General features: G+C 38.3%; 3 protein-coding genes across 3 annotated transcripts; all 3 read left to right on the forward strand.

Moving 5' to 3' along the window:
* Window positions 1-15,821: 15,821 nt before the first annotated feature.
* Window positions 15,822-22,021, forward strand: mettl26 (methyltransferase like 26). The gene is made up of 6 exons (XM_051716921.1): window positions 15,822-16,393; window positions 18,327-18,489; window positions 18,570-18,629; window positions 18,746-18,813; window positions 19,189-19,267; window positions 19,565-22,021. The coding sequence occupies exons 1-6, from the start codon at window positions 16,074-16,076 to the stop codon at window positions 19,619-19,621; spliced, it is 747 nt and encodes a 248-aa protein (XP_051572881.1). The 5' UTR covers window positions 15,822-16,073; the 3' UTR covers window positions 19,622-22,021.
* A 1,718-nt stretch (window positions 22,022-23,739) lies between these two features.
* On the forward strand, window positions 23,740-34,580 carry ankrd40 (ankyrin repeat domain 40). Its single transcript, XM_051716910.1, has 5 exons — window positions 23,740-23,885; window positions 25,758-25,906; window positions 26,408-26,992; window positions 27,988-28,169; window positions 30,187-34,580. The coding sequence occupies exons 1-5, from the start codon at window positions 23,752-23,754 to the stop codon at window positions 30,331-30,333; spliced, it is 1,197 nt and encodes a 398-aa protein (XP_051572870.1). The 5' UTR covers window positions 23,740-23,751; the 3' UTR covers window positions 30,334-34,580.
* Window positions 34,581-46,592: 12,012 nt separating this feature from the next.
* LOC127451872 (WAP, Kazal, immunoglobulin, Kunitz and NTR domain-containing protein 2-like) lies at window positions 46,593-54,007 on the forward strand. Its single transcript, XM_051716899.1, has 2 exons — window positions 46,593-46,928; window positions 51,080-54,007. The coding sequence occupies exons 1-2, from the start codon at window positions 46,722-46,724 to the stop codon at window positions 52,592-52,594; spliced, it is 1,722 nt and encodes a 573-aa protein (XP_051572859.1). The 5' UTR covers window positions 46,593-46,721; the 3' UTR covers window positions 52,595-54,007.
* Window positions 54,008-72,089: the final 18,082 nt, after the last annotated feature.

Genomic DNA, 72,089 nt, shown 5'->3' on the forward strand with positions numbered 1-72,089 from the left:
ATAAATATAGTCTTTTAGAGAAATAAATTCTTTCAGAAAATATACTCTCTTTTTTCTACCGAAGCACCCTGGGGCATTCTCTGCAGTGCACCAGTGCAGAGGAGGGAGAGGCCGCTGAAATGCACCGTCAGATCCAGCAGAGGTGAATGAACAGTAGTAATTCAGCTCAGTGAGCATGACCGTTCGGCTCCGAAGAGAAAATCTGAATGAGTGGTTGCATACCAGCTCCTTTTATACCTGTATGTCCAGGGGAGTGGCATGCAAATACCACTCACCAATTTTCACTGGCCTTTTATCAAAGACCAGAGGTGTCTCGGGCTCCCAAGAGTGACCCCTAGTGTCACTACATCGACACAATATTGAGTGAGTGACAGATAGGGAACAAGTCATATTAAACAGGTCAGGCAATCGTTTTATAATATATAAGGAGCCTCCAAAAATTGTAACATAGACTCAGGAGAACCAGAAGATAGATCCATTTGGCAGATTTACTTGTAAAGTCACAGACAATATACAAAAAGCAGAGGACTGTATCCAAAATATACAGCAACGTAGGCAAATCCAGTAATTGTGGTCACAAAACAAGCAAAGGGTCGAGGCAGGCAGGAACAAAGACAAAGAGTATTCCAGGAACAGATCAAGGTCAAAAGGCAGGCAGCAGAGAATCAAGATGATAATAACAGGCAGTAGTTCAAACAAAGGCAGACTAGAATAGAAAAATGATCAAAATTGTTAGTCAGGGCAAAAACAGGACTTGGCACTGAGCCCTATGTTTGCAGTGCTTAAATAGTCCATGAAATGGGTTACAGGTGCATTGTAATCAGTCCTGCTGCCCCGCTGCGAGCTCCGACACAACATGGTAGTGTTTTGTTTGTTTTGTTCACAATTCTTATGTTTTTTGTCTTGGATGTTGTCTGCCTTATTGTCTACGACAGACAAACACTTTTGGACATTGGTTCAGCAATTTCACACTGTAAACCGGACTTCAAATTCCTCAATGCCGACCCGCTGTTTACAAACACGCAAGCGGAGCCCTTTGTCTGGGCAGTCCGGACGCGGAAACGCAGGAGGAAAAGGGGAAACAAAGCCAGCGTTCTCATCAGAGTAAAATGCCGTGCAAATCGACCCCCGCTACCCAGTATTTTACTGGCAAAATGTTCAGTCTCTGGATAACAAGCTCTGCGAGCTGAAAGAGCGGATCTCTTTCCAACGAGAGACGAGGGACTGCTGCATTATCTGCCTAACAGAAACTTGAATGTCTGTGGAGATTCCAGACTCAGCAATTGAACCCGCGGGGTTCTCCGTGTACCGAGCGGACAGAGCGAGAGACCTCTCAGGTAAAAGCAGAGGTGGTGGTGTATGTTTTATGATCAACAAATCCTGGTGTGATCAGAGGAACGTACATTCTATCAAGCCTTTCTGCTCTCCTGATCTGGAATTGCTCATGCTTCTGTGTCGACCATTCTGGCTACCGAGGGAATTCACAGCGGTCATTATCACAGCTGTGTACATCCTGCCACAAGCCGACACAGACTGGGCACTCAAGGAACTGTATGGGAGTACAAGTGAGCAGGAATCCGCGCACCCTGAGGCCACATTCATTGTGACCGGGGACTTTAATAAAGCCAGTTTAAAATCAGTCGCACCAAAATACCACCAGCACATTAGTTTCAACACATGAGGGGACCGGGTTTTGGACCATTGCTACTCTCCCTTCCGGGATGGCTACAAATCCCTCCCCCGCCCACCATTTGGCAAATTGGCCCACTCTTCCATTCTGCTTCTGCCCGCTTACAGGCAGAAACTGAAACAAGAAGCACCCACCCTCAGAACGATCCAGTGCTGGTCGGACCAATCAGACTCTATGCTACAGGACTGTTTTGATCACATGGACTGGGAGATGTTCCGGTCCGCCTCTGATGACGACATCAAGCTTTACTCTGATAGCGTAATGTGTTTCATCAAAACGTGCGTGGAGGACGTAGTTCTGACCAGAACAACACAGATCTATCCGAACCAGAAGCCATGGATCAATAGCGATGTTCGCGCGGCACTTAATGTGCGGACCTCCGCTTTCAATTCCGGGAATGCGGAGGAGCATAAACAAGCCAGTTATGCCCTCCGAAAAACTATCAGAACAGCAAAACGCCAGTACAGGAACAAGATTGAAGGACAGTTTAACACCACCAACTCTAGAAGCATGTGGCAGGGAATTAACATCATCACGGACTTTAAAGGGAATAAAAACTCCACCATGAACACCGCTGCCTCTCTCCTGGATGAGCTTAATACTTTTTATGCTCGTTTTGAGGGAAATAACACCGCCTTCACGGAGAGAGCTCTCGCGGCCGAAGCTACAGAGGTTAGTTCACTCTCTGTCTCTGTAGCGGATGTAACCCCATCCTTCCAATGGATGAATATCCTCAAAGCCGCGGGCCCAGACGGCATTCCAGGCCGCGTCATCAGAGCGTGCGCGAACCAGCTGGCTTGCTGTTTTTACAGACATTTTCAACCTTTCCCTCTCTTTGTCTGTAGTCCCCACATGCTTTAAAACATCCACCATTGTGCCTGTTCCAAAGCAATCAAAAATAACTTGCTTAAATGACTGGTGTCCTGTTGCTCTGACCCCCATCATCAGCAAATGCTTTGAGAGACTAATCAGAGATTACATCTGCTCTGTGCTGCCTCTCTCTCTATACCCATTGCAGTTTGCTTACCACAACAACCGCTCCACTGATGATGCCATTGCATCTACACTACACACTGCTCTCTCCCACTTGGAAAAAAGAACACTTATGTGAGAATGTTGTTTGTAGACTACAGCTCAGCATTCAACACCATAGTGCCCTCCAAGCTAGATGAGAAACTCACGGCTCTGGGCTTAAACAGCTCGCTGTGCAGCTGGATCCTGGACTTCCTGTCAAGCAGATGCCAGGTGGTTAGAATAGGCAGCAACATCTCCTCATCACTGACCCTCAACACTGGAGCCCCACAGGGCTGTGTTCTCAGCCCACTCTTGTATTCCTTGTACACACATGACTGTGTGGCAACACATAGCTCCAATGCCATCATTAAGTTTGCTGATGACACGACAGTGGTAGGTCTGATCACTGACAATGATGAAACAGCCTACAGAGAGGAGGTGCACACTCTGACACACTGGTGTCAGGAGCACAACCTCTCCCTCAACGTCAGTAAGACAAAGGAGCTTGTGGTGGACTTCAGAAGAAAAGACAGAGAACACAGTCCCAACACCATCAATGAAGCACCAGTGGAGAGAGTCAGCAGCTTCAAGTTCCTGGGTGTCCACATCACTGAGGAACTCACATGGTCCATCCACACTGAAGTCGTTGTGAAGAATGCTCATCAGCGCCTCTTCTTCCTGAGACGGCTGAGGAAGTTTGGAATGAACTGCCACATCCTCACACGGTTCTACACCTGCACTGTAGAGAGCATCCTGACTGGCTGCATCTCCGCCTGGTACGGCAATAGCACAGCCCACAACCGCAAGGCACTGCAAAGGGTGGTGCGAACTGCCAGACACATCATCGGAGGTGAGCTTCCCTCCCTCCAGGACATATATACCAGGCGGTGTGTGAAAAAAGCTCGGAGGATCATCAGAGACTCCAGCCACCCGAGCCATGGGCTGTTCTCACTGCTACCATCAGGCAGGTGGTATCGCAGCATCAGGACCCGCACCAGCCGACTCATGATAGCTTCTTCCCCCAAGCAATCAGACTTTTGAACTCTTGATCTCCCACGATCAAAATACATCAGCACTGCACTCTTATATCTCACACCGGACTGTCATAAATTATATTATTATTATATTATATTCTCTCTTAACAACTTACTATCAACCGACAGCCTGAATGTCAATACAGTACAATACAACCTACTGTACATTCTATATATACTACTATATAAACTTTTTTTATTTTTATTGAATAATGTGTATCTATATTGTGTGTATTGTATACTGTACAGTGTATGTTATTATTTGTATATTGTTGTGTGTAATTATGTATAAATTAGACTTTAAATTGTGCTGTGTTAATTTGATGTTATTGTAAATTGGTATATGTCTCATCATTGTCACGACTGCTATGTTGATCGGAACTGCACCCAAGAATTTCACACACCATTGCACTTGTGTATATGGCTGTGTGACAATAAAAGTGATTTGATTTGATCTGATAGTTCATAAGAACAGTTAATACTCGGGTGACGGCGCTCTCTGGTGGTTATCGAGGGGATTGTTCGTAACACCTAGTCCTTCAACTGCAAGCATGGGTCAAGGTTTGCCAATTTGCCAACAGACATGTCAGCAAATGATCCAGTGCTTTGAGAACAATTGAAAGGATTGTGACATTTCCTCCTCTACATGTTGGGCATGTTGTCACAATGAATGAGGCAAGTTGTCACAATTGGAACCTGTTGTTTAATCATTCTGATTTGAAAGGAATACATTTTTGTATGAAATGTGAAATACTGTCTAATGTGAAAAAAATTAGACACACACACACACACACACACACATACCATATCATTGTGGGGACTCTCCATAGACGTCCATACATGCTATGGATTTTATACAGATCTAACAATAATTTCTATCAACCAACCCTACTCCTAAACCTAACCCTCACAGAAACCTTTTTGCATTTTTACATTTAAAAAAAAAAAAAACATCGTTTAGTATGTTTAATAAGCCATTTCCCTCATGAGGCCCGCTGGCTGGTCCCCACAAGGTAGTATAAAAATGGTTACACACACACACACACACTCACACACACACACACACATACATATATCTTTTAAAATGTTTAAGTATTTCAATTATATTATCAGGAATAATCTATGCAGTCAACCAATTTATGAAACAGCAAAAATGGCCAACAGGAATTTTAATTAAAAAAACTGTTGGAAGTAAAACAGCAAAAAATGATAAAGAGTGTGTACGCGACTATGAGACAACTTGCCCCAATATCAAAGTGACAACTTAAACCTGACAACAAAAAAAAAAAAAAAAAAAAAACAATTGTGCTGAGAACACAGTTCAACCTTTCAGTTAAAATCTGAAGTTAAAGGGTAATGATCCAGACTGACCATACTGCTGTGGTGTGTATCTGAATTTACTCTGGTACTGACTGAAGATCTGTTGATTGACAGTAGAGAGAGACCAAGATCCCCCACCTAGACAAACAAAGTGGATATTACTACATTTTAAAGGAAAAAAGTGGTCAGAAATAAAACAACTGATGTTTTTTTTTTTGTTTTTTTTTTTGTAGCTTTTATGTGCATAATGTCATGTTTGAAAATGACATTAGATTGTTTTAAATCATAAGACTTAAAAAAAAAAACTCCACCATATTAAAGTTGATGTGTGAAATTTGTTGATGTTCAAATACTTTCTCGTATCCCAGCTTAATATGCAGTAACTTTTATGAGAACACTATTCATAGGTTGATTTCCCCAAAAAGTTTTGAGAGACTCGTCAAGCCCATCAAAACAACATTAACTTGACCAATGCCGTGAGTTTGGGGCGGGACTATCCGTTAATTGGATTAATGGCAGATGAATCAAATCTGTGTGGTGGCTCTTGTGGTGCAGAAACTACACACTTCAGCTTTAAGGTTTGTGTGTATTAAATTTTAACAGGGCAGAAGACAAACCTTTGTTAATTTTGCAGCACCACAGCAGGATCAGTGTGAAAATGATAAAGAAACGAGACACTCAGCCCCACGGTCACTCCAGTTATCAGACCATGAGACAGAAGTTTTGAATATGAGGAAGCTGAGGAAGACACATACATTTATACATTTAAAAATGTGCTGCAAATTTTACAGAAACATTTAAAATGTGTTTATACTATAGTTCTTCAGTTTCACCTCTGACTGAGATCCAGCTCTTGGGTGACTATCCTCTCTCTGTGTGTTTACAGTAGTAGAAACCCTCATGTGACTTTGAGACAGTAGGGATGATCATCTCTCCAGTAGTCTTCTTCTGGAGGAGGGATCCATCTTTATAGAAATCAGCTGTGAGGACTGATGGGTTTTTATATCGATATAAACAGCGTAGAGTCAGAGAATCTCCTTCAGTCACAGGATGAACAGGACTCTCCAGAATCATCACCATCTACAGAACATAGAAAACATATCAACTGTTGGAAGTTAGTAGTATAAAATCATGCCCTTTTAAGAAGTGAGAAGGACTATTTTTAATTAAAACCTTAATACTCAGTGCACAAAAACTATCAACTTTTATAATTAATACAAGATTGAAATGTCACACACTGACCTCATGGCTCAGTACAAAGAATTCATATTTCAAGGCTCCATGTATTTATTGTTGCAGAACAGTGAGTAGCCGGTATATTTAGAAATGTTGTACATAATAGTTATGTGTGATTTATTATTTATTAAAACCAGAAGCGCTCAAGTACAATATCATATCCTGTTCTTTAGGGTTTCCAAAATAATTTCACATGTTCAAACTCTAGCGTGACCATGGCTTTACACTGAAGAAGGGACCTAAAACATATCTAGGGAACAAAATGAAGACTTGCTGGGAGTGAGCTCTTTAGACTTCAGTAAGCAATCTCCTACCAACTAGACAGAATTCCTTAAAGAAATAGTTCAGCCAAAAATGTAAATTCTCTCATCATTTACATACCCTCATGCCATCCCAGATGTGTATGACTTAATTTCTTCTGCTGAACACAAACGAGGATTTTTAGAAAAATATTTCAGCTCTGTTGGTCCATTCAATGCAAATGAATAGTGGCAAGAACTTTGAAGCTCCAAAAAGCACATAAAGGAAGCATAAAAGTAATCTGTACGACTCCAGTGGTTTAATCCATATCATTCAAAAGTGATATGATAGGTGTGGGTGAGAAACTGATTCATATTTTTTTACTATAAATCTACTTTCACACAGCCATTCTATGTGCATTCATGAGAGTTCTTCGGTTTTTTGTCGATTCGTTTTCTTCGTACATATCACCACATACTGGGCTGTTGTGCAAACATGATTTATTTATTCTTTTTCTTTCCTTTATCCCTCTCTTCTTTTTTTGCCTCTTTGCTAATCTACATTACAGAGTTGGCGCCAGGATGAAATACGATGGTGGGGGCATTTGGAATTTCAGAGGGGGCCACATTTTGAGAATGATAAACACCCCCGCAACAGACAACGCACAATGCTTTTCACTGGGCGAAATAGATATACAGTATCTGATAGTCCGCACCCCTTAATTATTTATTTAAATCAGGCTTTGTGCCATAACATTAGACCTATAAAACAAACAGAGCTTAACAAAATAAGTATATGCTTGCCACAAAGCAGGGCTTCATTTCCCAAAAGTATCGTAAGCCTAAGTAGATCGTAGAATCTTACAAATCATCTTTTACACTAAACAATCCTTTTGAACTTAACTACTGTATGTGTGGAGTTTAATATGATAAAAGTGCTGTTAAGAAAAGTAACAGACAATTTTGACAGGTGGGTGTCAATTTTTGCCTCAACCCATTAATTTGTATGGTAGGCTATCCACAAACATTTATTTACTGGGTAATGTAGTTGTTGACCAGGAATTCCATTATTAGACATGTTTTTTTTTTTTTAACAATGAAGTCAACGGAATCATATACCATCGATGAGAAACCTCTGAGCTCACATAGCTCTGTCCTTAAATGTTTATAAGTTATTGTTACAAATAAATTAATCTATGAAAAAAATGTTTATGGGATTTTTACTATTTTATAAATGGGCATCAGGACCATTATATGACTGGCATAAAAGGGTCACATGATCCAAATGTGGGAAAGATTCATTTATTATGTTGCATTTATGATATTAATGTTCAGATGTTAATTTGAATTTTAATCCCTTAAGGTATTAGAATGAAATGTAAAAGTAGAGATAGAAATGTTGTTTATAAGAACTTTCTGTGTGTGTGTGTGTGTGTGTGTGTGTGTGTGTAACCATGTTTATACTACATTGTGGGGACCAAATGTCCCCACAAGGATAGTAAAACCTGAGATCACCTACCCTGTGGGGCCCAGCCAGTGGTCCCCACGAGGGAAATGGCTTATTGAACATACTAAACGATTTTTGTTTGAAAATGTAAAAATGCAAAAAAGTTTCTGTGAGGATTAGGTTTAGGGGTAGGGTTAGGGTTAGGGGATAGAAATTATCGTTAGATCTGTATAAAATCCATAAAATGCATGGAAGTCTATGGAGAGTCCCCACAATGATATAAAAACAGGTTTGTGTGTGTGTGTGTGTGTGTGTGTGTGTGTAAGGATCCAAGATGGTGCCAGAATGTTTGCCGGGTACCACCAGAACCCTGGTGGTCGGAACTTTGCCCATCCTGGATTCCTTTTGTCTACACCAGTGGGACTCTGTCGCTTATATTGTTGCCCCCGCTAAATAAAGAAGCATCACTGAAAATGAGGCAAACATGGAGGTGTATTACTAAGGGCAAGGAGAAGTCGATCTTCTGAAATGCCTCCTCTAGCTATGCTAACACTTTGTTTTCGGACTTCTGCAATCCGCCGGAACACGCGCACCTTGTTATTTTCTTTTGTTATTTTATTATTCTTGGAGATTTTAATATTCATGTGTGTTGCCCATCTAAACCTCTGGTTAGAGAATTCTTAGAACATACTGACTCTTTTAACTTCATCCAGCCTATCTCTGGGCCTACTCATAGGCTCGGTTATACTCTGGATCTAGTTCTGTCTTTAGGTTTTCCTATTACTAATGTTGTAAATGATGTCATCCATTAATCAGATCATACCCCTATCCTCTTTAATGCTACACTTCCTTTGTCAATTCCCATAACTAAATCTACTGGTCATTTTACTCGGGTAGTTAATGAGTCTACAGCAGTAAACTTTTCTGAGGCTTTTCTTCCCTTGGCCTAGTAACAGAAGAACTTGCCACTTTGATCAGTTTGACATGCACAGACATTCTGGATGTGGTTGCTCCATCCAAGCTTAGGCAACCAAAAACTTGCCCTCAGTCCTGGTTGAATAGTGAAATCCGAGCCCTTAGGCAAGAATGTCGTAAAACAGAACACAAATGGAAAAAGCTCCAAATTTCTTTTGAGAGTTTTCGAGATTCACTAGAGAATTTTCAGCATGTATTGAAGGCAGCAAAAGCAAATTATTATTTTTCAGATATTATTCACAATAATTATAATAGGCATAATGTTTTGTTTAAAACTATAAACAAAGTGCTAAACCCTGTAGTTCCAAATTCCTTTGACGTACATTTTTTAATCTGTGAAGATTTTTTTTTTTTTTACTATTTTTTTTTTTTTTTAATAAAATAAAAAATCTCAAGTCCCATATTTCTTTTATCCACTGTCCTGTAGAATCAACTTCAAGATCTAACTATTTTTGTAACTTTGTACCTGTTTCTCTTCCAAAGCTAGTAAATACAACCACACATATGAAACTTACAATTTATGTTTTTGATCCCATTCCCTCATGGCTGTTGATAGACCTAATAGACACAGTAGGCCCCAGCATTCAGTTTATTATACTGTAAATAGCTGTCTAACTAACACCATTGTTCCAACTTGCTTCGAGCATGCAGTGGTTCAGCTAAAAATAAATGTAAATAATTTCCAACTCATAACGAAACTTCAATTTTTATCAAAAGTCCTTGAAAAAGTTGTTTTGTCTCAGCTTGATACTTTTTTTATTAGATAGCATTGTTTTAGATAAGTTTCAGTCAGGATTTAGAACATACCACAGCACAGAGTCTGCTCTGCTTAAAGTTACTATGACATAATGCTGGCTGTTGATTCTGGGCATGCAGTGGTTCTAATTCTGCTTGACATAAGTGCTGCTTTCGACACTCATTACATTTTGTTTGGGCATTTGGAGGATGAGGTTGGTATCCGAGGTACTGCCTTAAATTGCTTCAGGTCTTATTTAACTGACAGGGCCATTTGCATTAATATTGGAATTTGAGTTCTTCATCAGCAACCCTTAGTTGTGGAGTTCCTCAGGGCTCTATCCTTGGGCCTATTTTATTTTCACTATATACAGTTGTGCTCAAAAGTTTGCATACCCTTGGAGAATTGGTAATATATGTACCATTTTTAAAGAAAGCATGAGTGAGCAGGCAAAACACTTTACTTTTATTTCTTATGGGATTCATATTCAACTGTAGGTTATAACAGAATGGCACAATCATAAAACAAAACGTGGCAACAAAGAAAAAAATGAAATGACCCCTGTTCAAAAGTCTACATACCCTTAGTTCTTAATGCTGTGTATTGCCCCCTTTAGCATCAATGACAGCATGCAGTCTTTTGTAATAGTTGTCTATGAGGCCCCAAATTCTTGCAGGTGGTATAGCTGCCCATTCGTCTTGGCAAAATGCCTCCAGGTCATGCAAAGTCTTTGGTCGTCTTGCATGAACCGCATGTTTGAGATCTCCCCAGAGTGGCTCGATGATATTAAGGTCAGGAGACTGTGATGGCCACTCCAGAAACTTCACCTTTTTCTGCTGCAACCTCTGGAGGGTCAACTTGGCCTTGTGCTTAGGGTCTTTGTCGTGCTGGAAAGTCCAAGAGTGTCCCATGTGCAGCTTTCGTGCAGAAGAATGCAAATTGTCTGCCAGTATTTTCTGATAACATGCTGCATTCATCTTGCCATCAATTTACACAAGATTCCCCCTGCCTTTAGAGCTCACACACCCCCAAAACATCAGTGAGCCACCACCATGTTTCACTGTGGGGATGGTATTCTTTTCACTATAGGCCTTGTTGACCCCTCTCCAAACATAGCGTTTATGGTTGTGACCATAAAGCTCTATTTTGGTCTCGTAAGCTGTGAGGCGTGTCAAGGTGTTGTCGGGCATATTGTAACCGGGCTTTTTTGTGGCATTGGCGCAGTAAAGGCTTCTTTCTGGCAACTTGACCATGCAGCTAATTTTTGTTCAAGTATTGTCGTATTGTGCTCCTTGAAACAACCACACCTTCTTTTTCCAGAGCAGCCTGTATTTCTCCTGAGGTTACCTGTGGGTAATGAGTTACCTGTGATAATAAATGGCTTCATATGATCACTATCCTTAAATAAAAGACAGTTTTTTTGCATGATCAGTCATATTTTCAAAATCAATGCCAAAATTTCACAATTTCAGCCAGGATATGCAAACACACAGGGGAATTTTCCATAATTCAAAGTCAGCATCAAGTCAAGTACATTTGAATTGGCGCCCACCTTTTTTGAAATTTATTCATTCTTAACTGTAGTGTAGCAGTCATATTTTCCATAGAGTACACTTGTTTTGACTCTGTGTCCATTGTGTTAAAGTAGGTGCGTGGGGTTTCATCCAGTTCTCCGTGATCATTTTCCTGGCAGTCATAAGGAATATGTGTAATATGTAAAATTGATTTTTATTAAACATACCAGGAGGGGTTCCATCAAGCAGAAAAACCAATGGGATCTTAGGCATATCTATTCCTAGGATCTTATCAATCTCATCCTTTATCTGTGGCCAATACTGTATGATTCTTGGAAAATCACAGAAAATGTGTGTGTGTGGTCCCCTATCATTCCACAGCCTCTCCAACACTTTGCCACTGTGGAGCTACGATCATATTTTGATAGCACCAGTGGTGTCCTGAAAAATCTCATTTTCAATTTCCAATCGAACTCTTTCCACAGGGTTCTACTGATACCTGTATGGCAACCTGTACATATACTCTCCCATATGTCATCCTCAGTAATTATGTTTAACTCCAATTCCCATTGTCTTTTTATATGTGAAGTATTATCTGAATGGTCCTGCATACATTTTTTATAAATGTGAGATACATGTTTTTTTATTTGATATTTGATGTTCAATAATATTAATCATGTATTGCTCGATATTTGTTGGAGATTTTTTAATTATGTCCCAATCCTTATGGCTTGTAATGTAATGTCTCAGTTGGAGGTATCTAAATGTCACAAGGTCTTAGTTTAAATCTACCACAGAGTTGAGTGAATGATAATATAACCTCAGTTTTGAAAAATGTATTACTTGTTATTAGGCCCTTCTCTGCACATTTTCCCACACAGAGGGGAGGAAATCTGGGTTGCCTGCGATGGGCATCATTCGTGAGAGAGCAGCTGCCCCTCTTATATTCTTCTGGACTGTAGTCCAAATCTTTAGGGTGTGTTGCACCCAGGTATTTCTTATCTTAACTCTTTTTTTTTTGGGGGGGGGGGGGGGGGACGACTTCAATTCCATAAATGGTAATACTGCCAGGGAAATTTCAGAGACCGAACTCTGCTCAATATCAAACCATCCTGTCTCCCTATTATAACTGATCCATGCCACCAACGCTCCAAGTTGAGCAGCCCAATAATAATGCATCATGTCAGCAAGGTCCAGACCACCCTTATCCTTGCCAGTCTTTAATATTTTGAGTCTTATTCTTGATCTTTTATTTTGCCAAATACATTTTGATATTAATTTATCTAATGTACGAAACATAGAGGCTGGGACCTGTACTGGGATAGACTGAAATATGAAGAGGAGTATAGGTAGTACATTCATTCTTACGGTCTCAACCCTGCCAAACATAGATAGGGGTAGTATTTCCCATCCGGTCAGATCCTTTTTAATAACCTCAATGAGTCTTTTATAGTTCGCTGAATACAGGCGTGATATCGCCGGTGTTAAAAAAAACACCTTGGCTCGGCCATCTAAAAGATGCTTCATTATTTAGTTGGGGGGCCAGTTTCCAGATATCATCATGGCCTCTGATTTGTCTGCATTTACCTTGTATCCCGAGACAGAACCATATTCTTTAAGGCAAGTCATTAGAGCTGGAATTCCTCTGCATCTAGTACATAATTTTATATTTTACAGAGGATGGGGATTACCTAATTTGTATAAACCTTATAGAATTCCCCCAGAAACCCATCCACACCTGGGGACTTGTTATTTTTAAGTTTAATGATAACATCTTTTATTTCCTCTTCTGTTATTGGGGAGGTTAGCTCCTTCGCTTCTTCTTCTGTTAATCTATTCATTTTAGGATAGTTTTAGGAGTTTAGGAAAGAAGTGATTTTGTCCTTATCTATTTGTTCTTGGCCTTCATATTTTTCTTATAGTATACTGCAAAAGCATCAGCTATGTCCTTAGGTTGTGTTAACATAACTGTAGTGACTGGGTGACTGATCTCAGGAATTGTTCTGCTAGCTTGAGTTTTACATAACTGAAAGGCCAGCAGTCGGCTTGCTTTGTTACCCATCTCATAATATTTTCTGTTCATAAATCTAAGTGCTCCTTCTGCCTTATATGCAAGTAGTTCATTTAACTTCTGTCTTACCTGTTTTAAATGTTCCAAAACCCTAACATGTAATGTTTGTCTATGTTTGATTTCTAGCATCTTAATTTCTGCCTCTAATTCGTTTTGTTTGGCTAGTCTGAATGTCTTAAATGTGGATGTGATCTCAATAATTTTTCCCCTTATTACCGCTTTGGTTCCCTCCCACAAAATAGCTGGGGTAACAGTCTCATTATCATTCAATTCAAAATAGTCAATTATATTGATTTGACAACCTCTATTTTCAGAGTACAACGTGATTGATTTATTACATGAAACAATAAAAAAAAATTATCAACCTTTTGACCACAAGATGTCATTAGTGTGCACCGTGTTGAAAAGCTTTGAATAATGAACCATTTCAGGATACAGTTGAGGGGAAAGCCTCGGTGCTTCGCAAAGCTTAATTTCACCATCACTACAATTTAACCACAGTACTGAATAAACACCTAGGATTGTTGTTGTTATTTTCTCTGAGTTTGCTAAAATATGCTGACCTGGCAGCTTTTACTGCCTGTCTGTAGCTACAGACACTATCCATCCATGCACCGCAAAATACCTCTTTAATTTTGTATTCTTCCACTTGCGCTCCATTTTCCGAGCTGCTCTCTTGAGAGCATGAATGTGATCATTGTACCATGGTGCAGGGCTTTTTTTCTTGAATTTTCTTTAATCGAAGGGGGAGCGACACTAACAAGAGTGCTAGAGAAGACTGTATTTATATTTTCTGTTATTACATCAAGTTCTTCTAGACTTTTTGGCTTACTGAGTGTATGAGATAGATCTGGAAGATTATTAGTAAAGTTATTTTTAGTGGTCGAAAGAATTGTTCTACCTGAACGATAGTGTGGTGTAGATTGAGTGACATTAGCTGATCGCAGTAAACAAGAGACGAGGTACTGATCTGAGATGTCATTGCTCTGCAGTACAATTTTTATAGTATCAACATCAACTCCATATGAATTTTGTCTGACACCAAGAGAGTTGAGAATATCGATAAATGCTAATCCCAATCCCAGTCATTTTCATTATCTATGTAAATGTTGAAGTCACCAACAATTAAAGCTCTATCTACATTAACAACTAGATCTGAATGAAAATTTGCTAATTCACCAAGGAAATCTGAGTACGGCCCAGGTGATCTATATACTGTAGCAAGGGCAAAAGACGACAGAGATTTTTTATTTATATCTGACAATGTCACATTAAGCATTATCACTTCAAAAGAATGAAACGTATATCCTGTCCTCTGAGTACCACAACACCTCCTCCCCGACCCTTCAGACGAGGCTCATGTTTATAACAAAAAACCTGAGGGAGTAGATTCATTTAAACGAATATATTAATCCGGTTTAAGCCAGGTTTCAGTCAAACAGAGTGCATCCAAACTATGATCTGTAATAATTTCATTTACAATTAGTGTTTTGGTAAAAAGAGATCTAATGTTTAGTAGCCCTACGTTTGTATGAGGTTTATTTTCAATGTTTTTTTTTTTTTTTTTTTTTTTTCAAGTTTGACCTTAATCACATTTTTTCTAAATGATTTAGTGAGGGGTTTGCGTTTGGTAGTTCAGGGAACAGACACAGTCTCTATATAATATCTAGGTGATACAGTCTCTATGTGTTGTAGTTTATGTGACCTGTGTGACGTCTCAAGGCAGCAAGCAGACATTCGGATTAACCAGTTTGTCTGCTTCCTGACCTGGGCCCCAGTTAGTCAAATACTATCACTATTAAGACTATGAGCCAAATTACTAGAGAGGAGAGCGGCAACTTCCCTGGAGGGATGGAGTCCGTCTCTCTTTAGCAGGTCAGGTCTACCCCAAAAACTCTTCCAGTTGTCTATAAATCCTATGCTATTCTCCGGACACCACTCAGACATCCAGACATCATTAATACTAATCATCTATAAACCTTGTCACCACGAACAGGGAGGGGGCCAGAGCATATTACTGTGTCTGACATCGGTTTTGCAAGTTACATAGAATTGTTTGGATTATTAACTATATTCTGGGAGTTACTGACCTCTTAGTGGGAAGGAATATAAGCAAACCGCTCAACCATTCTACTGTATACATTTTCTTAGAATCTTAGCACAGTTAGGCTACTTGAAGTGTGGAATTGCAAATCAGAGTCAAAACAAATGTCAAAGAAGTCCCTTTCAAGCCATTTTTTGAATGCTTCCGGGCAGCTATTTTCTAAGGATACAAGCAGCATAAAAGTACAGCTCCAATCTAATTGAATAGGGAAAGACCGATATCGCCAGCGGTTGGTCAAGATTCCGATAAAAGAACATGTTCCAAATCAGCAGCTGAATGTGACATTAATGGTATAATAAATTGTGCTTGTTTAGCTCAAATCACGCTAAAACCCCGCATTTTATCAGGCTGGTCCAGCTAATACGCATGCGCGTTCTTGAGGCTTGACGGACGACGTATCTAAAAGGTGATTGGCTCTTTTACCTGTAAGACGGGACTTCCTTTTCTACATCCGCCATATTGGGCGTTCTAATTTCTCTCATTCATTTTACTACAAGTACTCCGTCTTGGGCTAAACAGCCTTTGATTGCGTTCTAAATATTGTTACATTCTAGCGAAATTCGTTACTGAAACATAAAACATATAGGGAACTCTACACGTAGATAAGTTTTGCCACCTTGCAGTTTTTGCGTCGTCATGAAATGAACAAACCATTTCGTGTGACTATCTGATCTGAACTGCCATCATAGATGCATGAAACTGTTTTGTACATTTGTGTACCGTTTTGGATCGCAGGAATTTGGAACTTTTAAAGGTGTTCTATATTTACGTGGCTCCATTTTGCCCTTGATTCCAGCATCTTGTCGTTGGATGTGTAACATGCTGAATGCACCGGCAGCCGACAGAAATAAGGACCCGATCCTTTCTGTTTTAAAAAGCAGACTAACATCAGACCGACATCTGGACGCTTTGGAAATATCCTCAGGCACAGGACAACATGTCGTACACTTTGCTAAAGCATTTCCCAATATTACATGGCAACCATCTGAAGTTGATGCACAGTCCATATCGAGGTATGTTATAACAAATATGTGCAATACCTACATTTCGGAATTTCGGCTCTTGATGTAGCCATTAACAGTACTGCATTTCACATGCTGTGGTAAACGCTACTGCAGAAATACATTGACTGTAATTGAAGGTATTGAAAATCACATAATAACAAAGAGGAGCTCGTATATATAATTTGTTTATGATCTATTGAGGCGTTAAAATAAATGTATAATTTATTTTTTATTGTCTTTTACGTTCTTGGCATCTTGTGATCATGGTTCAAAGTTCACGTGCATGTGTGTCTTTATGCAGAAATCTGTCAGCAGTGGCCGCTGTAAGTTCAGAAAAAATGAATGCATGAACCTTTGGTAGCAATGCTGCGGTAAAAAAAAAAAAAAAAGTTATTTAAAGGGGTAGTTCACCCAAAAATGAAAATTCTCTCATTTACTCACCCTCATGCCAAATGTGTATGACTTGCTTACTTCTGATGAACACACATATTTTTTTGAAGAATATCTCAGCTCTGTAGGTCCATACCATGCAAGTGAATGAGTACCAAAACTTTGAAGTTCCAAAATGCACACAAAGGCAGCATAAAAGTTACTCAGTGGTATAATCCATGTCTTCTGAAGCAATCTAATCGGTTTTTGGTGAGAACAGACAAAAATGTTACTCCTTTTGCATTGCAGTCTCTAGGCACCAGTGTCAGAAATTAACTTTTACATTAAGGAGCAATATTTTATTTTATTTTCAAGGGCATTTTTTACCTTAATGAGAGATTTTATTTTTTTCTTCTAACCATTTAAAACAAACCAATTTTCATTTGTTTATGTCAAATACATTATTTTTTATTTAAACAATTCATTAATATGTATTACCTCTTACCCTAAGAATTAAATCAGCAAACAATTTTTTCATCTCATAATATGTATAACTAGGACTGTTATGAAATATTAGAAACTATATAAGATCTTTCAAATAAAAAACTGAAGAATTCCTTACCAGGGCAATTTTTGTCCCCACATTTGGGGGCATTTTTTGTCATATTTGGTTGCATTTTCACCCCGATCCCCCTCAATTTTTGACCCAGCTAGGCACAGTCATGATTTCAAGCTCGATGACACTTCCTAGTGCTTGACGCATGTGCAGAGTGCTAGATGGCACTAGGAAGTGTAATAGAGCTTGTAAACATGATCGCCAAGGAGACTGCTGATGTCAAGATGTAAAGTGAAAAGGAGTTATATTTTGGTCTGTTCTTACCCAAAACGACTGGATCACTTCAGAAGACATGGATTAAAACACTGGAGTCTAATGGATTACTTTTATGCTGCCTTTGTGATTTTTGGAGCTTCAAAGGTCTGGCCACCATTCACTTGCATTGTATGGACCTACAGAGCTGAGATATTCTTCTGAAAATCTTCATTTGTGTTCAGCAGAAGAAAGAAAGTCATACACACCTGAGATGGAATGAGTGTGAGTTAACGTGAGAATTTTACATTTTGGGTGAACTATCCCTTTAAGCATTCCAAAACATTTCTTAATTTTTCCCAGGAGTCCCTGTTGTTCACCTGATGTAATCAAGTGATTTCTGACCGTGAAAGTGATGTTTCAATGCCAACAAGAAGAAATTTGGGGAAGCAAATCAAATCTCTTACCACTTTTTTTATTATTATTATTATTATTATTGTATTAAAGGTTTACCAGAAAATCTGTTTCCACCTTAATACACAATTTAATCAAACGTTATCTAACCTACCTTGAATAATGCAGCCTTCAACTATAGCTGAGAAAAATGAGGTATAATAAAAATCTAGGGATGAGGTTACTTCAAGTTAACACCCAGTTATTAGCCTACCATTGAACGCAGCCTGCTATCGAATGGTATGTGTTTGTTATTACTAGACAGCACATTCTACCACATTGTGATTTAATTTTTTCTTTATTCTGTTGTAGTATCGAGGCCTATCGACAACATCATAAACTGCAGAATGTGAAGCCACCTATCCATCTCGATGTGTCACAAAGTTGGGAGAACTGGGGTGGAATTCAGGCTGAGTCTTGTGACCTTGTTGTGAATATCAACATGATGCATATCTCACCTCTGGCCTGCACAAAGGTATCATGCTTGCTTGGTTTAGTTGTCTTTCCTGCCTTTTCACACTGTTTGTTTGATGTCTGCACTTTTTTTTTCTGCAGGGTTTGTTTAATGCTGTTGGAAAAATACTAAAGCCTCAAGGATTGCTTCTGACTTATGGGGTATGTGTAACATTAATCTGTAACATTTTTATTCTTAAGCATTTTTAGCTCAACTTATTATATACTGGTTAAGGTTTTAATATCTCGCATTTGTTTTTTGTTTGTTTGTTTTGCAGCCATATGCTTTCAATGGATCGATTACTCCTCAGAGCAATGTTGACTTTGACCACAGCTTAAGATCAAGGTTAGTGTTGAAGGAAATATCAGGCAAAGTGGCATTTGTCCTATCATTATATTGCCTAAGGTGTTATGGATCTCTGATAAAGTTTGTCTTTCATTGGTCTGATAAATAGTTCCCAAAAGCATAATATTAAGGTGTTTGTGGGTATAAAATGGAGACATTTGGAGGTTGTTGATGAAAAATAACTAATCACTACTACTTAACTAATGAAAAGGATCATTTCACTATTATCTTTTTTCTCTGTCTCTTTAGGAAGTCTTTTAAAATGTGGTTTTAAAACCCCAAACAACCCTCACAAAAACGATCTTGCAATATTTGAACTTTTACATATACAGTATGTTTTTTTTGTTGTTGTTGTTTATAAATCTCGTCCAACAGAAATCCAGAGTGGGGTCTAAGAGATGTATCTTTATTGACATCACTTGGCCAAGACAATGGATTACGACTGGAGGAAATTGTAAGTGTTGTATTACCAAAATGTAATTGTAGTGCAAAACATGGTGAAATGTATGCTTTTAGATGAAATATGTTGTCCATGTGTCTAGTTCCCTTGCCTATTTCTTATCACTTTTGTTTTTTTTTCTAAGAAGCTGTTTACTTTGCTGTGATCCATTACAAATTAATCTGACGCCTCTTCTTTTTTTTTCTTTTTTTTTTTTTTTGCCCTAAAAATGATTGGTTTGAATATATGATGAGTGACTGTTTTGAAGTATTGTAGTATTTAATGCATTTGTTTCTGTGTCTGATCTTCTAGGTTGATATGCCTGCCAACAACAAGTGCCTATTGTTTTGCAAAGACAGCGTGGTTTGATACAACATCAGTTTGTATAGTGTCACACTGTTTGCATTTCTGTACATTCTGGACTGGTTGAACTTCAAAGATACTAAATAATAATAAGAAGGTTTCTCCAAGTCAATGGATTAGGTTAAAACATTAGAGATAGGCCATTATATCGGTTTTAATGATTATAGGTGTTGTAAGCAAGTTTATTTATTTATTTTTTTCATGGAAAGGTATACAAAAAAACTTTCCTACTCCCTGAAAGATATGAATGAAAAAAGTGTTGTGAGATATCTCACAACAGTCTCTGTGCCAGCACTTGACTCTGTAAACAGCAAACAAAAATGTGCCTGCGGGCAACAGTCTCTGGCGCTTTCTGTCTGCCAATCATTTTTCACATTCTCATAGTGTTGTAGTTGCAGTGAATTATTGAGACTTAATGCCATTTTTATGCCATGTTGTTCATAACAGTTGTCAGTTGAGGGCGCTATTTTGCTGCAGTTGTCTTTGGGCAAAAAACGTTCGTCAATGTCGGTCTCAATAAAGCTAATTTAGTATCTTAAGAGTGCAGGGTTTTGGAAAGAGGGGGTGTGGCTTATCCAATAGCTCAGTTTGTGGAAATACTAGAATGGCTAAAACTGCTTACAGTACCTTTAATCTGTGTTGATGCAATAGTTGCTTTTTGGAACTATCAGTTATTGGCAAAAATCTATGTCAATAGTTGTTAGAACGCAAAGGTCTTACAGTATTACAGCGGCCTCTAAAGGTGAAGTAAAAACAATCAGTGACACCTTGTGAGGATTTACTGTATCTAAATATTTCATCAGACAATATCCATATTTGTATTCTCACTTCAATGCATATTTTGTTATTTTGATTATATAATCAAGTGTTCTAATTTAAAGTGAGAAAATGCAAAGAAAAATGTGACAAGCCTATATCTGGTGAATATATACACTATATTGCCAAAAGTATTCGCTCATCTGCCTTTAGACTCATATGAACTTAAGTGACATCCCATTCTTAATCCATAGGGTTTAATATGACGTCGGCCCACCCTTTGCAGCTATAACAGCTTCAACTCTTCTGGGAAGGCTTTCCACAAGGTTTAGGAGTGTGTTTATGGGAATTTTTGACCATTCTTCCAGAAGCGCATTTGTGAGGTCAGACACTGATGTTGGACGAGAAGGCCTGGCTCGCAGTCTTCGCTCTAATTCATCCCAAAGGTGCTCTATCGGGTTGAGGTCAGGACTGTGTGAGGCCAGTCAAGTTCTTTCACACCAAACTCGCTCATCCATGTCTTTATGGACCTTGCTTTGTGCACTGGTGTGCAGTCATGTTGGAACAGGAAGGGGCCATCCCCAAACTGTTCCCACAAAGCTGGGAGCATGGAATTGTCCAAAATCTCTTGGTATGCTGAAGCATTCAGAGTTCCTTTCACTGGAACTAAGGGGCCAAGCCCAGCTCCTGAAAAACAACCCCACACCATAATCCCTCCTCCACCAAACTTCACAGTTGGCACAATGCAGTCAGACAAGTACCGTTCTCCTGGCAACCGCCAAACCCAGACTCGTCCATCAGATTGCCAGATGGAGAAGCGTGATTCGTCACTCCAGAGAACGCGTCTCCACTGCTCTAGAGTCCAGTGGCGGCGTGCTTTACACCACTGCATCCGACGCTTTGCGTTGCACTTGGTGATGTATGGCTTGGATGCAGCTGCTCGGCCATGGAAACCCATTCCATGAAGCTCTCTACACACTATTCTTGAGCTAATCTGAAGGCCACATGAACTTTGGAGGTCTGTAGCGACTGACTCTGCAGAAAGTTGGCGACCTCTGCGCACTATGCGCCTCAACATCCGCTGACCCCGCTCTGTCATTTTACGGGGCCTACCACTTCGTGGCTGAGTTGCTGTCATTCCCAATCGCTTCCACTTTGTTATAATACCACTGACAGTTGACTGTGGAATATTTAGTAGCGAGGAAATTTCACGACTGGACTTGTTGCACAGGTGGCATCCTATCACAGTACCATGCTGGAATTCACTGAGCTCCTGAGAGTGGCCCATTCTTTCACAAATGTTTGTAGAAGCAGTCTGCATGCCTAGGTGCTTCATTTTATTCACCTGTGGCCATGGAAGTGATTGGAACACCTGAATTAAATTATTTGGATGGGTGAGCGAATACTTTTGGCAATATAGTGTATGGCTATAAAAGGCTTAATTTTGTAGATACTTAAAAATAGAGCATTGTAACAGAGCCAAGTCTCCGTCATTTCAAAATAAGAGTCTCCAGTGTGTTTCATGCTTGTGTATAGCTATAAATCTCACATTATGCATCAAATCTTCATTCATTTTTTTTTTTTTTTTTTTTTTTTCTGGTTATTATGGGAGTTTGGTTGAACAATAAACTACATCTGGGACTTTATTCATTTTGGACTCTTGTAGCCTCTATATCTGTACCCGTCACAGTATGGAAAGACTAAGAACTTTTTTTTTTTTTTTAAACTATCGGTTTAAATAGGTTATTGGCCTTTTCCACCACCTTAGTTATCGGTATCGGCAAAATACACTATCGGTCGATCTGTGAAAGACATGAAAACAAATATGAATTTGAAAGACTCTGCTCTCTAAGAATTTAATCCTAAATTAAATTGCAGTGCTTAATCTATTAAGGTATGAAACTTAGTCAACATCTTGCTTACCATTAAATTTAATAAATACTCTATTTAGGCTCCCTACAGTTAGGATCAATTTTGATTAGTAATTTTTGGGATTTGGGGGCCCCAAATTGTTTATCTTCTCTATCATTTTTACTCAAATGATCTCATTAGTCAAATGATGTTCTCTTGATTTTGTGTGTAAATTATGTTGTGAACACTCCCCTAATTATAGAAGATGAATAACAAAGTACTTTATTCTAAAATGACTTTTTCAGTACACTAATTGCCTGGGGTCAAGTTCTGGACTCAGTGGTGATTGACTTTGACTGTTATCTTAGTCATTCTCCCATTTTTGGGTCACCCTCATTCGGTATCGAACCAGCTTCATTTTGCAAGCTTGAAAATGGAAACTTGCAGTGTCATTATATACAGTACTAAAAACCATACCACAGCTCAAGCCATACAAAAGGTGGATCAACTTTATTAATAAAACTGTATGTTTTATTAAAGCCTAACATTAACAACACAGTGCTGTGTTGTACCAGTGATGTATCAGATGGTAATACATTGATAAATAGCCTACAAACACTGTATGATTTCCATATACAATGGCATGTGTATGGTGCACCAAGGTACTCCAAAGAATACTATAGCAAATATATATATATATATAAAAAAAATAATAATTAAAAACACGGTAGTACCATGTCCAAAAGCAGCATGTACTGTATGTAATGTTGTGTACTTACTGCTGCTCAGGGGCATAGCAATCATCTCAAAAGTGAGGGGGAAATAATGTTTAGCGCAAGATGAAAATAAATATATAAGATATATATATTTTAGGGCTGTCAATCGATTTAAAAAATGTACCAGTGAATTTTAACTTTTGCATTTACACATTTAGACATTTTCTGTATGAAAGACAAAGCGTAAACACACATTCCCTGTGAAAAAGTGGGGGGACGAACTTTGGATTCATTGAAAGTGAGGGGGACACGTCCCCCGCATCCCCCGCGTATTCTACGCCCCTGCTGCTGCTGCTCCTCTTTCCTGTATGTCAATAAACTGATCTATTCACCAATTTGCACAGAGTTTGTAATATATATTTTTTCCCCCCTCTTAGCTTTGCACTTCGAAACTCTTATCTTAGTTATATAAAAGGTTTTATAACAAGTTTCCACAATTGAAATGTCAAGTCGGAACCAAAGATCATGATCTGTGGGTGTTACAGTGAAACTTGCTCCCAATATGGGAGGTGCTGTCGCGACGAGTGAATTACAGTAGTCGGCGAAAGATTATTTGAACACAAGCCAACAAATCATACTGTAGTTTTTTGGCTGGATTAGATTCAAAAGACTTTAAAAACACTCCCCTTTTCTTCTCTTTCGAAAATCATCCATAACCGGCAACAGTTTTGCCCTCGGCAGAGCAAGTTGTGCGTCTATTTTTGTCCCGTGCCTAGTTCGTATGACGCTTTTATTGCCACAAAGACTTGAATAATGTCAACTACATCGCTGGATAAAGAGCTGCAGGAGCGTCTGAGAGAGGCTAGTGCAATCGGAGACATTGACGAAGTGAAGACTTTAGTGGAAAGCGGAGTGAACGTCAACTCGCAGAATGAGATTAACGGATGGTGCGTATAAACACTGATCGGATGGGAGAATTTCTTTATTTTGACATATATACACTGTGTTTCTTAAGCATCAAATTCACATTTATTCTTAAGACAGAGAGCTATACATCGGCAATTGATCCTCCAGCAGTGACATGCATCCAAGGATTGTAATGACAGGGTGGGTTACCAGGGGGCGCTGTTTCAATGCTTTTACGGTAGAATGCATCAGTCTTTAATTTTTTAAGCCCCCTTAATAACTCTAACACAACTCAACTCATTAGTAGAGTGCTTCATGGCTGGGTTCAGAATACCATACTACTCAACTACTACTGCACTTAGTAATATTAATCATACTTTCAAACATCTTTTTCTTGACTTATTTGATTGGACTGACATTGAAATATTTATCATTGCATAATGTGCACTGTTTCACATACTTTTAAAAAAAAAAAAAAAAAAAAATGTTGCCATTATTGAGTGTATACTGTGCAGTATGCATGTGTAGTATGTTAACATTCCATTCCAGAGATAGTTTGCAACAGTGCCCGCCTACGTTTTCAGCCATCTTGGTTCCGGAAGTATTTTTTCCATAGGGTTTTTACAAAAGTCTTAGTAAAGAAGTTCTAAGCCATGAACAAAACCAACCAGATCTGAGGTGAATCACATTACTAAAAACTTTGATTTTAAGCACACACACAAAGTATTTGAAAATCAGACAAAAAGACAAAGGTAAAGAAGTACTTACCATCTTTCCTGAGAGCATGAACTTCTGGCCCTTAAAGCATTTCAAAACAATAGAAAAACATATAACTATATAAGTATAGAAACAAAATATTTTCATTGCTGCAGAGCTCTTCTGGTGTGCTTTGTTGGCCACAGTTCTCTGATTGGTGGAGCCATTCTCTTTAGAATCATGGGTTGTGTAGTTTTTACCAGGAATTTGGCTATTTAACATGATTTCTAAAAAATGAAATAATGTGGGCTGCTGGCTTCAACAGCAGTATATACCATCGATTAACAATCGTGGAGCTCATGGTAGGTCTTTAAAAGTTTATACATTATCGCTAAAAATTGATTCGCCTAAAAATGTATGAGAATTCTACTTTCGAAACCATTCTGTTGATATGGTAGAAATGGTAATATAAGTATGGTAGTATGTGATTCTGAATTTAGCCACATTGTTAAACATTTCCTTATCAAATACACCTAATTTAACTCATTAGCTCATTAGTACAGGCCCCATGACCTGAATCGGGTGTGTTAAATAAGGGGGAGACACTTAAAATGTAAAGTGTTTTGGGGACACCTGGAGCACCATTGAGAAACACTGGAATAAACTCTTTGGAAATTGTTTGCAGTAGAAACAGCCCTTTCCTACAACACCAAGCTTGCCAGCATTCATGAGATGCTTCATTAGACAGCTTGCCTTTAGGAACATCCTGAAGTGTCTTCATATCGAGTGTTGATGTTTGTTGAGCAACTGACTGGATGTGTTAAATGTGTTCTGACATTCATGCCAGAACTTATCTTACAGATAAACACCTGGTTTAAATGAATGCAGTGGACTTCTGTTTTTACATGCTTTTTTACTAATTTTACAAGTGATTTGTTAAATTAAGCAGAAAAAGAAGTCACATTTTAGAGACACATTATTCCACATCTTGTCTAATTTTCTCTTTCAAACAAAGTGCAAATTGAAGGCTATAAAAAAAGAAAACTGAACACAGACCCAACTAATCGATAATGACATTTAACTATTTGCACCAAAAAAAATTCTAACAATGGTTTCTATCGATTGAATTATTAGTTGTTGTAGCCCTAGTTTGCATGTTTCAATGACAAAATGGTGCATTTAATATGTATGATGATCTATATCCCCTGTTAATTCAGGACATGTTTGCATTGGGCCTGTAAACGAAACCACAAACAGATAGTGGCCTATCTTTTGAACGCTGGAGCCGACAAAGACATTCTAACTGCGAAAGAGGAGTTAGCTGTTCAGCTTACATCCAAGCCTGAAATCAGAAAACTACTTGGAGGTATGTTTTCTACATATAACTACTTATTATACCTAATTATGTTTGCTTGACATTTCTAAACACAACTCCACCTAGAAAGCTCATGCTAAATCCACCAAACTTGGCACAGCTGCAGCCTGTTCTGAATTGGTGTGCTCTGTAGGGCTGTCAACTGGGCTGAGAAACTAAATTTGAATTTTTACCTTAAATATTACCAACTTATCCAATGTGTGCAATTGTTGTGCATATGCCTGTTGACATCAAAAGCAGAGAATAATCCGATTTCATGTAAACACAGTTTTCTTGCATTGTTGAAATTTTTGCACGAGCTGATTTTTGGTAGTTTCATAACATATTATGTGCATGTAAACACATTTGAGGCTTTATCAAGCCAACATTCAAAGTTTGTCTTGATGAACTTTCCTTTTCTACTACTATTTTGGCTGCCAAAGCATAAAGCAATTGCATGACCACCTGCCTAGTTCTTATGCTGTAATGTCCATATTTGATATCTCTCTCCAGTGGAAGAAGAGGATGTGCCTGAGGTTAAGGAGCCAGAGCTGCCCATCATTCCAAACTATCTTTCCAACCCGCCCTTCCTGTACAGCAAGATGGATAAAGATAATCTTAGCATAGCACAGCATGTGTCACAAAATGGCACCAACAATCACTCTGAGCCTCTGGTCTCTGAACCAGCTACTTTGTCCCCAACACAAGAGCAGCAACTTCCACCTCAACATCAACAGCCCAAGAGCCTTTACCTAGACACCCAGAGCCAGCAAGACTTGCCCTACATCCCTGTTGTGGAGCAGAATGGTGTGGTAACAAACCCGGTGGTCAACGGCGCCCTGCCCATGGAGCTCTCCACAGAGACTCATCACTCCAATCACTGCGAGTTTTCTCACCCTCAGACTATAGCACACAATGGCCCGGTGTGCCCCACACTTCCTTCTCCCAACGGGACCACCGGACAGCCGCAGGTTCCCAATGCCACCGTCACCCGCCAGCAGTCAATCCCTCAGCAGATCAACTGCTCCCAGCTCGGTGGCTCTATGCCTGCTTTCCAACCATTCTTTTTCACCAGCACTTTTCCAGTTAACGTACAAGGTACAGTGCAAGCTTGTTAAAGGGATCGTTCACACTATTATATTGTCCCAAACATGCATGACTTACTTTCTAATGTTGAACACAAATGGAGATTTAGAATGTTTGCTAGAGTCGCAATTCACTTTATTGCATCTTTTTTCCATACAAAGCAAGTGTGACTTTCAACTGTTTTAAATAAAACTTGTACCCCCTTTACTATAAATAGGGGGTGTTCAGTTTGTTTATGCTCATGGAGATCTACCTTCCGGAAAAGGTCTTCAGAGTTCTTCAGGATTACATGAAAATTACAGCTATTGTCTTTGATAAGAGTTGGAAACAATGCTGCTGCTGATAAATTCCTAATTTTGAGTTCCTAATTCTGAGTAGTCAATCGTTATTATGACGCATCATGCATTCAGGTCGGAAACAAATTATGGAAGTAGCTCTTATTTCAGTTTTACTAGTTGATAAGCATAAACTAATAACCCTAAACTTATATGTCAGATAGGTCAATTATTCGGCTGATATTTGGCCATTTTGAGACAATCTACTTTGGCTGGAAACCATATTAGCTCAGCCAATTAACAGAAGTGTTAGCTTCCCCTTATATCAGTTTCTACCAATAGCCTTGTCAAAGAATAATACACAATTTCTGTTTTCTGTTTACTATGTATATGTCTGCCTCCCTGATCTATTGCACAGTTGCCTTCTGCCATCTTTGTTGTTTACACACCCATTTTAACATCACAATTCGTGTATCAAAGAGAATTCAAAGAGTTTCCCCACTGGTAAAAAAGACTTTGATTGGTCATTCAAGTGCATGTCACTCATTATTACAATATTTCTTACTTCACTTAAAGACTTTATTAACTCTGCAGGAAGGTAGACCTACAGGAGCTAGCTTGAGTTGTCCTTCTCTAAATGTACATCCTCCAATCAGGCAATGGTTTGAAGAATTTGGAAGGCTACTCCAAGATTTTTAACAGTCACAATGTCTACCTTTCGTCTCCTCTCAGAGCTAGTCTTGAAAGTGCGGATCCAGAACACTAACGTGAGAGAGAACGACTTCATCGAGGTGGAGCTGGACAGGCAGGATCTGACATACCGCGCTCTCCTCCGCGTTTGCTGCCGTGAGCTAGACATCAGTGCCGAACACGTGGAAAAGATACGCAAGCTGCCCAACACCATGCTCAGAAAGGTAAGGCCTGAGCTTGTTAAAGGAATTGTACACTCAAATATGAGGATTCTGTCATTTACTCACCTTCATGTCATTCCAAACCCGTATGATGTTCTTTTTTTTAGTGTAAAACTAACCTTTTTTATCCAGAGTTGGAGTGCTCAATGTTTCTAACAGACAGTGAAAGGTACAAAAGCCTAAAGCAAGAGTTCTCTCTCAGTGGACTGAGCCAGACAGGTCCATTGCATCATGGGAAAATCACTACTGCCATGTCTAGTAGTTCACACAGATCCACCTCTTATTTGCAAAGCCTTAAAAATCGATGAACTAGAGACAAAGTCCTGCTGAGCCACATGACGATTTGGTCTCTCTTTGGTCAAAATAGTGTAACAAGCTACTTTTTCTGATGTTTAGTTGAGATACAATGTTTTAAAATGCTGATACAGCACTGTTTTTTATGGCACATGAATGCTCGATATATCGGTGGCCGATATATTATTGGCCGATAACCGGGAAAATCTAAATATCTTTCTCCGATAATTTGTTACGGTTTATTTGCTTGCGGCTGAGCATCTCTGACTGCCTGCAGCGCCTTTCCTTCAGGCAGAGACTTGGGCAGCCTCAAGCGACAGTGTGCGTGCGCACACGAAAGCCAAACTCGTGTTTCTCTGTGAGGATTATTTTAACATATCTTGTTACATTGTTTTGGGTCTGGTTCTAATTCGGGATCATCTGTTGTGAGTAATGACATGCCATTCCCTATATTCTGTTTATGTTTCATGAGGCAATAAACGAAAACGCGACAAAAACATGTATGTATGTTACTTGGGGGGCAATCATTTTCGCTTATTACTTCATGAAACATAAACAGAATGTGGGAAATTGCACATCCTTACTTGCAGCACAGCATTGCGATTAAAAGAAGCTCCACAACAACCTAACACGGTTCATAGATCTTGAAAAAAAGTTTCACAGAGTGACTTAAGAACTAAAAACACTGTGAGTGAAACGAATATGCTTGTCGTATTTTACAAGTTGAGACTTTTACAATGTTATGAATCATGTCTATTCGATCTCTATAATGTTACCTATTCCCATTTTGATTGTTGTGTTCATGTTTCATAAGTTATACAGTGGAACTGTTAAGGATGAGCACTGTAGTAAGCATCTGTGAAACATGGACACACAGTCTGGCTGCTATCATTAATATTACACCATGTTTACAGAGTTTAGGGTTTGTATTGTGTGTTTTGTTGTTTTAATGTTCCATACATGCTTTTTATCACCTCATTTTGGTTTAATGCATTATTACAGCTGTTTGAAGTTCATTATTCTCTCTGTTAGTGAGTCATATAAATGGGCACCATACAATTTATGCAAGGTATTGTCATTTATTTATTATTCAAATCAACATACATTTGTTTTATAGGCACATTTCTGGTTCATGTTACATCAGCCAAACCTTAAATAGCAGCAAGTCCATGTTCAAAGCTTAAAGGCAACATAAAAGTAATCCATAAGTCTCCAGTGGTTAAATCCATGTTTTCAGTAGCGATATGATAGGCGTTGGTAAGAAACTGATCAATATTTAAGTCCTTTTTTACTATAAATTCTCCTCCCTTTCCAGTAGGTGGCGATACGCAGTAAGACTTTGAATCGCCAAAAACAAAAGGAGAATGTAAAAGTAATAGTGGAGATTTATAGTATAAAAGGACTTAAATATTGATCTGTTTCCCACCCACACCTATCATGTGATGAATGTACATACACTGTTGAACATTTTAGTAGACAAATTAAATACAAACTAGTGAGAGTGTGAAAATTAGTTTTAACAAGAGTTGACAAGACAGTGCTAAAAGTACCCCAAGTTGAAGAAACACCCATATATATATATATATATATATATATATAAGCTTGATTGTAAGCTAGTTTAAAGTAAGAGCATGTAGCTTGTAAGCTACAGTTTCAAAGTTTCAGTGTTGTAGCTTCCCCAATACTGGTCTCTCCATCTCTCTAAATAAGCATCTTCATTTGGCAGGATAAAGATGTGGCACGACTTCAGGACTTTCAGGAGTTGGAGGTGGTGCTAGAGAAAACAGAAGGTTTGTCGCTGTTCTCCGGGGGTCAGGGAGGACTAACCGATCGGCCCTGCTACAACATGAAGGCTTCCAGGCTCACCTACTAGCTTCACATTAGTGCCAGCATTGGGCAAACTTCCCGGCTATCTGGGACTGTCTATTACTCATGTTGGATCCCAAAACGCGTTCAAGTACATAATAGCATATTAGCCTTATTCCTCCTCTTCTAGTTTACATATTCCCCTTACTCGTTAACAGATCTTTAGTGCCTCCTTCTCCAATATAACAATAGACATCTTGTTTTTCAGTCTTAACAGACTTTGCCAAGTTCAACTCTTGAGAGGAAGGGTTACTTTCCATTGTACATGAGAAAACCACCTCCCCTGCTTGAATTTGAATATTTAAATCCATGCAGCTCATGATTGGACCTGGGAACATTTTTAAATCCACAAATTTGCATAGTATCATTCCATAGCGCTTGTTCAAATCTGTCTCACTGCCTTACCTTTATATCGGGTCACTGTGTGAGAGTAGGTGCGTTCCGTCACCTGATTGGTTGATCATACACCCAGCCCAAAATGCATACACAATACTGGCCTATTTTAAGAGGGAGATACAAAATGCTAGCAAAGCATATATACAATCATTTCAGTTTATAAAACACTTCTCAACTTGTTTAGTGGGTTTCATGCCTGCATTGATTGGGAGAAGCCACAATTCAGTTATATTTCTTATAAATGCAGACATGCTTCAAAATGAAGACGTACTGTATTTTGTTGCCAGACAACTCTCTGCGCACTAAAAAAACCAAACAATTTATTTAACCATTTTGAATTTCAGTGCTGTATTTCAAATGCTGTTTTATCATTCATTGTAAGCCAAATAACTTGTTCTATATACTATAAGCATGGACTGATTGGGAATAGACTGTATGGTCTTTTATGAAGGCAAAATGCCCCTTGTTTCTATTGAGCTAAATACTGTAGGAAAAGATTTGTTATATTCCCCATAGGAGGTGTTTAATTGGAGATATTTAACCACAAGGAGCTTCAATTGATTCTCATATTAACCTCCCTTGAGAAGGTTTCTTTGAATTTAATTTAAGATGCGTAATACTAAGATTTGAAAAGCAGGATCTGTGTTTAAGTTATAGCAGTGATAGCAGTACCATTTTACAAAATGCAGCAAATGTGGATCGCAGTTTGGACAGATATAGAGTATGGGCAAATGCTTGAGGTTAGATGCATAAACACTACGTGGTTGTAAATTAGCATTTTGTCTCAATAGAGGTTGTGTTACTGTGAGAACAATACTCTGAAAGTCATAATTTCTAAAGATTTGTCTACTAAGAAATTGTTTTTTAGCTTTGTTGGAGGGTTTGGCTGTCTAACACGAGTACACTATCATTAAACGTTTGCTAACCATGCTATTATTGTTCAAACGTAACATTAACCTCCTGAAAATACATTGCTAAATTATTTACTTTTAAATGTGCAATTTTTTAGTATGATATAATACTAGAATTTAGGGATTAAAAGAAGTATTATTCACTTCAGCTGAAATGAAACGATCTCTTTTATTATTGTTTATTTATTTATTTTTTTTTTTAATTTTTTTTTTTTAGTTTTAATTCTAAAAAACATAAAAAAGAAAGAAAAAACAAAGGCACAGTTAAAAAAAAAAAAAAAAAAAGGATTGTTTCCAGAATTTCTTTTGGTTTTTTTAATTTATAATTTGGGGTTTTTGACTTTTGAAGGAGGTTGGTTTAAAGTTCAGGGGTTAGTTTACAAGTTAAAAAAGCACTTAACCATGTTATAATTAGTCACGTCCTTGAGATCAAATTTTACTTAACCTATGCATTGAGAGACAGATATTTTACATGTCCCATGTACTTTAATTCAACAGTAGTCTTTGCAAAAAATCATGTATTACTATTTTGATTAAACATGGGACCAAGTTCAAAGCTTCCTGGGTTCAACAGCCAATGGAAAAACATTGCTTGTGGGAAAAACACAAATCAAGTGCACCATGCCATTGCATAACCTCACCAATAGAGGACAGTCTTGGTAAGAGATGAGCCCACAGACAGCACTGATGCTATCTGTAGGAATAAGGAAGTATTTCCACACCATTACACTCAGTAGTTGTAAGCTGGAGCTTCTGCAGGGTCCATAGAGCTCTTCAGAGTAACTGACCCAGACTACGGTGCTGTGAAAAAGTATTTGCCCTCATCCTGATTTCTTCTGTTTTTGTGTATATCTCATACTAAATTGTTTCAAAAATTAAAACAAAATCTAACATAAAAGAAAGGCAATCTGAGTAAACAAAAAATTTAATTTTTAAATGATAATGTTATTTATTGAATCAAAAATGTTATCTAGTACCAATTGGGCCTGTGTGAAAAAGTATTTGCTTACTAAATCCCCAAATCTATGAAACTGTAATATAATGGGGTTCAGCTGGATCTGCCAGCCCTGTTCAATCAAATCAGCACCTAAATAGAACTTTTCCAGCAGCATGAATTTGGCTAAAAGGTCTCACCCAGTAGCACACAATGCCAAGGTCAAAAGAAATTCCAGAAATTATGAGGAGAAAGGTGATTGAAATACATCAGTCTGGGATGGGTTACAAAGCTTTCAAAGAACCACAGTGAGAGCCATTATCTCCAAATGGAGAAAACTTGGCACAGTAGTGAACCTTCCCAGAAGTGGCCAATCTTCCAAAATTCTATCAAGAGCAAAGCTTTGACTCATCCAGGAAGTCACAAAAAAGCCAAGGACAGCATCCAAGGATCTGCAGACCTCTTTCGCATCAATAAATGTCACTGTTCATGACTCCACTATCAGAAAGACACTGGGCAAAAATGTCATCCATGGAAGAGTGTCGAGGCAAAAACCACAGCTAACCCAGAAGAACATTTAGGCTCGAATGAAGTTTGCCAAAACACACCTTGATGATCCTCAAACCTTTTGGGAGAATGTTCTGTGAACTGATGAGTCGAAAGTGGACCTGTATGGAAGACAGGGGTCCCGTTACATCTGATGTAAATCAAACACAGAATTCCACAAACAGAACATCATACCTACGGTCAAGCATGGTAATGGTAGTGTGATGGTGTGGGGATGCTTTGCTGCTTCAGGGCGACTTGCAATAATTGAGGGAAACATGAATTCTGCTCCCTAACCGAAAATCGAAAAGGAGAACATCTGGTCATCAGTCCATGAGTTGAAGCTCAAGCACAACTAGATTATGCAGCAAGACAATGATCCAAAGCATAGGAATAAGTCCACCTCTGAATGGCTCAAAAGAAGTTTTTGAGTGGCCTAGTCAAAGTCCTGACATGAACCCCATTGAGATGCTGTGGCAGGACCTTAAACGGGCAGTTCATGCTCGAAAACCCTCCATCATGGCTGAACTAAAGTAGTTCTGCAAAGAGAGGTGGGCCAAAATTCCACCACAGTGTTGTGAAAGACAGATATCCGCGTTTGGTTGCAGTTATTGCTGCTAAAGGTGGCACAACCAGCTGTTACGTTTAAGGGGGCAGTTCGTTTTTCACATGGGTGATATAGGTGTTGGATAACTTAATTTATTTGCTTCAATAAAAAAATATATATATTTGAAAACTGTATTTTGTGTTTACTCAGGTTGCTTTTATTTAGTTATATCTTGTTTGAAGATCTAAAACAATTTAGTATGAAAAATACACAAAAATAGAATAAATCAGGAAAATACTTTTAAACCTGATACGAAACCAAATACTTTTTCACATCACTGTATATAGCATTTCAAAAACGTTTTATAAACACCTCTGTTATTGAAGAATGACTTAATATCCATTTAGATGTTTTTAGAACATTCTTAAAGAATCTTAGATCACAGCCATTGAGACTAGTATAGAGGCGAACTCTGATCCAAGATCAGCTTCTGTGGTCTTGCTCAAAAAGTGAGGGCATATGTTAGGAAAAAGGAGGAATATAGAATATGATCTGTCGGCATAGATGCAACTCATACTCTTTGTTTTATTAAAATAAAGGAAACAATGTAAGGTGGATTCCGTCAATGAAATGTAGATTAATCTTGCAGTTGTCACATACGCCAGTCTAGACAAGCTGAAAATTGCAATAATATTTCTGACATAAATTTCAAATATAAAATTTAAATTGAGAAAATTATATCACAGACACTAGGTTAAGAATTTATGTAGTCTTAAGTGAGTGTTGGTTTCTTTAAAGAAATGTTCTGGGTTCAATGCAAGTAAAGCTCAATCAATGACATTTGTGGCATAATGTTGATTACCACAAAATAACATTCCAACTTGTCACTCGTTTATCTAAAAAAAAAAAAGAAGCAAAAATTGCAGTTTTATATAGGCACTTACAATGGAAGTGAATGGGGCCAGTCCATAAATGCTAAAATACACACTGTTTCAAAAGTATAACCACAATATGAGCTCAATCAACAGCATTTGTGGCATAATGTTGATTACCACAAAAAAATTATTTCAACTCGTCCCTCCTTTTCTTTAAAAAAAAAAAAAAATAATAAATAAAAAAAAATCAAGGTTACTGTGAAGCACTTACAAGTGAAATGAATGGGGCCCATTTTGGATGGTTTAAAGGCAGAAATGTAAAGCTTATTATTTTAATAAAGCACTTAAATCAGAACTTGTGTATTATTTGAGCTGTAAAATTCATAGTTTTTTACAGTGGTTTACTGGTTCCATCATCATGGCAGCAAAGTTGTAAAATTGGATGTAACTTTACACAGAAAAGGTTAGTAAGTGATTTTATATCACAAGACAATTTATGTCATATTGTTTATGTCTTGTTGCTAACAGTGAGTATTTTAAAATCTACGGATTGGCCCCATTCACTTTCATTATAAGTGCCTTACTGTAATCGAGATATTTTAAATGTATTTATTCTTAAAGTAAAGACTAAATACATTTTTGTGGTAATCAACATTATGCCACAAATGCTGTTGATAGAGCTGTACTTGTATTGAACCCAGAATATTCCTTTAACACGTATAATGTTTCATGAGGCTATACTTTTTAAACTGTGTTTATTTTAATGTTTACAGACTGGCCCCATTCACTTCCATTGTGAATGCCTTGCTGCATATAAAAACCCATAGAAATATCCAGAGCTAACCAATGACAACATATCTTGCAGGTTTTTGGACTACAATCTGAAAAGCATTCAAAATCAGACAAATAAGTAATACCAAGTTGTCAAGAACAAATAAATCTTCAGAATTAATGTTGAAGGCCAAGTTCCAATTTTTGTACACAGCAGAGTGTGAATAGTCCACAGACATTTCTGAAAATATTGTATTTAATTGCTATTCTTTGCTAGATTTGTGTCAAATAATAGAGAAACTCTGACGGAAGTGTTGGAGCAGAGTGATGTTTCTCTTAAACCAGAAGAAGACACAAGAGGCCGAGGATAAAGGACTCCAAAGAGTGGCTTTTATTAGAGCTCAAGCAAGCAATGGTTGATATACAAATGAAGAGAGATCTGCGAAACAACAGCTGTATTATATTTTATACCCTCTAAATGAGTCATGAGAAGTCTGTTTTCTTGTACACACACCCAAAGGTCGGCAATCTGTCAAACATCAACAATTCTTGCAGAAACACAAGTTTCCACACCTCACTTATCTCAGGCAAACACACAGAGAATATCATGAAAAGGTCAATGCATGGAATGACAGCAAAGTAATAAGAAAACATTTATCAATATATTGATTATAGATCTCACAGAAGTTTCATTCAATTTTGTGGATTGTTCAACCACAGCCCACTTGAATCAGGGACTAACTCGGTTCACCAATTACCCTTTGACCTCATTGCTCAATTGCACATTTTGAGAGACTGGAGCCCTGCCCGGTTCAGCACTTTAGATCAAATAAGTATGCAGGCCTCTTACATAAGACAGGAGGGAGCAAGACACAGGAAATTAGTTGAGAATGTTGTCCTTCTAAACTTTGAATCAACAGCTTTTATTGGTGCAAGAACTAAGAAGAATTGTGAAAAATCCAACACAAATGCAAAAAAATACATTGTTCTCATGAAACGAAAGTAATATCCAAACAAAGGACTACAGATGTAAAGATTCTCACCTTTTGTTTTTTTTTTTTTGTTTTGTACATTTTAACTTCAAAACAGTGGCGTTAACTTGCCATTTTCTCATAGCAGATTACAACTCTTACCCCTAATGGTGAAGCTAGCGTGAGCTCTGTCTCTCTCTTGATTCTCAGCAAACACATGCCAGACATCCAGCTGCACCTGGCAAATGATCCTTCTGCTTCACTGATCTGGGAGCAGCTATCCCGTGTTAACTTCAATCAGTAGCCATTCTAAAAGTAAGCCAACCTGATCTGAAGAGGTCAGCAGATTAGGATGGTTTAAATGGCAAAGAACATTTAAATAAATGGTAATAAAATAACATGCACATCACATATACACTGGTGGCCAAAAGTTTGGAATAATGTACAGATTTTGCTCTTACGGAAAGAAATTGGTACTTTTATTCACCAAAGTGGCATTCAACTGATCACAATGTATAGTCAGGACATTAATAACGTGAACATTTTTACAATTTGTAAAAAATGTTCAGAACTTCTTAAACTACTTCAAAGAGTTCTCATCAAAAAATCCTCCATGTACAGCAGTGACAGCTTTGCAGATCCTTGGCATTCTAGCTGTCAGTTTGTCCAGATACTCGGGTGACATTTCACCCCACACTTCCTGTAGCACTTGCCATAAATTTGGCTGTCTTGTCGTGCACTTCTCACACACCTTACAGTCTAGCTGATCCCACAAAAGCTCAATGGGTTTAAGATCCATAACACTCTTTTCCAATTATCTGTTGTCCAATGTCTGTGTTTCTTTGCCCACTCTAACCTTTTTGTTTTTCTGTTTCAAAAGTGGCTTTTTCTTTGCAATTCTTCCCATAAGGCCTGCACCCCTGAGTCTTCTCTTTACTGTTGTACATGAAACTGGTGTTGAGCGGGTAGAATTCAATGAAGCTGTCAGCTGAGGACATGTGAGGCGTCTATTTCTCAAACTAGAGACTCTGATGTACTTATCCTCTTGTTTAGTTGTACATCTGGTCTTCCACATCTCTTTCTGTCCTTGTTAGAGCCAGTTGTCCTTTGTCTTTGAAGACTGTAGTGTACACCTTTGTATGAAATCTTCAGTTTTATGGCAGTTTCAAGCATTGTATAGCCTTCATTCCTCAAAACAATGATTGACTGACGAGTTTCTAGAGAAAGCTGTTTCTTTTTTTTGCCATTTTTGACCTAATATTGACGTTAAGACATGCCAGTCTATTGCAGACAATGTTAAGCTTCATTTAACGAACCAAATAGCTTTCAACTGTGTTTGATATAATGGCAAGTGATTTTCTAGTACCAAATTGCAATTTAGCATGATTACTCAAGGATAATGTTGGAGTGATGGCTGCTGGAAATGGGGCCTGTCTAGATTTGATCAAAAATGACTTTTTTCAAATAGTGATGGTGCTGTTTTTTTTACATCAGTAATGTCCTGGTATACTTTGTGATCAGTTGCATGCCACTTTGGTGAATTAAAGTACCAATTTCCTTCTGAAACAGCAAAATCTGTACATTATTCCAAACTTTTGGCTGCCAGTATAAATGTCTGTTGGGATTAATGTACAGTAAGCTGGTCATTATGTAGGATACTGATAAGAAGTGTTTACTTACACTGCCTGACCAAAAACAAAGTCGCCATTTGGATTTAAATAAGTAGATACTTAAGAGCCTATGACTGGATCATTACTGCAGTGATTAATAATGCTTTTAATTCTTTTATAGCTTCTCATTTCTTGAACAATCATGTCAGAAGATGTATCCTGTGGTTGTGGAAAAGATGTTACTGTGTTTCAGAAGGGGCAAATTATTGGCCTGCATCAAGCAAAGAAAACAATTAAAGAGATCACTGGAATTGGATTAAGAACTGCCCAATGCATTATTAAAACCTGGAAGTATAGTGGTGAACCAACAGTTTCGTGTATGTAATGTAATCTTGATGATCATGATCGGAGATCACTAAAACGCATGGTCACATCTTAAAAAATCGACAGTAGAACTCACGGCTATGTTAAATATCATTTCCACAGGCACAATGCAACGAGAATTTACAGGACTGGGACTAAACAGCTGTATGGCCACAAAAAAGCCACTTGTTAGTGAGGCTAATCTGAAAAAACAACTTCAATTTTCTATGGAGCATAAAGATTAGACTGTGGAGCAATGGAAAAAGGTCATGTGGTCTGATGAGTCCAGTTTTACCCTATTCCAAAGCGATGGGCGCGTTAGGGTAAGAAGCGAAGCGCATGAAGCGATGCAACCGTCATGCATAGTGCCCACTGTACAAGCCTCTGGAGGCAGTGTTATGATCTGGGGTTGCTTCAGTTGGTCAGGTCTAGGCTCAGCAACATTATGCAGCAGTAAAAGGAAGTCAGCTGACTACCTGAATGTACTGAATGACCAGGTTATCCCATTAATGGATTTTTTCTTCCCTGACGGCACAGAAATATTCCAGGATAACAATGCCAAGATTCAATGGCTCAAATTGTGAAAGAATGGTTCAGGGAGCATGAGGAATCATTTTCACACATGAATTGGCCACCACAGAGTCCTGACCTTAACCCCATTGAAAGTTTTTGGGATGTGCTACAGAAAACTTTACGGAGTGGATCAACTCTCCCGTCATCAATACAAGATTAATGTATTGCCAATTAATGCAACTCTGGACAGAAATAAATGTTGTGACGTTGCGTAAGGATGTCGAAAACAATGCCATGATGAATGCGTGGCCTAATCAAATCTAAAGGAGGTCCAACGAAGTATTCGAGTATGCGACTTTTTGTTGTTGTTGTTGTTGTTGTTTGGCCAGGCAGTGTAGTTTAATGGTATGGTTATACAAAAATACAGTTTAGTGATCATTATACAAAAAAAATTTAATGCCGCTAGTTTAAAAGAAATTGAAAAAGTGTATTGAGACAGGTTTATAAAATTGCTTACAGGTTTTCAAATAAAATCAAATAAAATTGCTTACAGGTTTTACCGGTAATGTCATCATATAATTTTTTATATAACTTTATACCAATGGTTAATATGCAATTTTATTACACAAAAATTATGTTAAAGGAATATTCTGGGTTCAATACAAGTTATGCTGAATGGACAGCATTTGTGGCATAATGTTGATTACCACAAAAAATTATTTTGCCCTTCCTTTTCTTAAAAGCATAATCTGGGTTCAAGTGAGGCACTTACAATGGAAGTGAATGGGGCCAATCTCTAAACATTAAAATACTCACTATTTCAAAAGTATAGCCACAAGATATAAACAATATGCATGTGTAACAAGGTTAAGGTTGGGAAAGGAGGAGGCGGGAACCGGACAAAGCACCAAAGTAATGTTTTAATAAACTTAAACACAAAAAAACACAAACATAAATGCATATAGGGCAGCAGCCTGTAGCTCTCTCTCTCTCTCTCGAACTGCCAAGTCTCGTTGCACTTATCCCTCTCCTCGGCTGATTAGCCCGACTGGGGGCCGGGCGTGAGTAGTCACGGCCCGGTTCCCAGACACGCTGTCGCCTGGTCCTCGATCACTCCTCCACCCTCTGGTGGACAACAGCCGCTCCTCCCCAGGCGGACCGGAGCCTGTCCTCCGACCCCTGGCGGATGGAACACCCCTCCGCATTTCGGCGGTTGGTAGAGAACTCCTCCGCCCCTGGCAGTGGCCCCACCGCTCCAGGCGGCTGGCAGTGAGCCCCTCCTCCCCTCGCGGATGGCGGCCGTTCCTCTGCATCCAGGCAGCCAGTAGCAACTCCTCCGTCCCCCGGCGGATGGCCGTGGCAGCTCCTTTGGGGTGGATGGTAGTGGCGAGGACTCTACGATGGCACATCCCTCCTCCTTCCTGGGTTTTGGCACCAATGTAATAAGGTTAAGGTTGGGAAAGGAGGAGGCGGGAACCGGACGAAGCATCAAAGTAATGTTTTTAATAAACTTAAACACAAAGACACACAAACGTAAATGCATACAGAGCAGCTGCCTGTAGCTCTCTCTCTCTCAAACTGCCGCATCTCGTTGCATTTATCCCTCTCCTCGGCTGATTAGCCCGATTGGGGGTCGGGCGTGCATAGTCACGGCCCGGCCCCACCCTCCTCCTTGTCACAGCATGTTAACATGATTTTAGTGTGATAAAGTCTCTTACCAACATTTTCTGTGTAAAGTTATAGCTAATTTTACAACTTCATTGCCATGACGATGTAATGTCAACAAACCCTAAAATGACAGTAAAAATAACAATTTACACAACTTTACCGCTCAAATCATACATGAGTTTTAACAAAAGAATTCATGTAAGTGCATTTATAAAATTATAAGCTTCACATGTTTGCTTTTAAACCCTCCCCATTGTCCCCATTCACTTCTATTTTAAGTGCCTCACCATAACCTTGATTTTTGCTTCTTTTTTTTTAAGAAGAGGACGGACAAATCAAAATTATTTTTTGTGGTAATCAACATTATGCCACAAATGCTGTCGATTGAACTTAACTTGTACTGAACCCGTAAGAATACTTTCATGTGACCGGAAGCAGTAAAAATAACGTTTTCAAATAGAATCTGTGGACTGCTATTTTCAATATGTATTCTAAATCAATGCAATGGATATGAATATTTAATTGCTTATTGAATGAGGGATTTCAAAGTCGTATTTTTCATGTTGTCATTATTTGAAAGATGCATTACTATCTGAATTAAACAACCACGTCCCATTCATTATTATAACGGTGTTTTTTGTTGTACTGGTATGCCTATTTTTTATATAGTGGATATTTTGTCTGAAACACAGCATGACTGAGGAAATTTATGTATGGAGCACATTTTTAAAAAGAAAAACAGATCCCATGTGTCCTCCAGATGTTGTTGCAGATATTCTTCACCTCAGGGGCAAGACACCTCTTGCATAAGATGAACCTGCTGTGTTCAGAATTGATGGTGATACTGAATCACTGGTACCCTGCATGCGTGGGGGGGGGGGGGTTGCTTTTTGGACACTGTCTAACCTCCGAAGCTTAACTGACTGCTGTGTTTCCTCTTTTGTCTGAGTGTCACATGATATAATGAGCTGATGAGAGGTTATAACATGTTCATTGTTTTTAATGACCATCCTGCAGGTGGAAAGCTCATGCATACAGAGTGTTAATACCTCCCCAATAAAAACCCTTTAAACTAAATATTCACATTACGAGGAAGCACCTATTGAGGTGTACAAATTTGGTTTTAATGGTGAAAGCTTCTTATTTCTGTTAATTCGCAGTATGTCACTTTCATGGTCATATGAAAGTTGGATTTGATATACTGTTAACTATCCAGTTTTTATGAGACTGCATTTGCATCCTCAGTTGAAGCTGCAGCTGAAGGGTCTCAAGGAGTTGAAAGATTGAGTTCATGTCAAGTTGGTTAACCATACTAAAACAAGCCATATGTTATTTATTTAGCCTTACGAAATAGTTTAGAGCTGTGTCCCCTTATTTCGGCATGATTAAAAGTATTATTCTGGGTTCAATACAAGTTAAGCTCAATCGACAGCATTTGTGGCATAAACATTCTAAATCATAAACATCTCAAAGACATCTGCTGAATGTCTTATTGACATCCGAGACATAACTATTGACATAAGTCTAATAGACGTATTGCAGATGTGCAAACAACGTAAAAAAAAAAAAAAATGTCTTCCAGATGTAAACACACACATCAAATAGACATCTGGGCAATGTACGTGTGCTATCAAGTTAATAACAATCTAATTTAATTAGAGCTGTCAGGATTAATTTAAAAAGTTTAACACATCGATTTTTCTTAATTGCAATTAACGCATTTACCGTTAATATGCCAAAAACCAACGTAAACACTTGTTGGGAGGGCGGAGCCTTTGTAATGTGTCAATGTGTGTGCCCGGAGTCATTACACTGACGCACACACCACAAATACACACACACAACAGCACTTCCATGTCACTAATAAAATGATGAAGAATGGACCTCTTAACACTATTAGATGTACAAAACAAGCCCAGATGGGACTTACTTAGTCTAAGTAAGGTGCATTTTAATGACCACAGAAGCACGTCGAGTCTTAACTATCAGCAAACTGCAGAATGAGATGCTTTTGTCTGTGAGCGCTTTTCATGTGCAGTTCAAAGTAGCACTTGATGCTGGCACTGACACCAATCATGAACGTGGCTACACGATTACTGTAACAAAGAGGATAGCCACAGTCTGCCAGTAGATTACATTTACATTTATGCCAAAATGACTTACAGTGCACTTATTACAGGGACATTCCCCCTGGAGCAACCTGGAGTTAAGTGCCTTGCTCAAGGACACAATGGTGGTGGCTGTGGGGACCAAACCAGCAACCTGATTACCAGTTATGTGCTTTAGCCCACTACGTCACCACCACACAAATTAATATTGTGGAGGATGAGAGTTTAAGAGATTTGATGCCCATTGCAATGAATATGCAACCTATGTGGAAACTAGTTTTTTCAATTAGTCAAACTCCCACTTAGACTTTGGGAAACGTTTAGTGGTACTTGAATTGGTGCTATTTTAGTGCATTTCTATCTATATACTGTGGAAGGCTTTGTTTGGAAAATGTTAAGAAAGCATTATATTGTTACACATTGTTATGTTTAGTTTCCTAAGATGGAAATAAATGCACTTTGACAGGAAAATAAATATATATAGGGTCAGATTTCAGCGCTTTCAAAATCTGCGATTAATAGCGATTAACAACATAAAATTATGCGATTAATCGTGATTAAAAAATTTAATCGACTGACAGCACTAAACTTAATATACAGGTGCATCTCAATAAATTAGAATGTCGTGGAAAAGTTCGTTTATTTCAGTAATTCAACTCAAATTGTGAAACTCGTGTATTAAATAAATTCAATGCACACAGACTGAAGTAGTTTAAGTCTTTGGTTCTTTTAATTGTGATGATTTTGGCTCACATTTAACAAAAACCCACCAATTCACTATCTCAAAAAATTAGAATATGGTGATATGCCAATCAGCTAATCAACTCAAAACACCTTCAAAGGTTTCCTGAGCCTTCAAAATGGTCTCTCAGTTTGGTTCACTAGGCTACACAATCATGGGGAAGACTGCTGATCTGACAGTTGTCCAGAAGACAATCATTGACACCCTTCACAAGGAGGGTAAGCCACAAACATTCATTGCCAAAGAAGCTGGCTGTTCACAGAGTGCTGTATCCAAGCATGTTAACAGAAAGTTGAGTGGAAGGAAAAAGTGTGGAAGAAAAAGATGCACAACCAACCGAGAGAACCGCAGCCTTATGATTGTCCAGCAAAATCGATTCAAGAATTTGGGTGAACTTCACAAGGAATGGACTGAGGCTGGGGTCAAGGCATCAAGACACAGACATGTCAAGGAATTTGGCTACAGTTGTCGTATTCCTCTTGTTAAGCCACTCCTGAACCACAGACAACGTCAGAGGCGTCTTACCTGGGCTAAGGAGAAGAAGAACTGGACTGTTGCCCAGTGGTCCAAAGTCCTCTTTTCAGATGAGAGCAAGTTTTGTATTTCATTTGGAAACCAAGGTCCTAGAGTCTGGAGGAAGGGTGGAGAAGCTCATAGCCCAAGTTGCTTGAAGTCCAGTGTTAAGTTTCCACAGTCTGTGATGATTTGGGGTGCAATGTCATCTGCTGGTGTTGGTCCATTGTGTTTTTTGAAAACCAAAGTCACTGCACCCGTTTACCAAGAAATTTTGGAGCACTTCATGCTTCCTTCTGCTGACCAGCTTTTTAAAGATGCTGATTTCATTTTCCAGCAGGATTTGGCACCTGCCCACACTGCCAAAAGCACCAAAAGTTGGTTAAATGACCATGGTGTTGGTGTGCTTGACTGGCCAGCAAACTCACCAGACCTGAACCCCATAGAGAATCTATGGGGTATTGTCAAGAGGAAAATGAGAAACAAGAGACCAAAAAATGCAGATGAGCTGAAGGCCACTGTCAAAGAAACCTGGGCTTCCATACCACCTCAGCAGTGCCACAAACTGATCACCTCCATGCCACGCCGAATTGAGGCAGTAATTAAAGCAAAAGGAGCCCCTACCAAGTATTGAGTACATATACAGTAAATGAACATACTTTCCAGAAGGCCAACAATTCACTAAAAATGTTTTTTTTTATTGGTCTTATGATGTATTCTAATTTTTTGAGATAGTGAATTGGTGGGTTTTTGTTAAATGTGAGCCAAAATCATCACAATTAAAAGAACCAAAGACTTAAACTACTTCAGTCTGTGTGCATTGAATTTATTTAATACACGATTTTCACAATTTGAGTTGAATTACTGAAATAAATGAACTTTTCCGCGACATTCTAATTTATTGAGATGCACCTGTACTTCGTAACTAAATCTCCAAGAAAAAACAACCAAATACTTTCCCCTATGTAGCATCTGCTTTTAAAGTGACGTTGATGAGTCTAATGAAAAACTACAAAATATTAGGGGGATACATGTTGTGTGACCGTTTTGTATGTAGGTCTGGTCTTTACTGCCCTTTCTGCTGACAGCATAGGCTGCATCTTTGAACCAAATGACCCCTTTAATATACCTCACAGCTGGAGTCAACTTTCCCATGTCTACTGAAGTCAGAGTAAAAATAAATTATCTCTTGGGTGAGTGTTACTGAAGGATTAAAACGTAGATGCTATACAACTTTAAATTATTGTGTGACATTTAAATACGGTGTGTTTGCATAAATTTTAAGAGTGATTCTTCATGTAAAAATGGCTATGTTCAGCATAGAACGATACCATACTACTATTTCTGCAGGATAATATGCTACATTTAGAAAGATGTGCAGTATTCAACATATCATACTACATAGAATACTGTAACTCAAATATTGTAGCTCATACTGACGTTCCATTCCAGAGTGATAAATAGATAAATAGTGAGTAAATATTAACTGCATCTTTCTTGACTCATTACTTGAAAGGATTACGTTAAAGTCAACATGAAACTGTGTTTGCAACCCATTTTATTTCCGTAATCTGACATATTTCAGAAGTGAAACAGGATCTTCAACAAGAAAAAAATATTGGGCTGGACTTTTATCCATTAGGAATTTATTGGATTGTGAAAAGTGGGTGTTGCATACCAGAATGGAGCAGGCGTTTGGAGGGGAGGGTTGGAAAACAAGGGAAATCTGTGAAGTCAGCCATTTAAGAGACAAGTTGTTACATTTTGCCAGAATAACATACATAGATGAATCATGCACAGTAAGACCAGCAAAGTGAATTAAGAGAATTAAGATCAATTTTGGTTTCATGTTGACATTTTTGCTTCAGCTTTAAAAATGCTAACTATAGACTATGTTTCCCCACAACTACCACCTCTGGAGTCACGAGTTCGAATCCAGGGCGTGCTGAGTGACTCCAGCCAGGTCTCCTAAGCAACCAAATTGGCCCGGTTGCTAGGGAGGGTAAAGTCACATGGGGTAACCTCCTTGTGGTCACGATTAGGGGTTCTCGCTCTCAATGGGGTGTGTGGTAAGTTGTGCGTGGATCGCGGAGAGTAGCATGAGCCTCCACATGCTGTGAGTCTCCGCGGTGTTATGCACAACGAGCCACGTGATAAGATGCGCAGATTGACTGTCTCAGAAGAGGAGGCAACTGAGACTTGTCCTCCGCCACCCGGATTGAGGTGTGTAACTGAGCCACCACGAGGACCTACTTATTAGTGGGAATTGTGCATTCCAAATTGGGAGAAAAGGGAATAAAAAAAATTAATAAAATTATAATAAATAAATAAATGCTAACTATTTATTTTTTAGATGATAACTGGATGCCGCTGGCTAAACTAAACCTGCAACATAGTAAGATCATGTAACCATGTAGTAACTTCCTTTTGAAATGTTTATCATTGCATACTGCTTCAGTGCTTTTGCTTAAAAAATGCAGTGTGTGCAATATGCCTTTCAGCATTAGTATTCCATTCTGAACATAGCAAGACTTTTTGTTGGGTAGTGTAGGGTTAAAAGGTGTTCATGCAGGTGCCACTGTGCTTCTTAAATGTCGAAGATATTAGTTAGTGTGCTTTTTAACTGTACCTGCCATGGATATATTTGCTAAAATACAGAGTGGACGGGTTGAAACCAAGTATATTAAATGTTAAGTCATAGGGTTAAACCCTCAACCTATAATCTCCCCGCACTAATGAATGTAGCGCGGCGCATCGACCTCTCCTCCACTCCACGAGCCTCTTGAACGGATCAGACGTCCTCGACTTTATCCAAGGTCCCCACTTACTGTATATCTGCCCAATTTTACGCGTTATTTTGGCGGACACTGGTTGTTTTTCACACTTGGAAAGTTTATATTTTTGAACGCAATTTCTATCGCGTGGATATGTGGTGGATGCTCTTTCCCAGATGGATCTGGTTTTTACTGGGACAGTTGTGCGTCTGGCGTTTGGACTTACGCGCACGAGCTATGCCAATGATGCCAGTGTCCAAAGTGGTTTATTCTCACGCGGGAATGTGTCCGAACGAGATGAACCCGAACCTGTGGGTGGATGCCATGAGCACCTGCATGCGAGAGTGCGAGTCCGATCAGGTGAGTTCAGCACTCTCATTTATACGTATCAGCTTCCTGTCTCATATGTAAGTTTTGCATCGTATGGCCATAATACAACTAAACTAAAAATGTACCATGGTAACCTAGTTTCCGACAAAATACCATTGTTACTATAGTTATTGATAGTAAAATAAAACTACTATAATCATAGTTTCCGTAAAAATACTAATAGTTTTTGATACTAAAATAAAACTGTATTAACTTGGTATTAGCCACAACTGTCATAAAAATAAAAAATTACATTGACAAAAATGTTTTGTTTAAAATAACAAGGAGTACCCATATTAATTTATGATTTTACAGTAATAACAATAACTTAGTAACTGTGGCATGTTGGTGAAAACATGGTTAACATGGTATATTTTTATAAGGGATTGCTTGTTTAAAAAATATACCATGTTAACCATATTACAAGTAAAACAAAAATGTACCATGATAATCATAGTTTCTACAACTAGCCTATTGCTACTCCAATAATACTGTAAATATCATTAAAACATATTTGAATGCTTCTAATTCTGCTCCAATATTAATTTATTATCTCACAGTGGTATCAATAGTTGCACTAGCTATGCTATTTTGGCAGAAACTATGGTTACCATGTTAATTTTCTGCATGCTGTTAGCACAACATAACCACTGTAGCATTTAATTTACATTTCGTACCATATAATTTCATGATAAAGTAGCCTAAAACGTCTGCAATATCACCATGCATCCATATGTCATTACATTTATATTAAGTCATGCATTTCAGTCACTATGACACTTGAAAATGTCTTATTAAATATGTTTTAAAGACATCAGTGATTGATGGATGATTGGCAAGATGAGTGCAACCAAGGTTATAATAGTTTTAAATTTTAAATTAATTTTTATTTCTATTTCGTTTTAAATTTTTCGCTCCAATTAAGTTTAGTTTTTTGTTAGTTTTAGTTTTTCATTACATTTAGTTTTTATTTTAGTTTTTATATCAAGTGATATAGAATGGGGAAAACAGAATTCTGTATTCGTTGCAGAATTCTATATTCTGCAACGTGGGTCATATAGCTGGACAAATGTACAGTTTTAAATAATACTTCTAATATTTCAAGTCTTCATTTTAATAAGACCAACTGAATTTCATATTAGGATAATCATTAATTGCACACATTGTCCGGGATGACATCTTACAACATTTAAAAAGCAAGAATCTAACCGCATGACACGCAAGCAGGCAGAGACCTTCTACAAACAAAACACTAACCAGTCGCACTTCCGCTAGCTAACCGGAAATTCCGCCCACCTTGTGAAATACAGCTGAGAATATTGTGTATAGGGTGACCAGATTTTGAAAGTCTCAAACTGGAACACCTGGGGAGTTCACAATACATGCATATATATATATATATATATACTGTTTATACTGTATAATACTCTTGTTACAGTACTTGAGTAAATTTTTCAAATTTTTCAACTTTTTTTAAGTACAAATAAGTAATAGTACTTTTACTTGAGTTTATTAAAAATGAAGTATTCAACTTTTTCACCACAATTACAAAGTACAAAAAATTACATAATATTTCTGAATTTTTGCAAAGAAGAAAGTTCTAAGCGCTAAATCTGTTTATAAACTAAAACGCGCTGTGCACGGCACGATGGAAGCCCACAGGGTACAGCATCATGAGCACAGCAGTTTGCATAAACTGCCGCCAGTGTCCTCTCTTCTCTAGCTTCTCCAAGACTTTCTGCCCTGTCACTGTACAAGAACTGTAATACTGTGATTTTCTGCATATTTCATTTTATTACGGAAAGGAGCCGTTCATTCAGGTACGAGGGAAACCGTTTGAACAAGTTTAACCACTGATTAAACTTCACTTGCTTTTAAGGTAGGCAATGTTTTAACTGTGTCAAACATCAACACAATGTAGTTTGACATATATGTGGGGATAACTTGTTTACTTATTACTATATGTCTAAAACAAACTTTTTATATACCTTAGAAAGATACAATGCCAATAGTGTCGGAAAGTAATGGGGACTCGTGACAAAAATGCTACTGAAATTGATAAAAATATCCCCAAAATTCAAAATATGGGGGTAAAAAAATGCCCACACAACAAGTTCCCATGTTTTATTAATAATATCTGAAATAGTTACCATTACATACATTGCGATCTTCTTTTGACTTTTCACGTAACATTTTTTTTTTTTTTCCGCCATCCGGTTCCTCGCACCATCGTGCGCACAGACGGGCTATCCCGCTTCTATCAATCCGCATCAGTTCGGTATTGTACTCTCGCATTAAATTCTGTAAACATTCACCCCTCTTGTTCAAAATAAACTGTTCTAGCGGGTAACATTCTCGCTCACGGTGCTGTACTGTTCTTCTCTGCCCTGTCTCTCCCGCTGGAGGCCAAAAGTGTTCAAGAGATGGGTGTTATATAAAGAAGGTATGAGAAATCACAAAACATAATGTAACCAAGTGCTACAATTTACTTTATAATAATATCTCAATATGTTAAATAACCATAATATTAATTAAGATTTTATTATTACAACTGTGATACAATTATACATTTACAGACCAACCACTATTAGTGTTTGAATCAATCATATCTCTCACTAAACACTGTGTGAAATGTTTATGTTAATCTCATTCCATATCTGGATAATTGCTGCAATATCATAGAGGATAAATGTCCTCCTCTATGATATTGCATTATATTAGTTTTGTATAGTATGTTAACTTAATAGCCAAAATACATGGACATACGTGAATGAGAATAAACCTGAAACAGGAATGTGTTTCAGTCACAATGCACATTATGTAGTTTAGAGACGATTTAGAATGTTACAAATGGATATTCCTATATAAATAAATGTTGTATTTTCTGTTTGTCCAAGAATCCTCTTGCAGCAATGCAGGTCTTTGGCATTTAGAAGCTGCTAGTTTAAGACCTGTGAGGAATCTGTTTCTCAAACAAGTTACTGTGATTTACTTGTCTTATTGTTGTGCATCTGGCCGTCCACTTCCCTCCCTGTCCTGGTTAGAGAATGACGGGACACCGGAACGCACCTCATAAATCCGGGACCGACTTCTGGTCACCTTAGTTTTCTACCTGCTTTGCTTCTCTCCATGATGTACTGTAGTGATTCCCTCCTGCTCTGTCTTTGCTAATGTAATGAGGGCAATAGGCCATCTGCTAGCGCTATCGCTGCCTAGTGCCATCTTCGTATTAAGGTGATAGCAAGTTTAAAGGTTTAAAAACCTATCGTAACAAAAACGAAAACTAAATATTTTTTACGATTATTTTATATTTTAGTTTACTTTTTTCAGAGCCGTGAAAATGTATTTCAGTTTAGTTTCAGTTTTTCCAATTATGTTGATTTTAATTTTTATTTCAGTTTACAAAAATGTTTTTTTTTACATTTAGTTTTAGATTTAGTTTATGACAATAACCTTGAGTGCAACAATCCCTAAGCAACTGCATGCCTTTTATGAACTTATGGGAGTGGTGGTGGCGTAGTGGGCTAAAGCACATAACAGGTAATCAGAAGTTTGCTGGTTCAATCCCCACAGCCATCACCACTGTGTCCTTGAGCAAGGCACTTAATTCCAGATTGCTCCAGGGGGACTGTCCCTGTAATAAGTGCACTGTAAGTTGCTTTGGGTAAAAGCATCTGCCAAATGCATAAATGTAAAAATAGTTTTCTAATTCTTCAAAATTAAAAAATTAATTAGCCTGTGCTAGCTTTGATATAACTGATTTGCTAGCAGTCATACATTAGCTTCAAACATGTTAAATAAATAGTTCACCCAAAAATTTAATTTCATTTACCTTCATGATATTCCAAACCTGAAAGACTTAAAAAAAAAACTTAAAAAAAAAAAAGATAAGGCAGAATGTAAGGGACTGACAGCCTGTCAACATTATTTTTTTTCCACACAATGAAAGTGAATGGTGACTGATATTTACATTCTGTCTAACATCTCCATATGTGTTTCATGGAAGGAGAAAAGTCATACATGAACCTCATGAGGTTGAGTAAATGACGACACAATTCATATTTTTTGAGTGAACTACCCCTCTTATTAATTTATACAAACATTGAGCACACTCCAATTGATGTAATCCTTTGTTCTTCCAGGACTGTGAGCCATTTGAGAAATGCTGTGCAAATGTTTGCGGACTCAAAAGCTGTGTGGCTGCTCGCTACATGGACATTCAGGGTCAGAAAGGTCCAGTGGGGTTGCCTAAAGGAATGACCTGTGTCAAATTCATGTGCACCCAACAGGGTTCTGAGTGTGACATCTGGGACGGCCAGCCGGTGTGCAAGTGTCGGGACCGTTGCGGGCGGGAACCCATGTTCACTTGCGCCTCAGATGGGATGACTTACTTCAGCAAATGCTACATGGATGCCGAGGCCTGCACCAGGGGCGTCACCCTCACCGAGGTCACCTGTAGGTTCCACTTCAGCTTGTCCAACACCAGCCCTCTCCCAGAGGAGACCACCATCCGACCCACTCCCGCCCATCTTGAGACCACGCCCATGGACGTTCAACGTCCCATCATGGTCAGCAATCCAGTGCACCACTTTGTGTTTGTAGGCGAAACAGCTAGCTTCCTGTGCGAGGTGACGGGCAAGCCCAAGCCAGTGATTACTTGGGATAAACAGATTGAAGGCAAGGAGAACACCATTCTGCGATCCAACCACGTGCTAGGAAACATAGTGGTTACCAACATTGACCAGCTGGTGATATACAATGCCCAGACCCAGGATGCCGGCATTTACACCTGCACTGCCAAGAACCAAGGAGGCTCCATTCAGGTTAATTTCTCGCTCTCTGTGGTTCATAGAGAGCAGACCAAAAACCAGCCATTGATTAATTCCATGCGCCTACCAGCCGAAGAGTGCCTGAAAGCACCTGATCTGGGTGACTGCGGGGAGGAGAATCTTAGTTGGTACTATGAACCCAAACGCAACAACTGCTTCACCTTTACATACAGCCAGTGCAACAAAAACAGAAATCATTTCAACTCTTACGAGTCATGCATGTTGTCATGTGGAGTGGAACTAGCGGCAATTTGCTCCTTACCTAGTGTGCAAGGACCCTGCAAGGCTTACAAACCACGTTGGGCATATAGCTATGCAGTCAAGAAATGCCAGTCATTTGTTTATGGAGGTTGTGGCGGAAACGAGAACAACTTTGAGAGCAAGGAAGCTTGTGAGGAAATGTGCCCCTTCCCCAAGACCCACAACTGTAAGGTGTGCAAACCCCGACAGAAGATGGTCCCCAGCTTCTGCACGAGCGACTTTGTGGTCTTGGGTCATATTTCGGAGTTGACGGAGGACCATGACTCTGGACACGTGCTCATCATGGTAGAGGAGATCTTAAAGGACGAGAAGATGGGGCTTCGCTTCTTCGGGCAGGAACCTCTGGAAGTGGCGCTGCTCAATGTGGATTGGAACTGTCCTTGTCCAAACATAACAAGAGCAGAGGGTCAGATGATCATCATGGGGGACGTTCACAACGGCATGGCCATGCTGCAGCCCGACAGCTTTGTGGCCACTTCCAGCGTGTGGCGAGTTCACAAACTCCGTGAGGTTATCAACAAAAAGACTTGTGACGTCCTAAAGGAGTTCAGTAGCATGAAGTACTAGGGGGCTTACGATGCAACACCAACCTTTTTCTCTGGATGTCCTAAACCAATGTCCCTGCCTCTCACCTGCTTTTCTTCATGGAGCAGACACACTGATTTTTGCTGTTTTGCAAAAAGCAACTTGTAGATTCTACAGTCATATATCATACTGGTTCTTCTTCTGCAGCTTGGAGCTGCTTGAATTATCTATTGAGAGACCATTTCATACAAAAGTATTACCTTATGTACATCTACTGTACATGTTGTAGTGTGAGAAGTACAGTTATTTTAGTTTGACTAAAAAGCCATGTATGTTGTATTAAACCAGATCTACCTGTATCAGAACGATCTCAAATCTTTGGTTGAATGTTGAAACAAGTGGTTAAACTTTACTAACCTAAAAACTCTATTTATACTTCATAAAGATTTCATTAAATATGAAAGCCATGTCATACTTAAACTAAAAAAAACATATGACATATTAAATACTCTTGCACCTTATTATAATTAATAGTATTTCACACTGTAATCATTTAACTGTGTTCCATCTATTTATTGTAACACCATACCATTATGTTACTACCATAAATTGAAACAAAGGTAGTTCTATGTATGTGCTTTACAAAGTATATTACATGTTTTTTTGTCAAATCATACAATGGCAAACATATAATGAGATTATAACTATTATTCTATGAGCAGTTTAAAGTGTAATAAACATTTATGGAACACCACCAGAGAGGCGATTAAAGACATGTTCTTTAAGATTGCACTTGTTGAGAACAAGTAAACAGGTGAAGCTTGGGTTTCGAATCTTCACAAGGCATTTTTGAATGCGCTTTGATAAGGGGCAACATATTTTATGATAGAACAGCAGTCCCACCCCCCACCACGATGGATTCTATTGTCAGTCAGTCCTGACCTTTGTTCTGGAACAGGTCACATTCCAGCTGTTCTTTGGTGGGAAGTGTTGCAACTAAGGGGGATGGGGGGCCAGTCTGATCCCTTGTGTTGTGTCTGGATCTGGTACTCTCTCCTCTCCCGCGGATCTTTCATGTGAGAACCTCTGCCTCCCCCAGCTGCTCGGTCCTCTCATCTCCCCAGCTCCAACTCCAGCCAAGCTGTGACCCTGCATGGGAGGGGAGCCAACACACACACACTACTTTCTGTTTTAAAGGCACGGCTTTGAACCTTTGACTGGGGCTGGATGGGACGGAGAGGGATAGCACATGCTTTTTTTCTCCAGGGTGGGCCTCTGATGGCTGCTACCTCAGCCTGGCTGACAGGGCCTCATCCGTGACCCTGTAAGAGGCTAATGAAAAGAGGGAGAGAATCAGAGATAGGATTGGCTGGGGGGAGGATGCTAGGAATGTGGATTGGGGAAGTTTCATTAAAACTGTTGACAAGTGTCAAGTGAAGCACTCATGTTCAAATTCAGCGGGCAATAAAAACTCTGACAAAAAACAAGAATGTTGACGTTGTTTTCTTATCTGATAATTGCAAGTTATGGATGCTAGCAAGGCTGAATGTTTGATGGGCAAGACTGTAACAGCATATTCAGAATTGGTGGGACCGAATGTATTGTTTGAAAGAATTGTTCACCCAAAAATGGCATTCAAAACCTTTATAACTTTATTCTTTCCTTGGTGGAACACAGAAGAAGATGTTAGGTACTTACAGCATCAGTCACCCTTCACTTTCATTACATCTTTTTGCCATACTACAAAAATTAATGGTGACTGAGGGTGTCATTCTGACTTAAATCTCCTCTTTTGTGTGTCAAAAGTTTGTAACATTGTGGGTGAGTTTTGGGCGAACTATACCTAAAAAAAACATTGGTTGAACACAAATCCATCTTGGCCGTCCACGCATCCCCCTCAGAGTCTATGGTGGTTACGCATTATGTTGATAAGCATCTCAAATTATATACTATATAATATGAGCTCAAAATGATCTTTGCATTAAGATTGAACCAACTTCAAGGGCCAATAGCTGTAATTGGGAAGATGACGTTGTATTTAAGCTCTTATGTTGCTTTTTTGTTCTTTAGATACAGTATACTGTATTGCTGCACAGGTAATCAACATAAAGGGAAGGGTATATATTTGAATCTATGAATTATAAAGTTATGAATGATTACCAACCCAGACAGCACACGTTCATATCCAAGTTTCATCTGGAAAGTATTACATTCTAATTAACATCTGATAAACATCTTAAATAGAGTAGATTTTCATACATTCTAAATCATAAACATCTCAAAGACATCTGTTGAATGTCTAATTTTGGTGAACTATTGAATCTGACATCCAAGAGGAAATGTCTTCAACCAGCAATCTAACAAATACGTCTTCCAGATGAAAACACACATCAAATAGACGTCTTGGTGATGTACGTGTGCTATCAGGAAACAGTTCAATGTATTAGCTATCTCAAAGGCTTTTGAAATCTACCTAGATAGCACACGTACATCTCCGAGATGTATGTTTTAGATCTTTTCATCTGGAAAGCATTACAATCTAATTAACATCTGCTAAACATGTTAAAAAGATCAGATTTACAAACATTCTAAGTCATAAATGTCTCAAAGACATCTGCTGAATGTCTAATTGACAGCCAAGACATAACTACTGGCATATGTCTTATAGACGTATTGCAGATGAGCAAAGAACATAAAAAATACCAGTTGAAAACACACACATCAAATTGACGTCCGTGTGATGTACATGTGCTATCAGGGTATTAGAAAACTATACATGATCATTGGATCTCATTATCAGTATAAGAAGATTTTCAGCAAATCTGCCATTTTGTTTAATTCATAATTTTTATTATAATCTTTATTATTATTATTATTTCTCTAACACCAAGTTGCAACAGTTAAATTGTGTAGCATTCACTGTAGTTGTAACTATAGTATTTTAGCAGAAACTATGGTTGCAATGGTGCATTTTTGTAACCATTGTGATTGTTTGGAAGAAGCACTGACATCAATTGGTCAGTATCAGAAGTGACTGTTTTTTGTAATTACACTGTGTAAAGTTTAAAATCATATATTTGGGTGAAATTCAATCGAAAACAAATGTACTATAAATTTTTTTTAACCTGGTGTTGGGATTTTTGGCTTTTAGACATTGAGATTGCATAACCGACTAGGTGCCTCTTAACCAAAACATACTGACCCTGCAGTCTCATCTTAGTGGGCCCCATGCAGTGCTGAAGTACTTCTGCTGCAGACTGATCCAGGATACTATTCTATTGAGAGTCCCTCTCAGGCTTTTTTTTTTCATTGATTTGTGTGCTTTGACAAGGGTATTCGGTTCCTTTCGGATTCAATTATGCAAATGAAATGTCTAATTTCGTATGCATAAGTGGGCATGCATATGTGTACCATTCACACTGGGAGGAGATTCCCACAGCGATCAGGAGTCTGGTGACGTCTGGAATGCGTGGGAGCTTCCACAATGAGAGTTTTTCAACCGATGTACAGCATCAAATATCGGATAACCAAGAGCAGTTGCTTGCAAATGCATTTCATAATTTTAATGAAGAAGGTCTTAAACAATTAGGGCTAAATTGAACATAAATACAACAAATAAATTTACACCAAATTCTTTACTTATACTTAATTGAGCTTTGAAAACAAAAACAAAAAATTATACTAAATAAAACACCTTATTTTATTAACTGAATCGAAAATATATTTACTAATTAACTAAATATTTCACTTTAGATAATAAAGACGCAGCGACATCTGCACAGGGGCTCAAATGAAATGGTGAATTGTTTATTTGAACTGGTTCATTTACATGAGCCATCCAAACGAACCGATTCACTTAAAAGGGTTTTGAAATGCTCTTTTTTATACAGTTTTATTGTCTTCCCTGAGGTCCACTGATTTTTTTTTATTTTTTGGTTGCACCAAAGCAGTCATAATTTAGAAATATATGACCATTTTCAACCTTGTTTCTGGCCCTCTGTCTGAAACACTCGGTTTTGGCCTAAGTGCCTCCTTTAAACGTCAACATAAACGCCCACTGTTATGATTGGCTAACATTGTGCAGCCCCTCGAATTCAGCCATATTTGAAACTCAGTCAGAAGAGATTGAACAAGCTCCACAACATAATAAAACTAAATTCAGGGTTTACACATAACGTGCATCCAACACATTGCATCCAAATATATTAAACTGTTCATCTCAAGCACAACTGTCAACACACATCCTGTCTACACCAGACACGAGAGGTGCATCGTGTCAAAAGATAGAAATAGAACCCATTATAATCAATGATTCTGTTTACACAGGAAGCATCCGTTGTCCCGTTCCATTCTGTGCTGCACACACTGGCGCTACTACTGCCAACAACACAAATAAATGGTTTATGTCCGTGTCGAAGTGTCCATGTGGAGACAGCCTCAAGCTGTCGCGTCGCGTCAACGGACACACCTGGTGTAGACATGGTGTCAGCACCATAAACTATCAAAGAGTTATGACATTTGAAATATTTATGAATGGAACTGTTTACTTACGGTTTTGCAATCAGGTCCAAGTGTTTTTAACTGCCCCATCCTTCATTAAAAGTTCCTTTGCAAAGCTTGAATCATTTTATGACTGTTTCACAAGCAATTCACACTGATATGAGCTGAAAAAACATTCTATCCATGCCGAAATACACTGAAGACACATCCACATGATGCACATACTGTACATAGTCCAAAGCACAGCGTGAACTAGACTTACACACATCCAATTTCCGGTATCATCCTGCACTGAAACACATCAAGACGGTCAAAGACGTCCATCTAGTGCATGTTTACATACACCAACAATTAAAAATAGCACAGATGGGTGCAGATGTTGCTCAAAACAACAAGAGGCACAGCAGCTGAATGAAACCAAATGGCTTCTCCTTTTCAAAGTTTTAACTTGACACCGTGTCTTTTAAAAGCGGCCTGAGATACATGACAATGGTCAAAGACGTCTGTCTAGTGCATGCTTATATACAAAAATAATTCAAAATAGTCCAGATGGGTTCCCTTTTGTGTTCAGGAACAGTTAGGCCACATTAGACCTGTCTGTTCTGCTCTCTCCCTCTCTGAGTATGAACAGAGCGCCAGTGGGAGGGGCCAAGGGAGCGATGCTGTAAAGTAGGCATTTATATTTTTTCGCTGTAGAGATGATCATGAATTAAAGGAATAGTTCACCCAAAAATGAAAATTTATCAGCAAAGTTTCATTTTTGGGTGAACTATTCCTTTAATGGGCCCCCTGGTGACATAGGGCAGCTTGGTTTTAATAAATGCTTTTATTGCATTGGGGATGAAGATTTGAGTTCTGAAATTTAAAGTATGTTTTTATAGTAGAATGAACTCTTATATGTCAACATATAAAGGAAAATTTGATTCCTCACGACATGACTCCTTTAATGTTTTGGACTTACTGATGCTACACATGAGAGAGAGAGGACGGTTTAGTTTAAGGTGAATGCATATCATTTTGCCTCGCTCAGCTGCCCAATATATGTGACAAAAAAATTTGTTAAAAAAAGTAGTTTGTTACTGGAAGGGCTACTATTGTGAAAGAACTACTGCCATGCAACTGAAAAATGTAGTTAGCATCGCTACTTTTAGTTAGGCCCCAAACAAGCATTGTCTTCTGCCTTAGGGAGTACACTTTTGAGTCCATCTGCGCTGTTTTTTTAATTGTTTTTCATGAGATGGTAATATGCTAGAGAGATGTATTTTACTGTTGCGTCGCATCTCACTCACTGTGTTCGAATATCTATACTTCCCTACTGTGTAGTACGCCAAAAACAGTATGCCAATGGAGTAATATGTCCGAATCCTTAGTATTCATAAAACAATAAGCGAGAAATACCTAGATGACCTACTATTTCCGAAAAGATTTTGAAGTGCGGATCGACTGAGCACTTTATTTACCCATAATGCCATGATAGCCAAGGAGACATCACGTAAAAATTGCTGGATTTAAAAAAAAAAAACTGCAGAGAACCGTGAGTCGGGCAGCTCAACTGTTAGTAGTATATACAGTATACCAAGAAAGTTGTTCTTTGTGCTTATATTGTGATTGTTTAACCAGAGATAACCAGAATTCACCAGAGTTCATTATGTTTCGCAGTTGTTATTACATCATATATTTAGGTCACATTACAATGCCCACATTCCCAGATGTGTATGTCCGGAATATTCCCGGAAGTATGTCATGAATCTATTAATAATCACCTGCATACCTAAAGAACATATTGTTTTACCAGCTGAAAAGTGCATCCTTCATCAAGAGCAGTAGATACTCAGTCTATACTTCTACAGTATATCTCTCCATTCAATGTCATTCTTGAGTCTACCGATGTCTGACTAAGCGGTCAAGATTATAATAACGGCAGAAAAAAGAATCTGCTAACTAGAATATGATTTTTTTTTTAAGTGTTGCTTTCAGGTGATTTTTACGAGTTTCCATACCGTGTTCAGTTTCTAACCATCCCAACAGCACAGTGTTGGTTGAAATCCTCAGAGGTGATCTGAGGTTAGTTTTATGGTTTGTTTTGTAGTTTTTAAAGTTATGCTTTCAGAAGATGATGGATCAGAACATCAGATCAGCCTTTCAGTACTTTTAGGCCAGAGTCATTGCATTCTTCTCTCCACTGCAGGGCGGTGCTACATCAGTGATAGTGTAATTTATATAATTGCTTTCTCTTTGGCTTCCCTTTCCCTAAAATTATGCAACGCATATCAGAATACACAGTCTGTTTTTTTAATTTTTTTTATTTTTTATTTTTTATTAATACATATTAAGTTGATGAATTAAGAAATCAAGGTATGAATATATGATTCACACTGCCATAATCAATGTATTACTATAGATTTCAGACTAATCACAGAGACTAGGCCAATGTAGGCGACTAGGTGATGTAGAGATAGCATGGTTGAGTGACCAGAGTAATAAGAAATGATTATGCTGCGACCTTTTTTCAAACCGAGTCTCTGGTTCAATGTTTGATTCATCAATAGGGAATAATGTATGTGCCTAAGTTTAAAGGGTCAGTAGCTTCTTGATAATTCATTTAGAAAGCTGGTTGGAGTGGATAGCCAGATAGCCAATTGCAAAGTCTTTTAAGAGTCATAGCTACATGCCTTAAACATGTCTAATGTTGTATACATTTTAATGTCACAAAACCTGAGAATATGTTGACAGAGCATGTGCATATTTCTCCCCAAATCTAAAAAGAAACAAGAAATCACATTTTGCTTAAAATAAATGAAGACTTTTGTTAAGAGCATTAAGATTGTTTGCGCTGTAATGTGTTTTTATAATGACAATGTATTTGCATTTGTACTGTTGATTGGTAAATGATGTCACAATGAAAGATATCAGACTGAAATAGCAATATTGGTTGAACCAATGGCGTGAGTTTGGGGAAGGACAATCTGGTTGTCCAACTAATGGGAGAAAACAGGCATTTTGTTGGCTTGACAAAGACAACATAATGTTATTTTACAAACTTGTTTTTTTCTTTCTTTCTTTCTTTCTTTCTTTTCAAAATCCCTAAACCGAGACCAAAACTTGTAACACTAACTCCTCCAAGAGCTTTAAAGCATCATCCAACAAATTTTGGTACAGACCTTCAGACTGTTCTGGAATAGTGTGCTATGACTTTTCTAACTGATCGGACTTAGGATTTTTACACAGCAGAAGATCAAAAATCGGAAAAATCCCATAGATACATTGACAGAATTTTTAAAAGGGCCGAGACCATTCAAACTCTAACTGTAAAATTATTACATTTAAACAAACCCACACTATCTATCTCTCTCTCTCTCTCTCTCTCTCTCTCTCTCTCTCTCTCTCTCTCTCTCTCTCTCTCTCTCTCTCTCTTTCTAATTCTAAACAAATAGCACAGATGGCCAGCAAACTACTCTCTTTAACTGGATGATCTTCCCAGACAGTCATCACATGCTGCTCTATAATTACTTTTAGCAAGTGGCAAGCAATAGACCCCAACAAACTGTAACAACCAGAGTAAGGGAGTAATCTTGTGAATAATCAAAAGCAGAAATCAGCAGCAACCTTGATTCGAAAGCCAGAATACATGTCCGCTCACCCTGGCATTGTTGGGCTGTGACCACTTGATATGAACCCTGGCTTTTCTGTTAAACACATAACTCTGATGTTCTACCTACCCCAGCAGCCGATGCTATCATAAATAACACTGCTCTCCGCACACACATGCAATATAATTTGCATTTGTCACAGCATGACATGGAGTCCATTCCCCTAAAAGACACGGTTGGCTGTGCTAAATAATCTGACTGTCAAGTCTCACCAAGAGACATTAATTATTAGGAGTGTATAAAGGTGTATGTTTTTCTTCCAAAATAAAGCTCCAGTCCGAGGGAGAGTATTCTCCATTAAGGTATGGTGGTAAATAGGTGTGAGTATATTCTAAAATGGAAATGTCATCATAACTGTACAAGCTCATTTTTAGTGGTGCTTGTTTAGGTAAGCATCACTACTACAATTGCTCATACTGACTTACGGTAAGGGAATTCAACAAATAGAATTTCAGAATAACAGAGAGTTAAGGGTGGGCACATTTGACTTAGGCCAGTAAGCATCCACCTAGCAACCATCCAGAACGCCCTAGCAAACATTCTATAGCATAACAACGCCAATACCATACAGAATATAGCAAAAAAAAAAAAAAAAAAAACATATTTTGCTATTTTGGAAAATATCCCTCAATATTTAACCGAATTGATTCAAATTATATTTTATTTCAATTTGGTCAAATATATTATAAATGATTATAAATAATGAGATTATAAAACAGCGCCAACCCACTGAGGCATGGACTCTACAAGACCTCTGAAGGTGACCTGTGTTATCTGGCACCAAGACATTAGCAGCAGATCCTTTAAGTCCTATAAGTTGCGAGGTGAAGCCGCTGGGATCAGACTAGTTGGTCCAGTACATACCACAGATGCTCAATTGGATTGAGATCTGGGGAATTTGGAGGTCAGGGCAACACCTTGAACTCTTCATTATGTTCCTCAAACCATTCCCGAACAATGTGTGCATTGGGGCAGGATGTATTATCCTGCTGAAAGAGGCCACTGCCATCATGGAATACCATTGCCATGAAGGGGTGTACCTGGTCTGCAATGATGTTTAGGTAGGTGGCATGTGTCAAATTGGCATACACATGAATGAATACCCAGGGTATAACAGCAGAATATTGCCCAGAGCATCACACTCTCTGTCATCTTCCTACAGTGCATCCTGGTGGCATCACTTCCCCAGGTAAACAGCACACACGTACACGGCCGTCCACGTGATGTAACAGAAAACGGGACTCATCGGACCAGGTGACCTTCTTCCACTGCTCCCAGGTCCAGTTCTGACACTCGCGTGCCCATTGTAGGCACGTTTGACGGTGGACAGGGGTCATCATGGGCACTCTGACCAGTCTGTGGCTACACAACCAAATACGCAGCAGGGTAAGATGCACTGTGTATTGTGACACATTCCTTCAGTAACAATCATTAAAATTTTCTGTGACTTGTGCTACATTAGACCTTCTGTCGGTTTGGACCAGACGGGACAGCCTTTGTTGCCCTCGCGCATCGATGAGCCTTGAGCGCCCAATTCCCTGTCATTTGTCCCCCCTCGGACCACTGTCGGTAGGTGCTCACCACTGCTGAACGGGAGCACTCCACAAGCCTTGCCGTTTCAGAGATGCTCTGACCCAGTCGTCTGGCCATAACAATTTGGCCCTTGTCGAAGTCGCTCAGGTCTTTACTCCTGCCCATTTCTCCTGCATTCATCACGTTGACTACGAGAACTGATTGTTTGCTTACCATCTAATTCACCCAGACTTTGAGATGTGGCCTTGTTAGGAGATGATCAACATTATTCGCTTCACCTGTGAGTGGTCATACTGTTTTGGCTCATCAGTATATAACATTGTTTTTAATGAAGCATAATTTTCTTAACAAAAATCTAATAATAAAGAGGGGGTAAAGAATTAGCTAATATAAGATAAACTGGCACACAGCAATCACACAGAAACACATTCATGACTGACTGATATTGATAGTAGTGGGTGACTAATAGGCATTTTACATGTAAATTTATCACTGTGAAACTATTTCATGTTGGCATATCATCGTTACTCGACTCACAGGGATTTTATCTTCCTCACATCTCTTATATAAAACAATTCCAGTACAGCTAAAATGGCTCATACTCTTTTATCTATAAGAGACTGACCCTCCAACCTCCATCCACGCACATAAACCATTGAAAAGTCCTGAGAACCGATACGAGAAAATTGTAGCAAGCTGAGGTTAAAAAAAGGTTGTTTATGGATTGTCTTGGATTGTTGTGTTTATTTGAAAATGCTTCTTTGAAACTTAAAATTCCATTTAAAAGGGGAATTCTAAAAAGAAAATTATAAGAAAACTTTCTTAATTGTATTTCTTTATGGGTAGCCACAAAAAGAAAGAGTTTTTGTGGAGTTCGAGGTAGAATCGTTCTAAGGTTGTTCCTAGCTACCATCCAGACGCTGAACAAAAGGCAATTCTGTGGAGTGGTGTTAGCTCTACACCCCCATGTGAATTACTGTGCCTGTCCCCTGTCCTTTTGTATTACGAGCTGAGAACAGAAAGTCATATATTTTGTGGATTTACCACATCAAATTAAACAAGTCGTGGTGGGAAATGCTTTATAGACTGACAGAATTGAAACGTACTAAAACAGAATTTAAATGTTGACAAGAAGTTTGCCATTAAAATTCCTCAATGTGTTCGCATACTTGATAAAAAAAAAAAAAAAAAAAAAAAAATATATATATATATATATATATATATATATATATATATATATATATATATATATATATATATATAAAAAACGTTACAAACTGTTTAGACAGGATGAGGTTATTGAATGTACAAAAATTCCCTTCTTGCCTGGCCAGCATATTCAAAACACCGCCAAAGCGAGAAAGATATAACGGGGTATTTGGTCTGAATTATTCTAATCCTTTGAATACAACGGTTTTCTTCTCTTGTTATCAGGAAATAAACAGAGCTCCTTATCCTAGCTCAGACAGAATAAATAAAGAGTCAAAGAAACAGCAATGCCACATTAAAGTTGTGTTTAGTACGAGAGAGAAGATACAATGAAAGTAAGATAGAGGATGTTTGCATTTAAAGGAATATTACTGTCAAAAATCCACTATTTGTGTTCCATGGAATGAAAGAGGGTGAGTTGGGTTAAGAATGACATGATGGTGAGAAAAAGATGACAGTTTTTTTTCATTCTTGATTGAACTATTTCTTTAAATTGGAGTTGCTCACATGCTGAATTACTGGTTTGCTGGTGATTGTGTCCTGCAAATGACACCATAATTAGCTCAAAGAGGTTGTTTTTTTAGACCAACAATGGCACTGTGACACAGCAGATTTGTCTTTTTACTCTGTTCAGGAAGCTGAGGCGTATATTTATCACAACACACTGAGACATCTACACAAAATACAGTAATCTCATTCAAACCGAGTATGGGCACTGGGGAAAAGAAGCAGCAGTTAAATATTCATGATGATTCGTTGTTTCATGTGGCAGAGCTAAGTATTAGATAAGGCTGTGAATGTTTATATTTATGTGAGAGAAGGATTTTTTAAAGTACAAGAAAATTTTTTTACATTGTGGCTCTGTTCCAAAACCATAAGCTGCCTGCTAAGGCTCTTTCAACCCAAAATGGAACCTTATAAGTGACTGAATTGTAATGCTCTACCTAATGAAAAACTATGCACAGGACTCAACTCTCAATTGTTTCAAACAGAGTTTGAGATTAGCATGCGCTAAGCTAACAATGCGATACTCCAATAAGCATAAAAACACTGCATACATTAAATGTATCCATTTTAATTAGAAGGGATGTCCTGATACCGACACTGGCGTCACGTCCGATACCACGCTCTGCTTGTACTCGTGCTCGTAAAAATGCTCTGATACAAAAACCGAGACCATCTGATATACGAATACCTTACAAAAAATCTAAAGTAGCTGCAAACTTGCCGCAAATTTGCAGCTTTTTATTTTCACATGCAAATGAGCTTTTGATTCGGCCCAAATGTTGGCAGAAGTTTGCAGCTCTTTGTGGTGAACCTCCGGCAAACCTTTGGCAACAATGCACAATTTGCCGCACATTTGCATGTGAAAATTATCAGTGGCAAGTTTGCGGCAAATTTGCCATGAACTCTCGATTTTCATAAGAGCTTACGTAAACATTCAGTGCACAAATTTAAACCACGTTATGGTCTATTGAGAATATTTAACTGCAAAAGCTGCGATTGAATGAGATAAATATATAGTTTGCATGTGCTGCGTGCTTCAAATGAGAGTGCTTGTGAATGTGTGAAGCCGGTGTTGTGCAGACATAAAGACACAAAGTGCTCATACCTTTTAGAGCTCCTTGGCTCATACACAGAAAACACTATCATGAGAATCACATGCTCTGTTTGTAGCAGATGACAGCGAGCAGAACGCTAATTCACTTTGTAGTGCGAGGCACATACAGACTACATATTTATTTAATGAAATAGCAGCTTTTTATGGTTTAATAATCACATTGAGTCACATAGCGTCCTGCTTTTCCGGAAGTGAGAAGCTACCATCAAAAACACACAGAAACGGAAAGGGCTTTAAAATAAAAGCTTCTGCCAAAATAAAAGCTCAGTCTAAATGGAAAAAAAGACAGAAATATATGCAATATTCACTGTTATACTACTACAACTACTACTACTACAACTACTACTAATAATAATAATAAATCAATAGTAATTGTATTATATTTAAGCAATATCTCACATCTGTGATGCTCTGTTTGCACTTTATTTGACAAAAATAAATCCAGTGATGCATTTTGGATTGTGCTGTTAGATTCTGTATAAAAGCGCTTCATTTGATAAAAAATAATACTATAATATTATGTTGAAAATTTATTATTTATTTTCATTTGATTAAAGTTTTAATGAATTAATTTATGTAAACACCATTTTGATGGCAGAATTTTAATTTTAATCCAACTATTGGTATGGAATAATAATAAATAAATAAATAAATAAATAAAAACAGTACAAAAGTACTGAAAAGGAAGTATCGTACACAGTAAGTACTCATTCTCAAAAAATGGCATTGGGACATCCCTATTAATAAGACTATTTTAACCAATATGTTTCAGTACTAAATATAATATAGATTTATGATCAATATTTCTCTCACTTTGTCCATCATCTTGGATTAATTTTCTCACTGGGCTTGTCGCAATGCATTGTAAGAGGAACAGCTTCGTAAAAATACAGCAAATTTGGCCAAAATGATCTAAGAGGGCATCAAAATTTTGCTGTCTGCCTTTTGGAACAGCCAAATATATAACGGTTAATGGGAGACCACAGCAAATATTATTTCTGAGTTCCCATTTGCTCCAACAGGAAAAGAAAAAAATCCACTATTGCATTTCCATGACATTCATAAAGAGTTACTCCTTAATATTAATTCAGTGCGATTAATTATATATAAAATAACTTGTTAAAAAAGAAAAACAATTAATCATGTTCCTGGACCATAATAAGGAATATTCCAACAATCGGAACAATTTAAGCTTGAAGTACCACAGTTTTCAGCAGGGGGCAGTAAGCAAAACTCCAACTGTATAGGCAACGTGCAGCTGTACAGAGAACAAACCACACTCAGGCTTGCTTGACACTAGTAGCAGCACAAGATTAGGAATGTTCTTGCGTTCAAACACAGCTGGACGGAGCGCAATTCCAAATGCGCGGATAGCAAGATGTGTTTTTTTTTTTTTTTTTTTTTTTTTACGTTTCAGACTACATTTAACTTGACGCAGCGACCTAAAAACACTAATTTATTTTACTTTACTTTATTTTACTTTATTGTTCCCTTAGGGAAATTGTTCTTGGACTCAGCAGCTGAAGTATGTATAACATACACAACATCAACCTACATATATCAGATACAATAACACTGTTTATGACACGACACAACCAAAGTAAGAGGCTCCAAAATCGTCCGTCTGACACATGTGCATTGACGCATCATTAGCAAAGCACTTTTTATAAATCTATCTCAGACAGATTGACAAATTCAATTGCAATATAGATTGCTGTGCACTATAGGCCAGTGATAGGCTTGTGTTCAATTATATGGAAATAAAAATTGCCTTCTAAAGCCACTTTTTGTATTGTCTGCTTTACTCGTCTGCCACAATAATGCAAAGCATTTTAATTATTTGAATTATCTTTGTAATATATTATATTTATTATTATTTAAATATAATTATTTAATCATATATTGAATAATTGTTATATGGGGAGCTTTCTCTGCAAATATTAACATACGTGATTAATTTGATAAAAAATGTTAATCGATTGACAGCCCTAGTATCATTATGTATAAAGATAATTTTCTTTTTCCATGCATGTTTTAACTCTCAGTTATGCTGTCATAGTGTTTTAATATCCACAAACGCTGATGTGTGCGGTTATTTACGTGCAGTGGCGAGGTGCCAGTGCCAGGACAAGTGAGTAGGAGCCTTTGCTGGGTTGAGATGTGTGGAATGTGCGTACAAAGTGTTCCCTGGCAGCACCCGTACATTCTCAGGCTATTATTAGTCCTTGAGTAAATGTGATGCTGACCTGGCCATGTTTGGTACCACAAACATGATGGTCAACAGTGTGCTGCATGCGTTTCTCATTTGACCATGAAGGTGTGGACACAGATGAGGTTTGATTAACTAAAACATTCACATGGAGTTTCTAACAATTTTCAAAGAGCATGTTCATGAAATAATGTGTACAGGAAACACACTTAGGGTTAAGGATTTGAACAAACTCTTAACCCATAGTACTTTATCCTTCACTGTTTGTGCTAAGGACATGAATGATACCTCAAATTGTGTGTTTCGTTGAGTAGAGGTGTGCTACAGTATTACATTTCTAAGTGATTGGACGGCAAGCAAAATCCCATAGACTTACAATGAAGGAGGGATTTGGCTCCATGTATTAACCTCATAGTCAAAAGACAAACAGATTACAGAGGATCCCAGGGCAATATCCTGCGCAGATGAAACTGAACGGATAAGTATCGCAGAGAATCGCACTACGCTTTGGCACGAAACCTACAAACCATCTGTCATGAAGAGCACCTCACTGCACATTACCACTTACATTCTCTCAGTTTTTCATTTCAAAGCTGCCTGAGGGGCCAAAAAGGACAAGCTGTTCCTGGGACAGGAATTAAAGACGCGGCGCCATATAATAAAAAGGGGCCATATGTACAGATTTCAGGTCCTACACATTCTACACAAATGTACACAATGTTGAACAAACAAATGAACAATAATCATTTCAAATTATTTTTAAAAATTGCCTGAAGCCTTGTTACTTTATTGTAATTTTTTCAAGAAATTAAAACACTATAATAAGTACCATGGTACTAACACGATTTATTTGGATATGGTACCATGCTAATATTGATTTTTTCGACAACCCATATTATGCTTTGAAAAACCTTGGAGTACCGTGTAAATACAACCCGGTAATAATAGTACAAGTTGACGTACAAGGTTTAACCCCTAACACTAATCCAAAACCCTAAACGTAAACAAAAACCTAACCATAAAATCTAACCCCTTACCGAAACCTACACTTAACCATAAGAAAATAAATTTTGTTCCAATAATGGAAGAAGATGTCTGGGGTTGGAACAAGATGATTGAAGCGTATTACTGGTTACTGACAATTATTATGTTTTATTTGTTTGGAGACGTTTTTGGTCACTAGGATAAATTATTTTTGTAATGCTATAACTTTTGATTGCTTTGTCATATCAACACAAAATTGCTCACATACAGGTGACATGATTGGGAACAAAACAAAAGCAGTTTTTTGGAGCTACCTTATTTACTGCTATTTACTACCTTTATATTTACTATAAATATAAATCAAAAGAGTCATATGGATTACTTTTATGGTGCATTTTTGTGCATTTTGGAGCTTCAAACTTTTGGTACCCATTTACTTGCATTGTGAGGTCCAATAGAGCTGAGATATTCTTCTAAAAATATTTGTCTGGGATGTCATGAGGGTGAGTAAATGATGAGAGAATTTAAATTTTTGGGTGAACTATCACTTTACTGCCTCAATGAGCAATGCACACTTTCCAAATTGTTCCTTTGCACTGGTTTTAAATTGTTTCATTTTTGCACCATTTGCCAAAGTGTGGTACCAAACAAGTGGTGGGATTTGCTGCACACAAAACAACGCAACAAACTCAGCTCTAAAATAGAATCGCATTTACTTGGTGGGTTTGTTTTTAGAAAAAGCCATTAGGCTCCAATAACAGGTCATAACAGTCTCCATAACCAGCACATAAGAATACTGGACAAATTCACCCAGCACAATCTTTCCCCTCAAGGTTACATCACCATGACAACTGCCCAACATGCCACAGTGTGTGCAAGGGCTAACATTAGATTTTATTACTTCTGATATCTCTAGTCTGTGCAAACTTATGTCAGCTGGCACTTAGGAAGAGGGATTCTGAGAGAAAGCTCATTAGCAGTGTGTTTTAACAAAATTGAGAGGTATGGCAGAGAGCAGCTGTTAGGAGAACCCTGCTGGCTTATAAATACCAGGAAACAGTGACACACACCCACGTAAAACATGGTGCAGTGGCTGCATGACATGTAATTTTCTTGCCGTTCGTTGCAATAAAGTATATCATATTTTTTATTACTGTAATATGGCTTGATGCGGGGGTGGGGTGGCATAGTGGTTAATGTTCAGGGCTGGTAACCGCAAGGCTGCTGGTTCAATAACAGTTGTACCCTTGAGCAAGACAGTTAACTCCAGATTAATCCAGGGAGACTGTATGACTATCTTTCTTCTATACAAGATATAGATATACAATACAAAAGAAGATATTTTTGCTTTGCATAATGTCCTGACTGCTCTTTTCCATGTAATGACATCAAACATCCTTGATCTAGCATGCCTCGTCACAAATCGCCATTGAAATCAAACCAATTCTGCCAAATTACTGACAAGCGGCATCCCTTATTAGTAATTTTTGCATCAAATCACATGTGTTTGGCATCTCCTGTAGCACTGTGTGAGCAACCTCGTGAGGCACAGGTTCTGGTCCTATGGAAACCAGGAAGTAATCACGTTTGATCTCAAATTACAGTTTTACTCCATTGATGATTAGGTTTTGGTTTGGGGTTGGGGACAGGGCGTAGGGTTTATTAAAAAATGCATTCCTGTTGACTGTAGAAGGAGTGGTGGTGGCGTAGTGGGTTAAATCTCAGAACTAGTAAGCAGAAGGTTGCTGGTTTGATCTCCACAGCCACAACCATTGTGTCCTTGACCAAGGCACTTAACTCTAGTTTGATCTGGGGGGATTGTCCATGTAATAAGGGCACTGTAAGTTGCTTTGACTAAAAGCATCTGCTAAATGTAGTACATCATTTTCAACTAAAAATTCAACTTGCTTTTGGCGCCACTCTGTGGACACTTCACCAACTGGAGCTCACATGTGCCCATAAGTTTAATAACACTTCCATCTTTGGCCACTAGGGGGAAGTTCTTCGAATTTCAGTAAGCACAGACCGATTTAAGCATCAGAACTTTTGAATTCACAGTGCGATCAGTCTGCACAAAGCTATTGTATGGCTTCAGAAGACTTGGAATATAGTGCAAGAATCGTATGGACTATTTTATGGTGCTGTTTTGTCATTTTTGGAGCTTGACAGAATCCATCACCATACAGTTTCATAGTATAGAAAAGAGCAGCGATGACATTCTGCAAAATAACCTCTTTGTGAAATGTGGTGAAATGCGATGCAGAGACAACCACACACTGCCTTGACAATGCCTGCTTGTTTACTCTGAGTGTTGGGCAGCTTGCCTGCAGGACCTCTGGTTCTGACCTCACCCTTCACACACACACAAACCATGACAATGCCAATGGCCAATATGCAAGTGGGCTGTCACAGAGGAAGGACTGTCTTTGTCAACACATTTCCAGAACAGGCCTTGTTTTAGTGGGTTTTGTCCAAGTGTGTACAGAACAAACCATTATATTTTAGCATTAGCCCATTTAGCATTGTGTGCACATGTCTTGAAATGTCCTTTTCTTTTTGATGGTATTGAAAAAAAGAGTATTTATACTATAGGTCTATATACTATCAAATATAATCTTTTTTTTTTTTTTTTTAGCTAGTGTGTTCTGAGTAATGCTAAGCTGTAAATGGTTGCTTACTAGACCAAGTCAAAAGAGTTCACCTTCAATTCTCAATGATATTATGGCCCAGGTTTAAAATCCTTTTTTTGTAATTAACATTTTTTATTAAATCATACAATAACAATGAAATGTACAACATATATATATATATATATATATATATATATATATAAAATCAACATTTAAACCCCACAACCCCACTCCCCGACCCCACCCCCCAAAAAACAACCCTGTGGTCAAACATAAGTAAATATATAGAAATAAAAATCAAACAGACACACATATATACATATATATATAAAAAATATACATATATATATATACACAAACATAAATACATACACATACTCATACATACATACATACATACACACATAATAATCATACTAACTATATTACACTACTCTCTCGACACCCCACCCGAGAGCCCTCAAAATATGTTCAGTATAAACATATCCAAGCCATCCCATCTTCCCGATGACACCTCCTCATAAGCTGCCACCCTCCCCACTTCCGTGCACCACTCCGGATATGGGGGCGCACCAGCTGAACTCCAACCACTCAAAATAACCTGCCTGGCCATCATCACACAGGTCAGAACCCAGTTCTCTATATGGCCATCCCCCATATCGATGACCGCCCCATCGCCCAGAACACAAATTCTGGGACAAAACAAAACCCGAGTGCCCACCACGTCGCACAAAAAATTCTGAACCTTCGACCAGAATTTCTGAATCTCGACACACCACCAAAAAACATGGGCCATGTCTCCATCCTCTGATTGGCATCTCTAGCAGGTGGGAGTGTCTTTAAGACCAAGCCTATACAGTCTAGAGGGGGTCCAATAAAATCTATGCAAAATTTTGAATTGTATAAGACGCACCCTTGCATCTCTAGATGCAGACTTAATGTTTTTAAGAATCTTAGCCCACACTCCTTCCTCCAATGCCAAGTTGAAATCTTTCTCACATACTCTTTTGAGAGAAGTTAAGGCTCCGTCCCCCATACTCTGAATTAACAGGGAGTACTCCACAGAGTATTTTCCCAAAAGTCTTGGGGATCATCAAGATGTTTTCTGGCAAAAATGAGACGAGTACACTGATGCCTCATGACCTTTTCCAAAAGCCGCAATCACCTCTTCCAAAGCATCTGCCTCCTTGGGGGGGTGTGT

Source organism: Myxocyprinus asiaticus, chromosome 14 (assembly GCF_019703515.2).
Source record: "Myxocyprinus asiaticus isolate MX2 ecotype Aquarium Trade chromosome 14, UBuf_Myxa_2, whole genome shotgun sequence".
Taxonomy (NCBI): Eukaryota; Metazoa; Chordata; class Actinopteri; order Cypriniformes; family Catostomidae; genus Myxocyprinus; species Myxocyprinus asiaticus.

Bases quoted from the DNA above. Each gene is read 5' to 3' on its own strand.
- mettl26 (XM_051716921.1), top strand. From the start codon at position 16,074: ATGAAACTGTTTTGTACATTTGTGTACCGTTTTGGATCGCAGGAATTT. The intron at 16,394-18,326 runs GTATGTTATAAC...ATTCTGTTGTAG, and splicing joins GATGCACAGTCCATATCGAG to TATCGAGGCCTATCGACAAC. The intron at 18,630-18,745 runs GTATGTGTAACA...TTTGTTTTGCAG, and splicing joins GATTGCTTCTGACTTATGGG to CCATATGCTTTCAATGGATC.
- ankrd40 (XM_051716910.1), top strand. From the start codon at position 23,752: ATGTCAACTACATCGCTGGATAAAGAGCTGCAGGAGCGTCTGAGAGAG. The intron at 26,993-27,987 runs GTACAGTGCAAG...GTCTCCTCTCAG, and splicing joins TTTTCCAGTTAACGTACAAG to AGCTAGTCTTGAAAGTGCGG. The intron at 28,170-30,186 runs GTAAGGCCTGAG...TTCATTTGGCAG, and splicing joins CCAACACCATGCTCAGAAAG to GATAAAGATGTGGCACGACT.
- LOC127451872 (XM_051716899.1), top strand. From the start codon at position 46,722: ATGTGGTGGATGCTCTTTCCCAGATGGATCTGGTTTTTACTGGGACAG. The intron at 46,929-51,079 runs GTGAGTTCAGCA...TTGTTCTTCCAG, and splicing joins GAGAGTGCGAGTCCGATCAG to GACTGTGAGCCATTTGAGAA.